The sequence below is a fragment of the Elephantulus edwardii genome, unplaced genomic scaffold (genome assembly GCF_000299155.1).
Source record: "Elephantulus edwardii isolate Elephantulus edwardi_28Jun2011 unplaced genomic scaffold, EleEdw1.0 scaffold00176, whole genome shotgun sequence".
NCBI lineage: Eukaryota > Metazoa > Chordata > Mammalia > Macroscelidea > Macroscelididae > Elephantulus > Elephantulus edwardii.
In genome coordinates, this window is record NW_006399926.1 from 718,164 (window position 1) to 788,410 (window position 70,247).

The 70,247-nt window shown below is 50.5% G+C and overlaps 2 protein-coding genes and 1 pseudogene across 3 annotated transcripts; 2 read left to right on the forward strand and 1 right to left on the reverse strand.

The window, feature by feature from the left end:
* Nucleotides 1-8,500: 8,500 nt before the first annotated feature.
* NTRK1 (neurotrophic tyrosine kinase, receptor, type 1) lies at nt 8,501-29,367 on the reverse strand. 2 transcript variants are annotated; one of them, XM_006895743.1, is made up of 17 exons: nt 29,048-29,308; nt 25,968-26,042; nt 25,611-25,682; nt 23,916-23,984; nt 22,716-22,861; nt 22,096-22,238; nt 19,116-19,248; nt 16,515-16,841; nt 16,060-16,077; nt 15,857-15,912; nt 15,497-15,599; nt 14,866-15,012; nt 14,346-14,476; nt 14,014-14,186; nt 10,617-10,857; nt 10,111-10,269; nt 8,501-8,882 (listed from the first exon to the last, which is right to left on the reverse strand). In XM_006895743.1, exons 1-17 carry the CDS (start codon nt 29,257-29,259, stop codon nt 8,697-8,699), a joined length of 2,391 nt encoding a protein of 796 aa, XP_006895805.1. In that variant the 5' UTR covers nt 29,260-29,308; the 3' UTR covers nt 8,501-8,696. The 2 variants fall into 2 exon arrangements, with proteins under 2 accessions (XP_006895805.1, XP_006895804.1); XM_006895742.1 differs by lacking the exon at nt 16,060-16,077 and having other exon boundaries at nt 29,048-29,367.
* Nucleotides 29,368-31,533: 2,166 nt separating this feature from the next.
* On the forward strand, nt 31,534-52,816 carry INSRR (insulin receptor-related receptor). The gene is made up of 22 exons (XM_006895902.1): nt 31,534-31,618; nt 35,408-35,959; nt 37,622-37,925; nt 38,030-38,172; nt 38,386-38,530; nt 40,371-40,585; nt 40,853-40,979; nt 44,767-45,005; nt 45,421-45,588; nt 45,693-45,888; nt 46,127-46,168; nt 46,246-46,466; nt 46,825-46,961; nt 47,049-47,211; nt 47,414-47,519; nt 48,661-48,713; nt 48,933-49,162; nt 49,606-49,716; nt 49,861-50,020; nt 50,554-50,683; nt 50,815-50,949; nt 52,573-52,816. The coding sequence occupies exons 1-22, from the start codon at nt 31,534-31,536 to the stop codon at nt 52,814-52,816; spliced, it is 3,906 nt and encodes a 1,301-aa protein (XP_006895964.1).
* A 4,955-nt stretch (nt 52,817-57,771) lies between these two features.
* LOC102855964 lies at nt 57,772-58,166 on the forward strand (annotated as a pseudogene).
* Nucleotides 58,167-70,247: the final 12,081 nt, after the last annotated feature.

Here is a 70,247-nt window from a genome sequence, read left to right on the forward strand (position 1 = left end):
GCCACCTCCACTCAGTCCCACCTCTCCCTGCCCGCCAGCCTGCCTGGCACTCCCACTCCCCCCTCACCCCGCCACTCTAACTGTAATCACAGTTCAGCCAGGACCCCCCCCCGAATAATTGGGGCTGATTTAGGGGCTATCAGGGGAGAGAGGGGGGGCTAATGGAGTTCGTGGGGGGCCGCCCTGGTGATGAGGGGAACGTTGAGAGGCAATTAGCAGGCTGACAGCCTCAGGAATCACCTAATGCGCCTGCCCGAGGGAAGGGCTAGTGAGAGATCGAGAGATCATGGGAGGGGGCACGCTGCCCCACCTCCACAGCCAGAGGTGGACTTGGACTTGACAGGGACCTGGCCTTCCCCTCAGCAGAAGACTGGAGGACAGACAGCAGGAAGGACTTCCACAATACAAGGGGGAAAGGGGGAGGGAGATGCAGCGGTGGAGGGGGAAAGGAAAGATGATAAGATGAGTTAGGAGTCCTGGCCCCCAAAGCCCATCACCTACACACACACACACACACACACACACACACACACGTCCCAGCTGAATCTTATCCCTCGCTGGGGACCAGCTTCTGATTAATACCAACATTAGCCCTGAACACTCTCCCCTCCTGGCCTCCTTGTCATTAATTACCTCCTCTCCCAGTCCAGCAGAAGGGAAGCTGACTCCTCCAGGGCAAAAGAACCCAAGTGCCTGACCGACAGCCAGAGAAGCCATCCCTGCCCCCTCTTGGAAGGGAGGGAGCGAAAGAGGGCAGGAGGGAGAAAGGATGGAGGGAAATGACACCCTCTGCCCTCAGCGTCTCAGGACCCTCAGCCTGCCACTGTCTCCACCTCTCCCTCTCAGAATCTCTCCCCTTTGGAGTCTAAACTCTATCCCCATCCTTGAGGACCCCTGTGTAAAGTGGTCAGCCAGATCCCTGGACCCCTTCTTCTTCCTTCAACCCTTCAGATTCCAGGCTGGGAACAGGGAATTTGCACAACCCATGCCAGAGAGCCAAGTTTACATAGACCTTCACTCAGGGACACACTGGGCCAGAATCACCCAGGAAAGACACATCCCACTGGGAGGTGCCACCTCCCCCATCACACACACCTGCAGACACAGTCACCAAGAACATGCAGCTTGAATAACACCAGTGGCTGCTGGAGAGAAGCAGGTGTGGTGTCAGGACAGTAGCATGTTCACGAAGGAGGCTCTGGTCCCATGAAGGGAAGTTTGTATGTATCTAATCCTAAGAAGCAGGGATCCCTTGCCCCCCACTCTCACTACTATCTTGACTCATCCCTAGTCCTATTGCTTGTTCTGTGTGCCTCTCACTGTTTCCTACACACACATACACATTTCAACTCACACCTTAAAGTAAATTATAATGAATAGATTAAAGCCAAACTCACATTCACCCCAAATTTTGAAGCTTAAATAAGCTCAGCTCACAGTCTGCTCTTTGCCCAGGGCCCACAGCCATGACTCAGTCCCTTCTGCTTCACCCCTGTCTTCCCAGAGCCCCCACCTTCCAAATTATGTCTCTCTGAGTCTTCCTTTGAGAAGTCCCAGGCAGCCTAGGTTCTACTACAGTATATGGGGGGGGCACAGTAAGATTTTTCTGAGCCCCTCCCAACACCCCTGTGAGCCCCGTTGTAAGACCAAGTGAGCCTGGAGACTTGACAATCGATATCCCTCAAAGATGAACACGCTAATAACTTTATCCCCTCTTGTCCTCCAACTCTTCGTCTACATTAGCTCTGACCACAGGCCCCAGGCAGCTGGGACCTGCAGTGAGTCGGCCTGCAGCTGAGTAACCCCTTCAGGTCCAGGTGGAAAACACAAGGGTAGACTGCAGGGAGAACTTCCCAGCTTTCAGGAAAGGAACGCTGAAGAGATAAGGAACGGGAAGCCTTGCAGTGAGTCTCTCACTCCTGGATAAATCTTCTTGAAGTGGATCAGAGTCAGAGATTAACGCTGAAGGGCTCTTGGATCCCATGCCATGAAGGAACAGGAGAGAGATGGACAATTTCCTTCTACGTGACTTGTTGCTGTGAGATGCCATCAAGTCAAGGACAACTCCCAGCGCCCCTGTGAACAACAGATCTGAACTCTGCCCTGTGCTGTGCCATCCTCACAGCCACCGTGTCAGGTCCATCTCGTTTGGTGATTTATAATCTCCAAAAACCCCCTGGAGGGTCGGCTATGAGTCTGGTTCTGTCCCAGAGGTGTGAGTGTGAGTTCTGAACAAGGAGATGGACAATAATGAAGAGGAAGATGAAGTGGAAGGCAAAGAATTGGATTAGACAGCTCTGTCAATGAGGTGCCGCCTCAGTCATTTACTAGCTTACTACCAACAAAAGGGACTGCTGACAGATTTACAATTATGGTTGCTCCTCAAAAGGAAATTTGTTTGGGGGGTGAGGGCTAGGGAGGAAAATGTGCAGCAATCAATGAATGGAAATCCAAGTTTTCTGTAAACTTTTGTTAAAGTATCTTTTTTTTTCTTCAATGGTAATAGATTTATATGGCATAGGGTGTATATAAATGATTGTAAGAAACACTACATAAATGAAAGAATGTATGGAACACAATGTATATGGATGAAACACAATATAAAAACCTATCAACAATATTTTTTCTTTTCTTTTTTAAAATTAAAAAAATAATTTTAATGAGCATTTACAGAGATTTTGGATTTCCATTCATTCATTACTGCACTTCTCGCCCACCCCCCAGCCTTCCCCCCACCCCAAGTTCGCTCCTCTCTTTCAAAAGTAAAAGAAACACTCCTTCCCTGGTATACAATCCCCCCGCACCCCTCCCCCCGCCCCAAGTACATTCCACTATGCAACCTTAATTGTGGACTCTTGTGATGACCATAAGACCCTATCATACACCGCTTTTAAATTATTCACTCCCTCATCTGTTTCAGTGCAGTATACACAATTCATCCAGTTTTTCTCAGTCTTAACCCCAACCCTGATATCAGTCCCATTTTACAACAGTGGCACCATGCAATATTTGTCCTTTTGCGACTGAGATATTTCACTCAGCATAACATCCTCCAGGTTCACCCATTTTGAATAATATTGCATGAGTTCCTTGTTTTAAAGTATCAATTTTTTTAAAAAATTAGAAAATGGATATTTATTGGGATTGTGAACTGGTACAACCACTCTGAAAGGCAGTTTGATACCTCCTCAAAAAGCTGCACATAGAAATTCCATATGAGACAGCTATTCCACTGCTTGGTATATACCCTAAGAAAGTGAGAACTGAGGCACAAATGGAGACTTGTACACCAGTGTTCATAGCAGCATTATTCACCATCACAAGAACATGGAAACAGCCCAAATGTCCAACCACAATCGAATGGATTGAGAAATTATGGTATATTCACACAATGGAATACTATGTAGCAAACAGGAGCAAAGATTTTTTTTAAATTACTACCTAACTTGGGAGGGACTGGAGAGCATTATGCTGAGAGAACTAACTTAGTCTGATAAGGACAAATACTGTATAAAACCATTATTGTAGAATGAGTATGAGGATCAAAGAGGGGGTGATGGAAGCAGAGAGATGAGGATGAGTCGGGAGTAGGAGTTGATCATAAGTCATGTAATTTGATGGGTGGATGAGGGTGAAGGAAATGTAAAAGATCCAGTGAGAAAAACAATGTATCTGAACTTTGTAAATAAACCAGAATAAAATATTTTTTTAAAAAGGATATTTGTAAGGATAACTAATAAAACGTGTATGGGGACCTAAAGGGGGAAGGAGTGGGAGCAGAGGGGTGAGGGTAGGCAGAGGGGAAATCACAGGGTGGCACAATCTGGTACGGAAAGGGTGGAGGTAAAGGAAATGGGAAAGATCAGTGAGGACTTTAAAAGACAAACTGATGGTGGGTATGGTCCAATGGTGGGTAATTTTATGAAGCACAATGTAAGTTAAAGATTCTATGAAACATAATGTCAATGAAGGACAGTGTGATACACACACACACACACACAATGTTAAAAAAAAGTTCTTAAAAAAGTAAAGGATATTTGTCCTCATGGAAGAACACTGTCTATACAAGTGGTTGCTGTTACTGAGGGTTGCAACCGTAGACGCACTTTAAAGAGGTGCCAAGGTCCCTGCCTAACCCCTGAGGGTTTCCCAGAGGAGGTAAACAGTGAGGGAGGAGGTGAGATGGTGAGATGGGACAGGTGAAAATCAGGAACTCAGAGGACTGGAGCTGATTGGAGCAGGCTGCATGCCAGGCTCTGCCCTTCTTGTCATCCCTAGAGTCTCTTCCTCCACCAAAGGCTACTGGGCAGCTGTTTCAGAGAGAGGGTGAAGGCCCCTCCTTACACTCCACAGCTAGGCAAGGCTCCTCTTTCTGAAGCAGTTGCAGTTAGAGGGGTGGTTGAGATCAGAGGGCAAGAGCATTTCCTTTGATCATTAGCCCCCCACAACACAGCCTGCCATCCCTGCCCCCAAACACCAGGGCTAGGGCCTGAGGTAGGCAGAGCCAAGGCCTTGTGGCAGGACAGAGAGGGGCAAGAAAGGAGGAGTCGTAAAAACAGCAAACACTTTCATAGCACCTATTACGGGCTAGGTTCTCTTTGAAAAACTTTACACATGGGCCTTCTTTATACCTCGTAACAACTCTGTGCTAGTATCTGTGTTTTTCAGGGGAGGATACTAAAGCACAGAGACACTGTGTGACTTGCCCAAGGTCATACACCTGCTAAGTGGCTGAACATGGCAGGCTGCCTCCGAGTCCTGGCATCACAGCCTTGGGGAGAAGAGGGTGGAGCCAGCCCCTCCCCCCCAGCTAAGTGGCCTGAAGATTCTGGTTCCAAGGGCTGGAGCAGGGATAGGGCTCTGTGGAAGTGGCCTGGCCCTCTGGGGCTTTGCCCTGCACCTCCAGGTCATTTCTTATTCTCTGTGCCCTCCACACAGGCATCTTGGGTCTCTGCAAGGGGGCTGCTCAGTTCTGAGTCTCCTTGTCTTCTCTTCCCCCTGCCCCCTCACCAGGCTCCTCCTGCAGCCTCAGCCCTATGCCCTGGGCCCTGTCTTGTCTCTCTCTCCCCTGGCTCCACATTTCTTTCCTTTCTACCAGCCCACAGCCAAAGCTGCCCAAATTTTCCATCTTAGCACTGAAGTCTGTCAGAACTGGGTATGGGTGAGGGACAGAGAGAGACAGTCTGGATGAGGACTGGTGGGGGGAGCGGTGGAGTCACCTCATTCCCCCTGTAGGGGGTTGGATGACTGACTCAGCCTGGCAGGAGGCTGGACGTCAGAATTCCCAGGTCCTGGCTCCTCTGGGAACCGTCCCCATCGCCAACACAGAGCGGCCCGGCCAAGGCCATTTTAGGAATTTGGCAAGATAGCCTCTCTCCAGCTGGTGCTTAGAAAGCCCAGAGTCTGGAATTCTCCCTGATACATCTCTCCGGCCTGGGGAAGGAGGGGACACAAGACAGGACATCCTTCACCTGGCAGTTCCAGCGCTCTGCCCACCTCATTCCTGGAAACTTGAACAGATGCTCTGCTCTCCTGTCAGGAATCCGGGAAGCGGTCCCTGAGGGAGCAGAGCAGGAAGGAAACAGAAGTGGGTTACAAAGTCCGAGGAGGCCTGAGGAAGCCCTGACTCCGGGGGTCTTGAAGGTGCTATCTAGTGTTGGGAGTCCACAGGGAGCCCCTCTGACTTCTCCAATAATAATTCTTTCTCCCCAGAGGAGGTACAGAAAGCGGCCTTCCGAGACAGGCAAGTAGCTCGAAGGTATATTTCGTCAAGGCCATATGTCTCTGAGGTACACTCATCCCCTTGCTGGGCCTCAGTCTTCCAACTGAGACAGCCTTTCCTGAAAAGGAGCTTAGTCCAGATCTGGGGATCTGGTTGTCTTCTCCCCAACAGCCTTAGATTGCTGCCCTGATCCCAGCCCCCCAGGGGGTGCTCAGGGCCCCATCCTATCGATCCCCCTGCAAGCATCCATCTCAGCTGGTGCTCAGCCCCTCTTGGGGAGGGGTCGCTAATGGACTTGGCACAGCCAGGAGGTAATTAACAGGGAGGGGAAAGGGACAGCAGCGAGGTGGAGGGGGCACTGTTAATGACAATAGAATCCAACAGCTATGAGTGATTGAGGGTGGAGAGTGTGTGTGTGTGTGTGTGTGTGTGTGTGTGTGTGTGTGTGTGTACATGCGATGGCTGTGAACAAGGCCAGGGTGCCCACCCATGAGCACATCTACAGGCCCACCAGTGAAGGGAGGTCATGGGAGGGGTTTCAGGCCATGAGGTTGACAATGTGGTGTGAGCCCCGCCCAGCCCACAGCGCACACCCTGGGCCCAGATTGTCCACAGGAGCAAGAACGATGGGCTTCAGCTCCTGTTCCCAGATGGATGAAATGTTCTCACTCTTGTTCCCAAGCCTTGTTCCCAGAACCCCCGACCTTTAGAGCCAACCAGCCCACCTGTTTTAGCAAAGCCTCCTGCTAGGGCTGTAAGGGCTGCTGATGCCCTGGTGCTTGTGGCCCTGGAAACACTCCATGTACCCTGTAGGTCCCTCCGGCTGAACCTCCACACCTCAGTACCAGAACCCAAATCCATGCCTTTAGGTTGATTCCACCTCCGAGCAACCCTGCAGGACAGAGTGGAACGGGCTCCTAGTGTTTCCAAGGCTGTAATCTTTACAGACACAGGCTGCCTTTCTTTATCAGGCAGAGTGAGTGGCTGGGGGATCTGAACCCTCAACCTTCCTATTAGCAGCCCAGTGCTAAATCCCTGTGTAACCAGGGCTCCTTGTTGCTTCAATGAAGGCCCTAAACCCTACTCAGTAGGGTGAGCCTGACTTTCTTATGCCTCTGTCCCACAGCCTCCAAGCTTGGAAGTGCCCTACCCCATCTAGCCCTTCAAGAGTGGCCTGGGAGGCAGCAGTGAGAAAGTGGAGGGGCTGTGGGTGAAATAGAAAGCCCTGCAGTCCATGCTGGTCTCCAAGACATTTTCTGATCCCACTGCTTGTCTGCCCTGTCTCTCCGTCTGTGTGCACCTCTTCCTCTGTCTGCATGTCCCCTCAGTCTCTGTGTCGCTCTCTGCAATCTCTCTCCACGTCTCCAAACCTGCAGTTTCCTGTTTCTGCCTCTTCCTGTTTCTGAGCATCTGTCCCAGATCACCTGTTGAATCTGATCTCTCTCCCCCACCATGTAGCCCCCCTCTTCTCCCCTTCACTCTATGTACCTTAGGTGCCCTCCATCACTGGGGTGGTGCAGCCACATCCAATGCAGGGTCGGAGAAGAGGGCCCCTGAACTTGGCCTTCAGGGATCAGACTTCCCTCCATCAATCAGCCTGCAGCCCTGGGTCAGACCTCCATTAGCATTAAGCAGCCTGGACAAGAGGCAGACGCCACCGGGCTAAGCCTAGGGGTGATAAGACCCAGATTGAATCACCGGGTGGGGAGGGCTGGGCACACAGGGACATCAGACAGCCACTAGATTAGCCCTGGGGAGCCATGGATTATTGCAGGACTGGACAGGTGATTGGAAGTGATGGCACTGGGGGTGGGGTGCCGCACAGGAGTGCGAGGGGGGAAGGGGAAGCCACACCTCCCTGGCTCTGGGGTACAGCACAGGCTCTTGGACTGGCAGACAAGGGCAGGGTCTAGATCCATGACATGATGGAAATGGAGGGACCTCATCTGGCCATGGTGGTGATTGAAGCAGCAGGCCAGTGGTCTTGTGAGAGGCAGAGGTCAAGGGTGGCCCCACACCCTTTCTGGGGCACGATGGGACGGGGAAATGCTTGGGTCCTTAAGGAGCCTCCTTACCAGGTACCTGGCTCCTGGTTTGCTTTTTTTTTTGCATTGCATCAAGTCCAGGTCAGCTCCTAGCTGACTATCTTTTGGGTTTCTGAGGCTGTAATTCACACAGGAGGACACTGGCCATCCTTCTCCCTCAGGATGGTTGGTGGGTATAAACCACCAGAGTGATGCCCCTTTGGGTTAGCAGAACTCCCTACGGACTGTGCTCCCAGCGTTCTTTGGCCCCTGTTTAGAATACTTGATAACATCTGAGGGGAAGGAATTGGGATCCTGTCTCCCTCACCAAGCCTCAATTCTGCTCCTTTCCTTTCCCTGCCATATACATATGCAATCCATTTGTTCTACTCCGTGCTTGCTCTGTCCAGACACAGCCCACCAATGTTTCCAGCTCGTCCACAAGACAGCTAACTTCCTTTCCTCCAACTGTGGCACTAACCTTCCAGAATATGAAGTTCAAACAGAGAGAGGTAGTTATGGTCTTAAGATCTGGGAAGCTTGTCCTGGGATTGCGCCATCCCCTCACTCCCAGGTGGATGAGGTACCCACAGGACTGACATCTAACCACAGCCACAGTGTAGCAATGTGGATGACAGCTCCATGGAGTTGGGGTGTGCAGTGAGGGGAACCAGAGACAAGGTCAGCCTCCCACCTGAGTCCCAGTCCCCCCTTCTTGAATGACATCACCTTAAGAACTGGCAAGACACACAGTAAGGGATAATAAATATAATTGCTATGACGGAACCCTGACTTAGAGAAGCAGGAACATCCTCTAGTCTCAGCTCCCACCAGACCCCTCCCACATGCTGAGGGTGAGTTAGATGCTTGGTGATCACTCAGGGGTGCTGGGAGCTGCTAGGGTAGGCTCCAGCATTCTGGCTCGCCAAACCCAGTCCCTGGGCAGGCTCCTAACCCAGGACATCCAGATAGACAGGGGGAGCCTGGGCCAGTGCTTGCAGCCGGGCATGCACATCCTTGATGCTGTGGCGATGCTGAGGCTCCCGCTGCCAGCAGCCCCGCATAATGGCGTAGACTTCGGGTGGGCAGGCGCGGGGCCGCTCCAGCTCATGGCCTTGCGTGATGCACTCAATCGCCTGGGGATGTGAACCGCAGGAAAGACAGGGAAGAGAGCATAGAGATGAGACTGGAGCAGGAGCGTGGGGCCAGCCCCTGAGGAGCCCTTCCTGGATGAGGCTCCCAGAGCAGGTCTGGGCTTCTCCTCTGCCAACGATCTAAGTGGTCACAGTGACTCTCAAAATTCCTTCCCGCTCTTAGCAATGAGCAGCAGGAAGAACTAGAGCTAGACTCTGAGGAGTTGGGCGTGCTTCCTGAGGGGCTGGAGTCAGACCCTGAGAAGACCTGCCAAGAAGAGAAAGGCCCCAACCTATGCGCTTCGTGGTGGAGGCTAAAAGAAGAAAAGGAAAGGAAAGAGAAAACAGCGCAGGACTGCTATTGAAGGCCTTGAAAAATGACTGGCTCCCTTTTTTAGTAGAGGGCAGCCTCTACCTCCTTCTATCAACTGCGGGTGTCACTATGTGGGGACCTGGTATCTCCAGAAAGAGAAACTGTAGTAGGAAATACCAAAGTTAGACTCTAGGAGGAACTGCTAGAGCAGGTAAGGAACCCAAAGAGGAAGGAGGGATCGTTGGAAAAGGAGCCTAAAGATTCTTCTTCTGTCGTCGTCCACCCCCCCCCATTAAAGGACTTGGGCATGGGCGGCACTAATTTCATTCTTTCTCTCAGTGCTTGAGAAAATTAAAATCTATAACCCTCTCCCCCACCCCACGGCCTCCAGGGAGCAGACTGCATTAGGAGGAGAAATGGAAACTGACAGCTGCGAGCCAAGGAGCGGGCGGGGGAGCCGCTCCTGCTCCGGGAGACACAACACCTGGGGCCTGCTCTGTGTCCAGCCGGGAGAGCCCGCGGAGGGGGCGAGGGCGCGGCCGAAGCGCCAGCCTTCTGCTGCCTCCTCGGCCCCTCTTGCGCTGCACTTTTCTTCCCATATCTCTCCCTTCCACGCTGACAATGCCTCCCAGGGCTATAAAACCAGCTGAGGAAGAGGGGCCTGGACTCCACCTATCAAATACTTAGAGATGCCCCTAGGAGCCAGTGGGATCTGGGCTTAGAAACCGTAAAACGGTGGCGAGAGGCGAAGAGAAAAATTAGACTGGAGCAGAGAGAGCACAGCACTGACTTGGAGGAGCAGAATGCTGGGGTGGGTGCCCCTGGAGGCAGCACGATGAATGGCAGAAGGGAATCTAAGGATCGGAGCTTTCTGGGGAAAGGACCAGAAGCGGTGGGGGCGTGGCCGGCGGGGCTGACCTCGGTGTTGGAGAGCTGGTACCAGGGCTGCTTGCCGTAGGTGAATATTTCCCAGAGCACCACGCCGAAGCTCCACACGTCGCTCTCGGTGGTGAATTTGCGGTAGAGGATGCTCTCGGGCGGCATCCAGCGGATGGGCAGCATGGTTCGGCCTCCCACCTGCGGGAGGGCGCCGTCACCTACAGGAGGCGCCCGCGAGAGCCAGCCTCCCGGCGCAGACCCCGCCCCCGCCCTCATGAAATATAAATGCACAGGGGTTTGGGGCCAGAACTAAGAGGGAAAAACCGATGGTGCCGTTTCCGTCCCGCAAAGCGGAGACAGACCCTCTACCACCAGGGATGCTCGAGGTGGGGGCGGCATGAAAAAGAAGAGCCAGAGAGTCTCAGATCCCATACTGCCTGAGGATGAGGAGGGCGTGCCCACTATGGGGCTGGGGGTGGACCTCTGGCCCCAGGGTGTCTACAGTTGAGACTCTTGAGGGAAGGGTGGAGACGAAAGACCCTTACGCGGTAATAGTCTGTGCTGTAGATATCCCTGCTCATGCCAAAATCGCCGATCTTGACCACTAGCCCTTGACCCACCAGACAGTTGCGTGTGGCCAGGTCCCGATGCACAAAGTGCAGGCCTGCCAGGTACACCATCCCTGCAGCGACCTGGCTTGCCACAGCCAGCAGCTGCCCCAGGCCTAGGGGGCCTGGAGCCACGTCCTCCCTGCCAGCCAGCAGCTTGGCATCAGGTCCGTGGGACCTGCAAAGGAGGTGGGAAGAAGGCGCTTAAGGAAGGGACTTTGGGGAGACCTGGAGTGAAGTGGTGTGAGGGAGCTGAGGGCTGGCAGTGAGGAAGGAGGTGCCCACATTTCCAGGGCTTCCAACAGAGTCCACAATTGTCACATCGATGCCCTTCTCTGAGGCAGTGCCCTGAACTCAAACCCTAGCACCCAGCTACCTAATTGGCCCCTACAATCTCTAACTAATGGACATCTCAGACATAGCCTTCCTTAAGCTGAGTTTGGCATTTTCTGAAGGTCAAGCTTGCCCTGCCTCAGTAGCTTGCCCTTTTCTATTTAGGCTCTGAGCCTGGGAGTCCTGTTTCCTTCACTTTTACCCTCAATTTGCACCCATACCTGTAGGACTTGCCTTTCCAAGATGCCCTCTGCATCACAGCCACTATTTGAGGTCTATCTCTGATGATTTCTCTCATCCCCAAGTAGTCCTTCTGAACTTTATCTGAATTTACTGGCCAGTTGTGTGGGTGGTGGTTGTTGATTGCCTTCAAGTAGAGCAGACTCATAGTGGTGGGTCTATTATTCAAAATGTCTTTCCTAGGCCTTTGACTTTACCACATTGCTGGGTGGGAACATGCAAATAGGGTGTGTAGGAAGCAGAAGTGGCATCCACTTCCTAAACAACATGCCTGTGGAAACTCTATGAACTTTGATAAATGTTAATAGTTATAGAAAGGCTTCAGGCCTTTTGTTCATAGGGTCGCTATGAGTCGCGCTCTACTCGAAGGCAATCAACAACAACAGTCTTTCCATCAGGGGATTGGCTAATTTGACCATTTCACCAGATTTTTTTTTCCTGGTTGTGTACCATCTAGTTGGATCCGACTGGCACAGGAGGAGATTGCCCCTTCTTCTCCAGCAGAGCATCTGATAGATTCTAACCGCACACCTTTGGGATTTCAGCAAAACTCCTTGCCAGTAGGTTACCAGAGCTCCCTTTCCATCAGATTTAAATTGAGTAGGTTCGGTGAAGGAAATTGAGAATTTCACTACCAACAAGTAAGATCGGGCAAAGAATTTAGTGTGCCCTTTAGAGTAAGAGATTCCTGCAACAGTCATATGGTCCCTATGCACAAGAACCAACAGCCGCAGCAGAGAACCAGAGATCACAAAGACAGAGCTGACCTTGAACTGCTGCCCCACAGAACCAGAGCCATGGGTCTTCACCCAAACTTGCTGAAGGACTTGAATGGAGGGAGGGAGATGCCATAATTGCCAGGACTTAGCTAGCACTTGGCTAAAGTTTCAAAGCTGAAGGCTGAAAAGCCTGCAAACATACTTTAGAAGCTGCCTGGCTGAGAAATTACACCCTGTCGCCAACCTGAATTGTAACCTTTTTAACTCCCCTAATAAAGCTCATAATGGTGAATATGTCTTTTGAGGTCTGTGGAGCTGTTGCAATGGATTCTAGATCCTGTTGGAATTAGTAGAAGAAGGAGCAGGAGAGTGGGGAGCCTCATGAGAAGTGGGCTTGTGTTGTGGATGTTCTTGATGGGGGCAGTTTCCTTTGTGGAGCTAGGAGAGGTCAGGCATGACCATCCCCATGGTGCCTACACTCTTTGTACAGTTCATATGCAAAGTTACCCCTTCTGGAGGTCAAATACACCCATCCCCATGATATCTTCGTTCTTTTTGTACCAACAATCAGCAATGGCCTTTCTCATTGGCCAACGTGTTCTCAGCTATTTACTAGCAGTGGGCCAAAGGATAGATCACTCCACCTCTCTAAGACTCTTCTGTGAAATGAGCACACTTGTTGAAGTTAATTAATGTCCAAAAAGAAACATTCAGAGTTATTCTGCACAAAAGAAACAAATTCTTAACACCAAATTTAGTAACAGTTTAGTCTAAGAATAAATTGCTATATATACTTGAAGACTTGTTGTTGTCGTTAGGTGCCCTTGAGTCAAGTCTAACTCATAATGGCCCTATGAACAACAGGTGTGAACCCTGTCCTGTCCTGTGCCATCCTTATCATCTCTGACACACTTGAGCCCACTGCTGTGGTCACTGTGTCGATTCATCCTACACAAGATGTCAATCCAAAAGTCTTACTCTTTTTTTGCTGACCCTTACCTTTACCATGCATGATGTCCTGCTCCAAGAAATCCCCTCTCTTAGAAACATGCCCAAAGTACTAGGGACAAAAATTCACCATCCTTGCCTCAAAGGAGCACTTTGACTGCACCTTCTCCAAGACATATCTATTTGTTCTTTTGGCAATCCATGGGTTATTCAGTACTCCTCCAACTCCACACATCAAAGACATCAATTCTTTTTTCTGTCACCATCCTCATTCTTTGTCTGAAAGTACCATGGTTGGAATCAGGCACACCTCAGTCCTTAAAGTAATATCATTGCTCCTTAGATTTGGAAAAGTCCTGACTGCTGACTTTCCTGGTGTAATACATCTCCTGATCTACTGGGTGCTGGTACCAAGGAAGAAGGAATTGTTGATTATTTCAATCTTTTCTCCATCTATCATGATGTTGCTTATTGGTCCTGTAGTGAGTTTTTGTTTCCTTGATGCTGAGATGCAATCCATATTGAAGGCTGTAGTCTTTGATCTTCTGCAGCAAGTATTTTAAGCCTTCAACTTTTAGCAAGCAAGGTTATCTGCATAACATAGGTTGTTGGTGAAATCTTCCTCTGATCCTAATGCCACATTCTTCTTCATAGAGCTCACTTTCTCAAATGATTAGTTAAGCATATAGATTGAATAGGTATGCAGAAAGGATACAACCCTGATGCACACTTTTCCTAATTTTAAACCACACAGTGTTCTGCATGCTACACACCAGTAAATACAAGCTCTGCAAAGCCCACCCATCTAAAGTGTCGACTCCTGGTCTCTGCTGATGCAGTCTCTCTGGCTGCTGTCACTCTGTCCTTTGCCCTGCCTTACAAGCACATATCTTCTCCTTCACCACTTTGCAGCTCCCTGGGCTCCAGAACTGTGCCTGCCTGATTCTTCTCAATCTCCCCACTTGATGTGTAACCCAGCATTGAACAAGGACCAAGCAATTTCCAGGAACAACCAACAAAATGGGGCTGTGCTTGTGGGGCAGGGGTGATGGGACTCACACCCAGGGCCCAGGACAGCAGCCAGGAGCTCCTACCGGAGGAAGCGGTTGAGGTCACCATGCCGCATGTATTCAAAGACCATGAGCAGCGGGCGGCCCTCGGTGCAGACTCCAAAGAAGCGGACGATGTGCTGGTGCTGCAGCATGGTGAGCAGCTCGGCCTCACGCTGGAAGTCCTGCCGCGCACTCTCCGACACCTCCTTCAGTGCCTGGATTGCAGGGGCAGGAGTGGGTGAGCACCCAATCCCCAGCCACGAGCTACACCAGACCCCAGCACCCCAGCCCTAGGCCTAGGCACCCTGTCCTGATACATCAGTTCTTCTGGAGGCACGGCCCAGACTGGTAGTACCTGGCGGCCAGGGTCTCACCTTGACGGCCACTAGCATCTTGTCTTGCTCAGGCAGCAGGTTGTGGCATTCAGCAAGGAAGACCTTCCCAAAGGCACCCTCACCCAGCTCCCACTTGAGCACGATGTCTCGGCGCTTGATGTGATGGACACCTGGCAAACGGGTGCTAGGATCAACGGGAGCCTCACTCGGTGTGGGGAGCAATGGGGCAGGGACATGGGCAGGAGTGTCTGGTAGTGTCTGCACACTGGCATCTAGCTAAGAGAGTGGATGGGAACGGAATTCTGCCACCACGCCCTATGCCCTGGTGGAGGCTGCATCTGCCCGGACTAGACACAGCTCAGATGTAAAGCTAACCTGAGCCCGAGGGCGATGGAGGTGACAGGAGAGGAAGAGGGGAAGGAAAGTTATTGTTCAAACCCAGGGTAAGAATGAATGTGTGTGCAGGCGCGTGCATGAGAGCGAGCGCGCACACACACACACACACACACACACACACGCGCATGGCTCACCCCACCCTTGACCCAGCACAGCCCCTCACAGGCATCACTGAAGTACTGCGGGTTCTCGATGATGTGGCCTTGAAGCCCGGAGCCTTTGCCCTCAGTGGGGGACAGGGAGCTGCCACCCAACGTCATGAAATGCAGGGACATGGCCAGCCCATCTTCTGGAGCCAGCATGGCCGGGCCTGAGGAGAAGACACGGCCGGGTTCAGGGCCACAGCCCACGCACACGCCCTGCTCACGCCAGCAAGGCGATGCCTGCCTCAGCTCAGGGGGAAGAACAGAGGAGCCGGAGTAAGACAGCAGCTACGGAGAAGGGGGGCACTATGACCTCCCTCTGGCTGGCTCTTGTCCAACCCCAGGCCCCATGGGCACCAAAGAACTCCCCCACTGCCCCCCTCCCCTGCAGAATCCAGACCTCCCAGACCCACTTAGTGTTTGACTACAATCCAGCCACCAATTAGTAGCTGCTGCCTCTGAAACTGCCCCCGGCACAGCCTGACACACACTCACGAGTCGCGCAGCCCAGCCCCACATAGACCCCAGATACGCTCCCACAGCCCAGAGCCCCTTCCCACCCTAAAAGAGAAGACAGAGTCAGGAAGAGCCAGCAAGGAACAAAGCCAGGGAAAGACAGACAGACAGCCCCTCTGCAGCCTCCCAACTCACGGTTGATCCCAAACTTGTTTCTCCGTCCACATTTGTTGAGCACGAGGAGCAGCGTAGAAAGGAAGAGGCAGGCAAAGACAGCCAGGCCCACGGCCACTGAGACCTGGGGGAGGGGGTGATTAGATCCTGGGGCACTCTCAAGAGCTCCCTCTAGGAAACCATCTTCATTCCACTCAGGAGCCCAACAGACCTGGCCCCTGCCCTGGGGACCCGGCTGGGGCTGTGAGTGTGGTGGGCAGCTCAGGCTCTGTGGATGGAGCCCTGCACGCTCCAACCAGAAGCACAAGAGGCAAGTCTGTAGCCTGCAGTCAGGCCTCCCACATCCCAAGTCCCACCCAGGCTTCCACTTCCCAAACTCACCCCAAAAGGTGTTTCATCCTTCTTCTCCACAGGGTCTCTCGATGTGCTGTTAGTGTCTATGGGACAAAGGCCAGAAGAGTGGGCTCCCCAGCAACTCTCCTGCCCTCGCCAGCTCACCCTCAGAGGTCAGGTCAGAGGTACCCGCTGCCCCAGCCTCAGCCCCAGAGATCACACAGAACCACCCTCCAGCCAGAGACACTCACCCACTGGCGAGAAGGAGACTGAAGCAGGAAGGAGGAGAGAAAGCAGTCAGATGCAGGAGGGGAGCACACGGTCCCTTGCCCCAGGGATCTGTCCCTACGTGGGATGGGGTGGGGTGGGGAGGTGGGGAGCTCTGGACCTCAAGGAAGAAGATAAATGGCCTCTTTTCCAGCTGGGATCTGGATGCCCCAGAGCGGGGCTCTCTCTTCAGTCACCCCAAGTGAAGGGAGTAGCTCAGAGCTTGTGGGAGGGTCAAGAAGACCAGCACAGAGCTGCACATCAAAATCTGGCTCCTTTAGACACCTGAACCCTATGGTCCTTCAGGTCCAGGACCAGGCACCCCAATTTCTTGAGTCAAAGGAACAATGGGAAGTAGGCCAAGCCCCCCTGGACATCTGGACCTGTCCCCCCCATAGAGGCTAGGGAGTAGGGGCAGGGCTGAGGGAGGTCCTCGCACCAGGGATGGGATCCTCGGGGTTGAACTCGAATGGGTTGTCCATGAAGGCAGCTAACATGGAGGCAGCCGCCCTGCCAGAGGGGTTCACGGCCAGCAGTGTGTAGTTGCCATTGTTGACGTGGGTGGGCTGGTTGAGGCGCAGACAGCCGTGGCGCATGGTCTCATTGGCCACTGGCTCTAGGAACTCGGTGAAGATGAAGCTGGTCTCATTGAGCACCGAACCGTTGAAGAGCCAGCGCAGAGAGGGTGCTGGCTGCCCGTCCACTGAGAAGGGGATGCACCAGTGGTGCAGCTCCACCGCCTTGTGCAGCTGCACGCTGGGGGGGACTGTGGACCAGAGACCACAGGGAATCAGGGGCAGCCGAGGCACCAGGCCAGGGTCAGCAGTGAGGAAGAAATCAGGGAGAAATGGGTCAGCAGGCCCTAAGACTTGTGCAAGGAGAGGTGTTTGGAAGAAAGGTGACAGTACCTCTTAAATATACCATGCAGGAGGTCTAGAAAATTCTTTTTTAGGCTTAAAGGCAGCAGGCCTCAAATAAATAGTGTAACAGGCTAGAGAGATGGGACACAAATTATGTAAATTAAACACTGAGCCTTTTAGAGAGGACTCTAGAAAAAGTAAGTGTAATCAAGTCAAGAAGATAGAGTAAGGGACTTAAAAGTCAAATACGATGTGAGGGGGAACCTTTCTGAATAATTTTTGAATGGTTACCAGGGATGGGAAGGGAGGGAGAGAGGAGCAAAAATTGATAAGTAGATAACAGACACATTAAATGGATGAAGGGAAGACAGGAGATGATCAGATATGAATATTGTAATTAACATAAAATAAAATGTTTATGAATTATTGAATGATAAACCAATATATTTTGTAAACTTTCACTCAAATCAGATTTTAAAAAGGAAAACAAGCAAGTAAACAAAATCCCTTAAAAAATAAAGTTACAGAGTTTAAATAGGCCCAACCTGGGGAAAACAACAACAAAATCCCCTCAATAATAGAAGGGAAATGTACATATGTATAGACACCTATACTATACAGGAATTCCATGCAGTATTCATATAATGTATAGAATATATAATGCATGTTATAATTATATTATTCATGTATTACAAGAACATAATCATATGGCAGGCCTCTGGGGATCTAGTTGGAAAGGAGTTGCACTATCAACACAAAGGCAGGAGGTTCAAATCTACCAACAGCTCCAAGAAGGTAATAAGTCTCTTCCTGCGCAATTTACAGCCTCTGAAAACTCGGTAGAAGGTCACTTATGAGTTGGTTTCAATTTGATGGCAACGAGTTGGAGGGTTTTTTAATTCATATAATGGAATATTACTCAGTAGCAAATTGAATTAGCTACAGCGGTAAAGCTCTGATAGCCTTGTGGTAAGAAGCTGCTCTGCAATCACAAAGATACATGGTTTGAATCCACCAGCTGCTCCATGGGAGAAGGGTGGGGAATCTCTTCCTCTACGATTTACTGCCTCTGAAAACCCTCTAGAGGGTCAGCTATGGGTCGGTTGCTACTCAATGACACACAACAACAATAATAATCATAACCAGACACCCTGAGAGAGGGAGTTGCTAGTCCTAGGCCTCAGTCTTGGGGACATAAAAAGAAAAAACAGAAAAAAAACGTAAGCCATAGTGATAAAAAGCAAACCCATCCCACTGCCACCAAGTCAAGTCCAACTCCTTAAAAAACTCATAGTGGTGGCGAGGTCTGGTGGCCTAGTGGCAAGAAGCTGCACTGCAATCCCAGAGGTGAGCTGTCTGAATCCACCAGATTCTCTGCTGGAGAAGGAGGGACAATCTCCTCCTGTACCAGTCAGATCTGATTTGACGGTACACACAAAATAATAATAATAAAAAATTTAAATAAATTAAAAAAAACAAAACTCATAGCGGTAGGGTTGTGTTTAAAGCATTATGTGTAGAAATCTTTTTAAAAGTAAGGGGGGGGCAATAAGATTTTTTAGAAAATGTTTTTAGTTGACAGACCTAGAGAAATTAAGGGAACTCTGGTGGCCTAGTGGACAAGAAATTGTGTTCCCAACCCAAAGGCGGGCAGTTCAAATCCACGAACTATTCCAAGGGAGAAGAATGAGCTGTCACCTCCTGTGTGATTTATAATCTCTGAAAAACAGCGGAAGGGTCAACTATGAGTCAATTCCAACTCAAAGGCAATGAAGGGTTTTTGAGAGAAATTAGGCCTTACAGCTAGAGAAAAACTCAGGAGAATTTTCTTTCTAAAACCTAGGATGCAAGACAAAGGCCTAAGGAGAGGTCAGTTAGGAAGAAGTAATTTGGAGAATAAAAATGGCTGGGAAGCTGGTGTTCAGGGCCTCAGGTAGCAAGGCTTGGGCAGGGCGCCAGAAAGAAATCTATCTCCATCCCTCTGGCCTTGACAAGCCCCCAGGACGTCCCCCAAAGGATCAAGTTTTCATGGGAATCTGGAAACAGCTGGGAGGGAGCAGCTGTGAGCTGTGAAGACGTATATCCCTCCCCTTTCCTCCAGCCCCCTACTCTCACATCCTTTTTTCAGGGAATCAGGGTTGTAGGGGGTGAGTGGGCGCTGGGGTAGTTCAGAGACTCACAGGAGACATTGACCTGGACAGAGACCTCGGCTCGGCCCACATCATTCTCCGCCCAGCACGTCAAGTTCTTCCTGTTGAGGTCACTGGTGACATTGGTCAGGGTAAGCTCCAGAAACTGCAGATCCTCAGATTTCTGGGTCAGGGAAGAGAGGAAAAAAAAATCAGGAAGAGTTTCAGCCTGCTTGAAACAGGGGCTTTCAGGGGCTTTCAGGGGGCTGGAGCAGATGTCTTTGAGGAGCCCTTCTGGCTCTAGATAGAAAGGAGAGGAGGAGGAGAAGGGAAGAAAAGGGAGAAATGTATGCAGGAGAAAATAGAGCAGAGAATGGCTCTTGTCCCTTGGAGTTCATTCAGAGTAGGGTAGATGAACCCCTGGATCATTTCTTTAATGACCTAAAAACTCTACAATATAACCAGTAACCTCTAAAATGGGCATGAAATACCTCAAAACCACCCATCTGAGTGACTAAGCAGATGTCATAAATCCTAAACACAAATTCACACACAGTCCATCGGAAAATCAACCAGCACCCTACCACTTAATTATTCTTACTTATACACAGCTCTAACACGCTTAGTTTCAACCCAAAGAAGATCAGAATCAAAAAGATGGCTTGATACAGGGCAGCAGTCAGAAGCAGCAGCTCTTTCTTTTTGCACATGACGGTGTGTGAGGTTAGAAGGGTGAACTGATTGGATTCTAAATTATCATCAAGAGATTGGATCAGGTTCAGGATTGTCAAAGTCATGGACACGGGTAACAGTCTTATGGCCTAAGAAACATCTTAATCTTGATGAGTCTTCCCCCACCCCCACCCCGAGGAGGTGGAGATTTTAGAAAGCTGTTTTTATAAAATGATGAAAAATAAATGAAGCGCTACACAGCTCTCATCTCTCTGGAAACTTCACAAAAGTGGAATTCCTTTAACAAATGTCAGCGGAGGTGAGGCTTCCGTGGCGGAAGTCGGAATACATGAGTTCAAAGGTCCAGAGGAACTTTTCTCCCCCTTGAGCAGGCTCTGGGTTCTAGTCACACGATGGGCTATTTGCCTGAGGGCGAGCCCTGCTTTGCCCTAAGCCTCTTGACTGTCCCTCCTCCAAGTTACCCTGGGGCCTGGGGTTCTAATAACTCCTCCCCTTGAGTGTCTTTCCTGTCCCTCCCTCTCCTCAGGATGATCTACCTTCTTTCTCTTCCACCAAAATCAGGTAGAATTTGACTTCTACCAGGGGCTGCACTGCCAATCCAAAGGCATGGTGTTCTCAGTTCAAATCCCCCAGCTTCTCCACAACAGAAAGATGCTTACACTGCTCCCATGCAAGGTACTGCCTCTCAAAACCTGCTTGGGTGTCCAGCTATGGGTTGGTTCTGAAAATCAATTAATGAAAGAACTGGAAACAGAGTCTGTGGCTTCTCACTCATCACACATCTGAGAGGATACTACTCCTAGAATATCCAAGAAAGACTCAAAAAGATCCCAAGAACTCCCTCAGGGACTGGGGCACAGATTTGACATGTCACACTGCTATTAAGTTTCCTTACCTAGAAATGGTTCGTTGTGGTCCATAACAACAACAATAATAAAAATGGTAGCAAACATAAATCCCCTAAACAGAAAAGCAAACACTTGCTATTTCCCCAAACAAGTCATTGATTTAAGTTCTTTCCATGATGGAAATTACCAACTCCCTGTCCCCACCAGACCCCCTTTCGCTTACTTGATCCAGACAGCTTTGTTCTTTGGAGGAAGATGGGTCAGGCAGGGACTCTGTGGCCAAGGCTCCCTCCACGATGTTTGAGCTCCAGTGGTTTCTCCAGTAGGGGCCCCATCCTTGCTCAAGGTTTTATTGGCTCCCTTCAGTCAGCTCCAGGGGCACCAACAACTGTAGTTATCGACTCTTTTCTTAAACTGAAGGCCCCAAAGTGAACAGCACAACCCTTATCCCACTGACTCAACTGTCCCCAGGGGCTGGACCCTGCCTGTCTACTCTTGCCATCCACCTGGAGCCAAGTTTTTAGTCCCTGATTTAACTCTGTTATCAAAAAATTCATTGCCATCGAGTTGGAACCGACTCATAGGTGATTTTCCAGTGGATTTTCCAAGGCTATAAATTGCATAGGAGATTGCCCATCTTTCTCCCAAGGAGCAGTTGATGGATTAGAACCACAAGAGATGTGGGTTAGCAGTGCAACTCCCTATAGATTATGCTACCAGAGCTCGCCAACCTTGTCATCAAGGCCTCCCAAATTTCAGCTGTGGCTACTCCCAGCTTCCCATAGCCAGCCTAAGGACCAAAGGCGAGGTCTGGACAGGTGCCCAAAGACATGTCTGATAACAGAGATAGAGGCCGGAGAATGTCCAGAAGCAGGCAGGACATCAGAAGGCCTTCCTGTTCACCTCCTCGGCTTACAGATAAGAAAACCAAAGTGCAGGCAGATCAAGGGATTTTTCCAAAAGTCACTCTGAGAATCAATTAATGAATGAGAGAGCTGGAAGCAGGCTGCGCCTCCTCACTCACCACATGTCTAAGAGGATGCTACTTCCAGAACCTCCGAAAAAGACCCAAAAGGACCCCAGGAACCTCCCAGGTGCTGGAGCACAGATTTGACACCACCTCTACTGGAGGTCTCAATTTCCTTTTCTAGAAAAGGGATGATGGAGGGATGTTTTGCTCTGTCCCTCTGACATCATGTGAGGGTTCTGTGACTCTCTCTCTCTCTTGCAATCAGCATCTGATTCCCAGAGAGAGGACCTATGTACTGGGGGTCATGTGAAGCCTGAGGATCTCCACTGGGACGGCGTGTGTGTGTGTGTGTGTGTGTGTGTGTGTGTGTGTGTGTGTGTCTGCGTGTTCATGCCCTGGGCTGCTGAGCCGAGTCTCCCATCTCCGTCCACTGTTCACTGTTCACCCTCTGTGTGAAGGTTATTGATTATCGCCATCGCCATACACCCTGCTGGCCTCCCAAGGGTGACAGTGTCCTCACCAGCACTGGGGCTGACTCCTCCAGCTCTGTGAGGCTCCAGTCGGCCTGCTCCAGGTTCTGACCCTCCACTTGGCACTGCAGCAGCACGCTGTCCCCCACGTCCACTGAGGCATTGGGCATGCGGACCTTCAGCCTGGGCACATCTGGCCTCCGAGGATGCCAAGGGGTATTAGAGTTGAAAGTGGCTTCCAGAACCCTTGTTCCTGGAAATGTCCTTTTGCCCACCCCCATTACTGACCTGAGTCCAGTCAATGCCCACCCACCTCCACACCCACACCCCAATCCTCAGCTTCCTCTGCTGCTGTTGAACCCACTTCAACCCACAGCGACCACAAGAACAGGGCAGAAAGAACTTCCCCATAGAGTTTCCAAGGCTGTAATGGTTGCAGAATCAGACTGCCACATCTTTCTTCCATGGAACAGTGGATGGGTTCAAACTCTAACCTTTCCGTTCAAGAGTTAACCACTGCACCGTCAGGATTTCTGTAAGCTTCCCCAGCCTTATTTCGCAGTTCCCCACAGAGTTTTTCTCTCAAGCTCTGCTTAGTGCCCACCAACTCCAGGAAACGCCCACTCCCCAAATAGCAAGCAGCCCACCTTCCTCTCCCCCCAACACCTACCGCAGCTGGCGTTGGACAGAAGGGCGATAGGCTTCTGCCCGGAACACTGCAGCTTCTGGTCGGCAACTGCGCCCAGCCCCTCTTCCTCCCAACGCTGCAGCCAGCTCAGAGCGCAGGAACAGTTCAGGGGGTTCCCCGACAGGATCCTGGTGGGTGCGGGCACACGGAAAGAGTCAGGGAAGGGGTAGGTGTTGGGGGAGCCACAGAGAATATGTTAGACTACAGTGAGGGATACCTAGAGGAGAAGGAGTGAGGACCGGGATGAAATCCCTCTCCTGGACCCCAGAAATGAGACGTTATTTAAAAAAAAAAAAAACAAAACCAAACGAAAACAGCACACAGTGGGCTACAAAGAGGAATGGAGCTCGGATACATGCTACAGCATGGATGAACCTTAAAAAACAATGTGCTGAGTGAAACAAGTCAGTCACAAAGGGATGAATGCATAATCCCACCTACATGAACTAGGCAAATGTATAGAGATCCAGGGGGTGAGGGAGGGCTCTGTGTTCCTGTTCAGGGCAGTGAAACAATTTAGAAGAGAGTGTCAGCACAACATGATGAACATAATCTGTGCCACTAACTGCATATGGAAAATGTGTTGAATTGGCAAATATTTTTGTTGTATATATTTCTATTAAAAAGGAAAGAAACAGAGCAGGAGGAAAAAAACCCTCCACAGCTGGCTGTGGGCTGCATGGAATTCCCTTCCCCAGGCTCCCCAGGGTAACACACCAGGTGAGAGCTTTGCGTGTGGAGAGGAGGAAGAATCACAGCCTTCAGGAGTGACTGAGAGGCTGTACGTGCCCATCAGGTATACATGAACCACTGCTCCGATCACATGAACATGGGCGATGTCCCCAAGTAGACATGCAAGGGTCCTGTGGTCACTCAGCACAGACTCAGAATGGTGCCTGCCTCCATGTACACAGAACCCATCCCAGCCACCCTCCATGAGTGGTCCCATAGCCTCTGCTTTGATGGAAGGTTTGCAGTACACAGGGTCTCAGCTCAGGGTCAAACACATAGTCCCCAGAGAAACGGTTCCCACCCACCCAGTTCCATGGCAGTAACATGCCTCCATACAGAGACAAGTGTATGTCACACACATACACACACACACACACACACACACACACACACACACACACACTCACTCACTCGCAGGCTGATGTTACCCCTGAAAGCCATTACACTCACAGTTCCTGTAATGAGAGGCCTTGGACAGTTTTCCAAGAGAGAGACTCCAGAGCATTAAAGGAGAGATTCCTGCGGGATGGAGACAGAGACCCCCATGAGCAACCTGACCTTGCTGTGACCCAGCATGAGAGAGGGGAGGAGCAGGGGAGGAAGTTGACATCTGGCCTCCTCTTCCCAACTTTGGAAACTAGAACAAGCCCAGGGAGACAAGGGGAAGAGGGGGAGGTCAGACCCCTCCCTGGGACAACAAGGGTTAACCCCACTTAACCCCCTCTCTAGACCCCAGGGAGGCGGAGCTGAGGGAACAACCACTCCCCTCCCCTCCTCCACCCCTTTGGCCCCAGCTGGCAAAGTGCTGAGGCCACAGCTGGGGGAGGGGACTCCATCTGTGCTCCCCTCTCCAAGAGCCCAGGATGGAGCCAGAGGAGGTGGGGGAGGACTGAGGCTCCCACACTCCCTTGCCCCCTATCCGACAGATGACAAGGATCCCAAAGTACTTCCTCAGGTCTTACCCCTGCCTTCTTCTTCCGGTCCCTCCCCAGGGACTAAGGGAAGGGAAGGGTAAGGACCTCAAGCCGCTCAGCCAAGTCCACTACTGCAGAGATGGGGAAGGTGAGCCCCACCGAGGCCTTGGATCCAGAAGCTGGTTTAGGAGCCACAACTGGCCCCCGAATTCTGTGCTCTGTGTCAAGCCATGGCTCCTGGAACTTTCTGCCTCTGGAAGCCTGCTCTGATCTGTCTCCATGACCAGCCATCATTGAAGTTGAAGACACACCAGAAAGAACTTTTACTTTGTAGCCAAACAGCTGGATATGAGTTCTGTCCTGTCACAGCTGTGTGACTTCAGCTCAGGGACTGAATCTCTGGTTCTCAGAATCTTCATCTACAGAGTGGACTGACACCCTGCCTCTCATCAATCGGGAGAATCCAATAGCAATTGTTCTTTTTATAATTAATGAGCCGCTAGGGTCGCTATGAATTACAGACGACTCGACTCCACAACTCCATGGTATGTAACAACAACAACATAATTAATCCTGACATAATAAGGATTGCAAAGTGTCACTTAACACAACTCTGTGAATGACAAGCCCCTGTCACCTTTCCGTCTATCCACTTGTCCATAGCAGGGAGATACCAAGCTCCTGTCCTTGGAAGACTAGAGGGTGCAGCTAGACTCTACTTTGGGACTTTCTCCCTTCCACCCCATGCATCTGTCCTCTACAGAAGAGGTAACTGTGACTTCCAGGAATGAGGAGGGTAAGGAATGGTAAACATGACACCCCAGTTCCAAGCAACCCTAGGGGCTTGGTAGATGTTTCTCCACCAGGGAAGGTGATGGAACTCTAGCCAGAACCAGCAGTCCTGCTTTTGCCCCTTGATCCCATTTGGACTGGTATGTATCAGAACTCAGGGAGAAAGGATGGGACAGGCACCTATAAGAAGTGTCCCTCCCTATAGCATGAAGGATGGAAGCAAGATGGCTAGAAGGACTTTCTAGCTGGCAGAAGTGGGAGCTGGAATAATGTCATCCCTGGAGTAGATGAGATAGCAGGAGCCCCAGGAGAATGTGTGAGTCGCCTTCCCTGGTCAGGCTGAAGTCATCCTCAGACCAGCTCCCTGAGGAGGTCCAAGCCCATCAATGCCCCAAGTGTGGGTATCCTCCCAGCCCCCCACCCAGCCCTGCCCACTCACAGGCGGCTGAGGCGAGGAGTGAAATGGAAGGCATCCGGCGCCACGAAATGGAGACCACTCTTCACGATGGTGCTGGCGGTGGGCACAAGAGGCTCAGCTCCCAGGATCCCAGCAGCACCGGTCGCCCTGGCCTCTCTGCCCATCCCAGTCCTCCAGTCCCAGTGCTGGGCCCCATACCCCTGCTCCTCACACCCTCACAGTTTTCTCAGCTGCCCCCCACCCCTCGGACTCCTGCGCTTCTCTGACTACCCCCCATGCCCCCTCAGCCTTCAGCCTCCCAGGCCCCTCATCCCATTAAGTCCTTTCAAATCCTGCAGTATTGAACCCCCCACATCTACACATCCCCAGCACCCTCACAGATTTCTCAGCTCCCCCAGGCCCCTCAGGTCATTGAACTCCAGTCGTTGCAGATGCTGCTGGTTCTCGATGTAGCTGCGGGGAGAGGGCATGGGAGTTACAAAGATCCAGACCCTCCACATGCCTTCCTCACTGTCATACGTGCATACCCACACACAGGTACATCCACCCAGCTATATTCAGATTGCTCATAGATAATGTATGTAACGCTATGTATATTGACACTCACGCACATACATGCACAACCATGAATGCTCTCACACAGACACATGTGTACATTCACATGCACAGACGTACACACATGCACAGACATACCCTCCTTCACATACACACATACGTATGCATGAACACTCATGCCCGTGCACACACATACGTATATAATTACACACACACAGATGCAAACAACTCTCTCTTGCATGCTTAGATATCTAAGTGCACATTTATCTGCTTAGACACACACAGACACACAGATTGATTCTCAGCGTGGTGCTCTGCTTGGACACACAGAACCTTTCCTGCCCAGGCTCAACCCTAGGGGGTCATCTGAAACACTTGCCTTCACAAAGGCCCCAGGCTCCTTATTGCCATCGCCACTGCCCCACCCAGCTCGGAGGAAGCCCTGTGGTCATGCAAACATGTGCTCCCAATGCCCCAGAGCTGCCATCAGAGCTCACCCAAAAGCCACTGGGCCCTCCCCAAAACGGGCAGTCTCAATCTCCCACCTCTGGCTTTTCAGCAAAGCAAATGAGAGGCATAGAGGCTGCCAATTAGAGACCCCTTAACTATTTCCTGCCCCATTTGGGATCCAAAATACACAAGGAAGAAGAGGCGAGTGCTGTGATAGGATGGAGTTGGAGGGTGTGTGTGTGTGTGTGTGTGTGTGTGTGTGTGTGTGTGTGTGTGTTAGGGGTGGAGAGACTATCACTAACTGGCTAATTTACAGCAAGAAAGAGATGGGAAGGCACAATGCGGGGGTGGGGGGGAGTAGACAAGAGACTGGCAGGGAGAGAGAGACAGGCAAGGAGAGGGGAAAACCGATAAGGAAAGGGAAACAGAGAGACAGCTAGATAAGGCCAGAGAGCCAGAGAATGCAAGATAGTGAAAAAAGTAGGAGCAGGTATGTGAGGATGGGGGTGGCTGAGGCTCTGGGCCCTGCCCAGCCTCTGGCTTGGCTTGTCAGAGAGTTCCTGAGAAATTGAGCTGCCCTGCAATGGCACGCAGAGGTACCCCCCCCCCTCCACATACACAAGCCTGACTCATGGCTGAGCCTGTACTCATAATCCTCCCCTCCACCCAGTTCCTTCCCCTAACTTAGGGAGACTCAGGAGCAGCCTGACTGACCTTTCTCTTCCTCCCCACTTCCTAACATTGGTACCAACAGGCCAGCCAGAAATCAGGTTCTCAGTCCCCAGGGAGCCATGGAGTAACCTCTAGGTAATCCCGAGGGAGAGCGGGTTCCCACCTTGCCCCCAATCTTAGAGTGAATTTAGAGGTTTAGGGGCTCGGGGAGGGGTGAGAATGCTGTGGTCAGGCGTGTGCAAGCTGTCAGGCAGTGTGCTCAAAGCTGCCCCATTCGTTTGAATTAATAATCTGTCTATTTGAGTCCATTATCCCCTCGTTAGCTCTGCGGGTGAGAGCAGAGGGAGGGGACCCAGCAGACTGAGGTAGAGGGTCCTGCTGCTGCCCCACCCAAGGGGACATCTCAGCTCACCATCCTGAATGCTTCCCAGTCCCCAGTCCTCTTTATCTACTCCTCCATCATCATTATCACCCACCCTTACCCCCGCAGAGCCCACTTGGGACTTGGAAGGGAACTGGGAATTGGAAGTCCTGATGGGGAGCATTCAGGAGCCTTGGCCTCAGTTTGAAGGTCCAGGGTGATGAGTGAACTGGACAGAGGTGTCAGCCTGCATCCCATGTCCCCTCCCACAATGCAGAGACCTAGGTCCAGACTCATTTGAGGCCATCTCCTCTTTTCCTAGTCTCCCTAGGGCCATTAGAGAGAGATATTGAGTACCTTCCCGTTAATTACTGCAAGATACCCGAGTAACTCAGTGCCAATTATTGCAGGCTACTCAAGTAACTTCCAGACAGCCATGGTCCCTGCTCGGGTGCCTTCCAGTCCATCACTGCATGAGGTCAGGCTTCCTTGCCCAGCCTCTAAGCTAAGGCCTCAAGCGGAGGGCTTTCCAGCATTCCTCTCCTCTTTTGGAGATCCTCTTGGCCAGGCACACAGAACACTCAAGTACTTCCCAGTCATCACCATGTAATACTTGAATACCTCTAGGCTCATTACAGACTACTCCCATAGGTTTCACCAGCTGCTAAAAAGTACTTGAGCATTTTGGAACCAATTACTGCAGGATGTTGGAGTACTGCAGAATGCTGGTGATTCTTCCCAGACTTGAACCCCTGAAGTGAGGAGGTTGGTTCTCTCAGAAAGGGCCTGAACTCAAACGGAAAGACAGGGATAGAAAGGAGCTAGGAATGGAAAAAAGGCAAGTCGGCAGGGTGTCCCATTTCCCAAATCTAAATTCAGAGTTCCTAATAAGGGTTCTGAGGAGACCAGGTGGTCTGGAAATGGGGAAGGGAGAACTCAACACTTCCCCGTGGTTATTTATTATCTCCACCAGTTCCAGGTCACTTCTCTGTTCCAGAGGAGGAGCTGGCATTGCCTGGCATGACAGGGAAGGAGACAGACAGAAGAAAGGGTAGTAAAAGTGCCTAACTGACTCCTGTACTGCGGACCACCCCCTTCTACGGGATAGAACGTGGGCTCCTGACTGAAGACCAAAAAGCGGTTTCCAGACCGCTGGGCTCCAATGTGCAAAGTTCCCTCCTTCTCCGAAGCTCATACCCTATCTGCCCTGAGCCCCCGACCTAGCGGCGTTCGGTAGTGACTATGGAGCCTGAGGGGAGGGGGCAATAACAGCAGCGGAGGAACTCAGGGTTATACCAAGAACTATGCAGTGACAGCCTCCAGCCGCACCCTCTCCACCTGGCCCAGCAAGCAGGCATCGTGTCCGCGCCCTCGGAGCGGAGGGACGCCTGAGTGCCCCCCGCGCCCCTGGGACACTCACAGCTCCGTCAGGTTCTCGATGCCCGGCAAAGACAGGAGGCTCTTCAGGGCTCCAGCCCGGGTGCAGCGCAGCCCAGAGGGGCCATGGGGACAGCAGGCTTCGGGACACGACGCAGCGCCCGCGGATGCTAGCATCAGCCACGCCAGCAGGCTGCCAGGCCCGGTGGCCCGGCCGTACTGGCCGAGCTGCCCGCACCGTCTGCCTCGCAGCATCGCGGCGCCGCCCGCCTCGCCCGGGCCCGGCAGCCGTCTGTGCGCTCCCAGCTGCCGCTGCCGGGCCTCTCCCGACATGTGCACGGGGCGGTGTTAAAGACCAAGCCGGCGCTGAGGGGCGGGGCCAGCGACTCGGCCCGCCCCCACGGCTTATGCCCCGCCCCCCTCTTCCCGGACCCCCAACTCAGCCCCTTCCAATTCCTAGGCCCCCAGCGCCCGACTTCTCCCTCAGCATCTCTCCTAGCTCCCTCCCGGAGACATCTCCTGAGAATAGGAGAACCAGGAAGTTAATACTTTATTCTTGCAACCTAAAGCAGCTGCATTTTCAAATTTGGAAAGGATGGAGAGGAGATGACTGAGCTAGAGAAAGACTGTGGCCCCGGTCAAATCTACTCAGACCTTGGACCTCAGAGCTCCCTCAGGGCGTGAGAGCTGGAGGGAGCGTTCATGTCATTTGGGGAGTAAATTAGGTACAATAGATAAATTATAATAAATTAGGTACTCTCTGAGCCCTAGAGATACAGGGTCTATGATAGGAAAACAGAAGCTGCAGAGAAAGAGGGAGTGGCCCCTTAAAAAGCCAAAGAAGAAAGAATGGAAACAGAGACCCCACCCTTCCAGGAGAGACCACAGGGTGGCGCCAGAGGCCGGTGTGCAAAGATGTGCGCTTTAAGCAAGGTGGAGTAGGGGGGTGCTATGCAAAGGCCCAGTCGTGTTCCAGGGTCAGCTTCTGACCCCGGCCTCCCAACGCTGGACCCTAGACTGGGCAGGACTAGGTCGAGCAGAACTAGGCATCGATCGCCAACCTGACAAGAGCATCGATTTCTGCGCGGGAAAATTAATAGATCTTCTCTTAGCTTCTCAGACGCGGGTGCCTCCCGCTGATAGAGCTGAGGACTCGTGGACCCTTGTAAGGCTGTGCGCGGAAAGCCCGGGGATCCCCAGCGTCCCGGGTATCAGAAGATAGATCCTGGCCCCTCACACCCCGCAGGCCTTAGCGGCTGCAAGAACCCCCTCGGTCTCAAGAGGGAGTGGGAGACAGGCTCTGGAGGAAGGACTCTTGGCGGTTGGGGATAGTGAGGCACCCCAGCGAGCTGGAGGAGAGAGTCCACTGAGAAACCCAAAGTTCTCCTCTCTGCTGGGGCCACAGAACGAACTGTAACCCAAGTCTCTGGGACAGGGACTGACAGACCAACGGAGCAACGCGAGTTTAGAAAGACGGCTGGGTAGAGACACAGCGCCCTCACTCGGTGATTGTCCTCCCTCGTGGATCTTGGCCAGAACCAGGACCTTGACCTGGACCAAGCCTCGTACTAAGGCTCCGAAGTGCTGAGAAGGGATTCGAGGGTCTCAGGACTTGAGTGTTGAGAAGGCAGCATTTTATGCTCCTGTTCCGTAAGTTGGACTTGAAAAATGGAGAAGTTACGCCGCAGATGTCAGAACACCGTGTAGCCGAATCCTGAGCAGCCTATTTCTAAGGGACGGGACGGACTCGCTCTCTCGCTGTCCCTGCCTGCGTGCAGCCGTATCTGACAGATTCCCGAGAAGGAAAAAAGGGGGAGTTCACTTCTTGATCTAGGCTCCCCGCACCCACCCACCTCCACCTGTACCTTGCCTATATTTCCCCAACAGACTCGTCCTTTTTCTCCGCTCAGTTGTGAGGCTAAATATTTTGGTTTGGCCAGGTGGGAGGGGCGGAGAGAGGATCCGCTAAGGCCCCGCTTGCTGGAGGGCTGGGGGCGGGTTTAGCGGGAGCTTTGCGCAGCCCCTAGATGCGGGCCGGAGGAGGGAGCGCTGAGAGTCCGCGCTCCCGGGCCCAGCGCATTCCGGGGCGCCCGGGGATACTACCCCAAATCTCGCTGGGCCTACACGCCAGGATCCTACAACTTCCCTCCGGCCCTTGCTCCCTCTTCCGGGCATCTGGTCCCCTCGGAGCTGACTGATCTCCTGGTCTGCTTCTTGATCTGAAAGGCTCTTTCTACCCTACCCCGCCTGAGTCCTGAGTTATTTTCCTGTCACTATCTGTCTGCATCTCTGTCCGCTTCTCTAGATTCACACTGGGAGTGTCTCTGGAATCCAGTCACTGTCTTTGTGCCTGTCTTCCCCCCCCCCCCCCACCCCCCCACCCCCACCTCAGTGTGGATTTCCTTGTCTCTGCCCCTGCATTCCTGTCCTCTGTCCTTGAGAATTGTCCCTTAGGGCCTGGCAGACTCATCTCACTGGACCACCTCCTGGAGGACTAGCAAGGACTAGGCACAAGCCACGACTAGGGCAATGGCAGTACCTAGCCTGTGGCCTTGGATAGCATGCCTGCTTGTGATCCTCTTCTCCTTGGGATTCAGCCTGGACACACTAAAGGGTGAGTCCCCAACACTATCTCCACAACCTTGTTCTCCCTCCCAGACAGGTGGGACGTTACACAATGGAGCTTCTAGCCAGAATACATCTACTTACTTACTCTACTGTACATCATGAAGACTGGGGTTAGCTCTCAGAAGGACTTGCTGTCCAGAAAAGCAATTAATCCTCTCACAAAAGGTGTTCTTTTTTCCAGCTCCTTCTTTTGAGAAGAACCTCAGAGAAAGGGCAGGAATAGAAGTCCTCCAGTACCACTTATGAGACTATGATCCTAGTAAAGCCTAGAGGGAGGCTGGGAGATTCTTAGAAGTCATCCTGGAGCCTCAGAATGGGGGGGGGGGTCTAGTAGCTGAGAATAAGTAATTGGACTTGATGCAGACAAGGAAACACAAGGAAACGGAGGCCCAGGGAACTGAAGGATAAAGTTAGATTGTGTCCTGCACCCTTGTTTCTAGGGCACTGGACCAAGGCACCTATCTCCAGTACTCACCCACTTGGAGGCTGATGTTGAGGGAGAATTACTTTCTGTCAATGCCCTAGAACCTGTTCCCTAGGTTTTTAGAGAGATACTTGCTATGTATTTAGAGAGACATGGTAGAAATGTGTTGGCTCAATGTCTCTCTGGGGGTGTTGGGGGTGGGGGAAAGAATAGAAAAAGACTGGAAAGAAGATTCAAAAAGGGAAAGGCTAAGAGATAACACCCTGCTCAACCCCACCTTCTCCCCCAACCTGAGAGTTCTGTAATCCAGTGCCCTAAGGAGGCTTCCACCAAGATGTTCAGTCTCTGCCCTAGAGGTCTCATGATTCCCTGAGGGCTGGGGGCAGCCAGGGAGCAGGGCAGAATCTCCCTTTCCTCCACAGACAGAAGAATACCAATCTGGTGATAGAGGGGGTCTCTTGAAGAGTACCAGCAACAAGAAGCTCTGCCTGAGAGGCACACCCCCCCCTCCCCCCGAACTCCCTTCTCCCTTCTCCACTTGTGCCAGAACACTGGCAAATACCAGCTGGGAGTGTGGTTGCCAGGACAGAAGCACGTCCCTGAGGGTGGGGAGTTTGATCAGGGGACCCAGATGTCCTATTCCCAGGACCTTCTGCTCTGAACAAAGTCATATCCTGAGGGGAGGTAAGGGTTAATCTGTGAAGGTCTTGGATTTGTTTTTCCAAATGACTCCCATCAGGGGAGCCCTTGAGAGGCAAAGGAATGATGGGAAGTGTGGGCTCCTGAAAGAACCCCTATCTGCCTTGAAAAGCCTGATTGGCTCTCACCAGGAAGAGATAGAAGTGTTTTCCCATTCTCATTCTCTCCCCCTCGCCTACTTTTTTTATGTGTGTACCTGATTGCTTGCACAACTACACACACATATACAACACAAACATGCACACTCACACAGCTGCTGGGCAGGGCTATTAATGGTAAAAAGGCGAAGGTACGAAGTAAGCCCCAGGGATGTAGCCTTGCCAGCTCCCCTCCTTCTGTGCACATTTAACTAGACTTGGGGGATGGGCCTGGGAACCTGTCCTGTGTGTGACACTGTTACAGGGTAGGTAAGGAGAAAGGGAGGAGACTGAGAGGTGAGCGGGACTTGAATTCAGATTTGAGGTGTAGACCATGTGGAGTCCTGGAAAGTCACTGCTGGATCAAGTGAATGCAGGCACCAGGATCTATTACCCTTAGGAAAATGGCATTAGGTGCCTTAGGGAGAAGGGAGAGAAAGTGGCTGGGCTCTGGATTGGAAGGAGTTAGGATCCCCAGGGAAGAAATAAGTTAGGGACTCAGACACCAATTGATCCAATCCATGGCTCCTGAGTGTCCAGTGGTTCTAGCCCTGGATGGGGCACCATGGAGGAATACAGGGGTGACTAACAAGAACCTCACCCGTCCTCAGGAGTCTCCCTCTCTGGAGAAGGTGACAGAGATAGAGAAACAATGCTGGGTCCCCATTGAACTAAATGTGCCCCGCCTGAAGGGGGAATGATTAACTTGGAAGCAGGATGTCAAGGGTGGGGGGACCGGGGGCGCAGCTTGCATAATAAGGGCTATTAGAGGCCCTTCTGATGCTGGGGAAGTTGGTGGGAATCAATTTATCAAGACTCTGGAACACCAGGCTGAGGAATTTACACTTAATTCTTTGGTGCTGGGATTTAGACAAGGCATCTAGCCTTCTTTTTTTAAAATTTTTATTATTTTGTGTACGTGTACCGTCAAATTAGATCTGACTGGTACAGGAGGATATTGCTCCTTCTCCGGCAGAGCATCTGGTGGATTCAAACTGTGTACATCTGGGATTGCAGTGCAGCTTCTTGCCACTAGGCCACCAGAGGTCCCCTAACATCTAACCCTCTTAAGACTGGGCAGAAGTGGAAGGTCTGAAGTTCAGACTACTGCTTCCCAGTGACAGAATCAATTCCCTCTCCAAATATTTACTGAGGGCCAATTTTATGCCAGGCATTATGCTAGGCCAGGCATTATGCTAGGTACTTCTTGTTGTTTGCCATTGAGTTGGAACTGACCCACAGCTGGCCCTCCTGTAGGTTTTTAGAGACAGTAAAGCACACAGGAAGAGACTGCCCATCGTTCTCCCAAGGAACAGCTGGTGGACTTGAACTGTGTGCCTTTGCACTGGCAGTGCAAGTCCTTACCACTAAGCCATCAGAGGCTTACATACGAGGTACTAAGGAAATAATAGAGAATTATACAAAGATTCGATTCTTGATTTTACAGAACTTACTATTAACAAAGTAAAGAATGTATATTATATATTAAAAAGTATTACATGTTATACAGAGAAAAATAAAGTAGGAATGGGGATAGGGAGTGTTACCACTTTAAATAGTGTGACCAGAACTGGCTTCCTTGGGAAGATAACATCTGAGCAAGGACTCAAAGGAGATGAAGAAATTATGTAGAAGAGTGTTTCCACCAGGAAGAGAAGATGCAAAGATCCTGAGGCAGGAGTTGAGCTGGCTTGTATTGAGAACAGCAGAAATCAGAAGAAGAAAGGGGATGTAGTCAGAGAAATTCAAACTCAAACTCACTGCTATGAAGTCAGAGTTGACTCATACCTGACCCTCCAGTGGGTTTTCTGAGACTATAAATCAACAGAGGAGACTGCCCTGTTTACTTCCAGGGAGCTGCTGGTGGATTGGAACTGGCCACCTTTAGGTTAGCAGTGCAATTTCCTATGAATTGCCATCAGAACTCCCCTCAGAGGAGTTACAAGGGGCACAAATTTTGCAGAGCCTGGAAGGCTGTGGTCAAGAATTTAACTTATCTATCAATTGTCTCAAAAGTGATTAGGGGGGTTTGAGCACGGGAGGGACATGATCCAACTTGTGTTTTGAGAATGGACTGGAAAGGGGACAAGGGTAGAAATGGGGAGACCATTTAGAAGCTGTCAGTGTAGATCCAGGGAAAGATGATGATGGAAGCAGAGAAAGTGTGACAAGTGGATGGGTCCCGGGTGTATTTAAAGATAGAGGCCGCAAGATGTGGGAGGTAAACAAAGAAAAAAGAGTCAAGGATGATTAAAGATCTGGGCCTGAGAGACTGCAAGGATGTGGTTGCTATCAACTGAGGAGGCGACATGAGTTTGGGACAGAAGGTCACTTTTGCTCATGTTAGGTCATCTGGGAGAGCTCCTGAGAGCTGCAGATGAGGTGTGCCAGAGAAGAGACCACCCACACTCAAAGCAGAGTCAGACCTGCATTTAATGTCCCCCATGGCTAGGTTTCTGGATTGGGGAAGGGATGCTGAAGCTGGACTGACTGCTCGTGCCCCGTGTGCCCACAGTGTGCCCCAGCCTGGACATCCGCTCAGAGGTGGCCGAACTTCGGCGGCTAGAGAACTGCACTATCGTGGAGGGCCACCTGCAGATCCTGCTCATGTTCACGGCCACGGGAGAGGATTTCCGTGGTCTCAGCTTCCCACGCCTCACCCAGGTCACCGACTACCTGCTGCTTTTCCGTGTCTACGGCCTGGAGAGCCTGCGGGACCTCTTTCCCAACCTAGCAGTCATCCGTGGCGCCCGCCTCTTCCTGGGCTATGCCCTGGTCATCTTCGAGATGCCGCACCTGCGGGACGTGGGGCTGCCGGCGCTGGGGGCCGTTCTTCGAGGGGCCGTGCGGGTGGAGAAGAACCAGGAGCTCTGCCACCTCTCCACCATTGACTGGGGCCTGCTGCAGCCTGCACCTGGCGCCAACCACATCGTGGGCAACAAGCTGGATGAGGAGTGTGCTGATGTGTGCCCTGGCACGCTGGGTGCTGCTGGCGAGCCCTGTGCTAGGACCACCTTCAATGGGCACACGGACTACAGGTGCTGGACCTCCAGCCACTGCCAGAAAGGTGGGCACAAGCACAAAATATGACCGAGGGCACAGGGAGGCCGGGGTCAGCTGGCACTGGGACGGCCACAGAGTGGTGTGGGTCAGTACTTTGCTGCTACTGTTCATTTTACCCTTATTAATCCAATAAGGCAGGCACTATTGTATTTCCATTTTGCAGATGAGAAAACTGAGGTTCCAAAAAGTGAAATAACTGATACAACAAAAGGCAGTTTAAGCGGTAGGCACAAGATTACAGGTAGTTATGGAGGAGGTAAAGGGCAGTTACAAGGTGACTGCATGGGGTTTGGGGAGGGTAGTAATGGATATGAGGAAGAAGTCCAACAGCCGAATTGCGACAGTTGTTAAGTACAAAGCCAGATAGTTTGGATTAAAATCTCAGCTCTATTACTGATCATGTTGTTGTTGTTGTTGTTAAGTGCTGTCGAGTCTCAAGAGACTCATAGCGACCCTATGAAGGAAAGTCCTCGACACTTGGGTGCCTTTCATCCTCTCTCCAGTCACTGATCATAGGCTGTTCATTAACCTGTGCCTCAGTTTCCTCATCTGTGAAATGGTCATAGGTTTGCTATGGGGAACGTGCTGATCTATGAAGCTTTAGAGCAGTACATGGACCGCGGTAACAGTTTTATGGTAAAAGTGGCCATAGCCCGACTGATCTGGGGTAGCCGGGCGCACTGTACTGGAGAAGAAAGGAGGTGAGAGGCAACAGACAGATAAGGGTAGGAAAATGAGGTAGGATCTACTTTAGGAAATAGATGCAGAGAGAGGAAAGAGAAGGAAGAAGATGAAAGAAAGGGGGTAATAATGGATTAAGGTGGGAGAGGGTGGAAGAGGGAGAAGTGAAATTTATAAGATAGTGAAGGGGTCCTTTTCAGATACAGGGCTGACTTGAGGTCCCGAGCCTAGGAGGCTGTTATGCTCCCGGTGATCTCTCCCACCCCCAACACCTTGGTTCAGGAGAGTAACCAGATCTCTGCTGTAGCTTCCTGGCCCTGCCTCACTGCTGCCTGCCTGTTGGCTGTAAACACACTACTGCTGTCCTCCGTGTATAGTGTCAACATGCCCTGGCTGACCCTGACTCCATGCATCACTCCTACAGATATGCAGCTGCCACAGAGCAGAGTTCCCAAGCCAGAGGCAGGCACCAGGCTCATATCCCACCTACTGCTGCTTGAGGCTTCCTCCTGGCTGGGGCTTCGAGCTGAGGCGGGGAAAGAGTGGGCAGGGGCATGCGGGAACAATCCGGAGTGGCCCTCTCCTCTCCATACTCTCTGGCCCACCTTGCCCTAGCTTAGCTGTTCAAAAGAACAGTTCCGTCTGGCACTGTGCCCAGTGAAGGTCTGGGCACCAGGCCTAGACAGGCCAGCAGGCTGGAGAGCAGCCGCCCTGATGGACAAGGTCGCTGCTCTGTCCTGAGTTCAGACAGCCTCAACTAGACTAGACACCATAGGAGGTGGGGAGCCATGTCCAGGGGCCAGGTGCCCTGCCCTCCGGAGCTCTCTCTGAGAGATAGGACTGCAACAATCATATCGTCTGCTTTGCAGTGGTGTGGGTGCAGTTGGGAGTGCTTTATCCCAGAAAGGATTCTTGGAGGAAAGGCATGGGGCCAGAATTAGAGGGGAGGGGGTGGGCAATGTCTGACACAGTGCTCTGCCCACAGTGTGCCCCTGTTCCCACGGGCTGGCCTGCACAGTGCGGGGTGAATGCTGTCATGCTGAATGCCTGGGGGGCTGCAGCCGTCCAGAAGACCCTCGTGCCTGTGTGGCCTGCCGCCACCTCTTCTTCCAGGGTGCCTGTCTCCAGGCCTGCCCTCCAGGTACCTACCAGCATGAGTCCTGGCGCTGCGTCACAGCCGAGCACTGTGCCAGCCTGCGCTCTGTACCCGGCCGTGCCTCCACCTTCGGTATCCACCAGGATAGTTGTCTGGCCCAGTGTCCTCCAGGCTTCACCCGTAATGGCAGCAGGTGAGCATGGGAGAGGGTGGGGACACCCTCAGAGCAGTGAGGAGGCCTGAGGAGACCCACACAGGTCTGGGGCTCATGCCACTCCCTCCACTTGCTTCTGCTAGCATATTCTGCCAGAAGTGTGAGGGGCTGTGCCCCAAAGAGTGCAAAGTGGGCACCAAGACCATCGACTCTGTCCATGCAGCACAGGAGCTGGTGGGCTGCACCCACGTGGAGGGGAGTCTCATTCTCAACCTTCGCCAAGGCTGTCAGTATCTTCTTCCTGGTCATACCTCTCCTCCTCCCTCTTCTCCCTAGCCATGTCCCTTAAAATGACCCAACGTCATGCACCACTTTTTACCATCCTGGGTGCTAGCCCTGAAGGCCCAGCTTCCACGGACCACCTCCCTTTCAGCCCCTGCTCCGAGGACCTTCCACCTTCCTAGCCCTGCCCCAGCCTTACCTTCTCATCCATCCCCAGACAACCTGGAGCCGGAGCTGCAGCGCAGCCTGGGGCTGGTGGAGATCATCACCGGCTTCCTCAAAATCAAGCACTCCTTTGCCCTTGTGTCCCTGGGCTTCTTCAAGAACCTCAAACTAATCCGGGGGGATGCCATGGTGGATGGGTAAGGGGTCAGAATCGGGCTTCTGACCAGTCTCCTTTATCCCCCACCCCCCACCCCACCAAGACTCCCAGAGCAATAGTGAAAAACATGGTTCTCTGCCATTTTATTAGTTGTGTGATTCTAGGAAGATTATTTAATGTCTCTGGTCCTCACTATTCTTATCTGTAAAATGGAGCTAATGTATCATTACTTGGCTCTTACGGCTAGTGTGAATATTAAGTAGTAAAGGGTAAGGGGGCTCTGGTGGCATAGTCTGTAGGGAATTGTGATGCTAACCCAAAGGTGGTACCTCTCTGGAGGTTCTAATCCACCCGTGGAGGAGGACAGATGAGAGAAAGACAGGCAGTCTCCTCTGGTGTGATGGACCCGCTGGAGTGTGTCAGGTATGAGTAAGTTCTGACGCAATGGTGATGAGTTGTTAAATGTAAGGTGTTTAAAACTGTGCTGAAGGGGAGCTCTGGTGATCTAGTGGCAAGGAGCTGCAACTACAATCCCAGAGGCACACGGTTCTAATCCACCAGATGCTCTGCCAGGGAAGGAGGGACAATCTCCTCCTGTCCCAGTCAGATCTGATTTGACGGTACACTCACACAAAAATAATAAAATTTAAAAAAAAATTTTTTAAGATGATATCTTGGAGAGGGTGCAACCAGCATACTCTTTGGAAGCAAGGACGATGAGGCTCTGCCTAACATACTACTTTGGGCATGTTGCTAGGAGGAACTATTCCTTAGAGACGGACATGATGCTGGGAAGGGTGGAGAATCAGTGAGGGAGAGGAAGACTCTCGACTAGGTGGATTGATGCAGTGACTGCCACAGTAAGCTCTAGTGTATCAGGAAGTGTGAAGATGGCACTGAATAGAGCAGGGTTCAGATCTTTCTTCATAGGGTTGCTATGATTTGTACTCGATTCAACAGCATCTAACAACAATAAATATAAATGCTAGGAAAAAAAAGATGAAAGATATTATGTTAAAAACAAAACAAAAACAAAAACTGTGCTGAGTTTTTAAATGTAAGGTGTTTAAAACTGTGTCCAGGACACAGCCTGTACCGTTCAAGTTATATTTTTCTGTTACACTCAAGACTTGGCTATACTCACTCCTAAGAGCCCTAGTCGTATAGCCCGTAAGCTTGCCTCACTGTTAACAAAAAGTGCGGAATCCAGCAGCTGCTAAACGTGGAAGACGTGGCAGTCTGTGCTGTATAAAGATTACAGCCTTGGAAATCCTATAAAGCAGTCCTACTCTGTCCTATGGAGTGGATATGAATCGGAGTCGATCTAACAACACAAAATAGCAACATAACTTTATCATCTATCCTCTTAGCTGCAGGGAAATGCTGCCTGGGTTTGAAACCCAGTCCTTGCCACCCACCAATCAGGACTTTTTCATAATGTAGCTAGGATTTTCAAAACTTAAAATAATGTTTTAAGTTACACTCACTCACTTGGAGCTGTTTTCCTGTGGCTTCTCATGCCTCCTGACCATGTACCTTCAAAAGTGCCCTAAATCCTAGCCTGCGTGCTGCTCCTCTCTGTGTCCCCAGAGCCACCACACAGCCTGGTACATAGCAAGTGCTCAGTTCACATGTGAGCAGGGAGGAAAGCTGTTGATCTCACTGCACTGAAGAGGAAGCCAGACTAAGTGGTTTGTTAGATGAGCTGCTGTAGATCACCACTGGCTGATGGTTAGAGCAGATGTGAATGTCAGCTCCACACGACTGGGTGTGGGTGGGCTGACCAGCATGCAGCCCAGCGCTTCCTTGAGGCCTAGCCACCCCTGCCCCACACTCCGTCTCCACGTAAACGCAGAGCAGGGTCCCCTGGCCTCTCCCAGGAACTACACCATGTACGTGCTGGACAACCAAAACCTACAGCAGCTGGGACCCTGGGTAGCAGCCGGCCTCACCATTCCAGTGGGCAAGATCTACTTCGCCTTCAACCCGCGCCTCTGCCTGGAGCACATCTACCGCCTGGAGGAGGTGACCGGCACGCGGGGGCGGCAGAACAAGGCGGAGATCAACCCCCGCACGAATGGAGACCGAGCCGCCTGTGAGACCCCAGACCCTGACTCCAGAGCCAGGGCCCACGCAGTGAGAGACATAGTACTGGAGGCGCCCCTAGGCGAGCACACACGCAGATATTCACCCACGGAAACGTACCTGATAGATACTCCCCAGGGCGGAAGGGCTCTGGGAGGAGTCAATTTAAGAATTCCTCTCAAGAGGCAGAGGGGTTGTAAGAGGGGTTTGGGGGAGAGAGGTTCGAGCTGGTGACAGGCGCGATTGAGAGCGACTGTTGGTCCCATTCCCTGCCCAGGCCAGACTCGCACCCTGCGCTTCGTGTCCAACGTGACGGAGACGGACCGCATCCTGCTGCGCTGGGAGCGCTATGAGCCGCTGGAGGCCCGCGACCTGCTGAGCTTCATCGTTTACTACAAGGAATCGTAAGTGCTTGGAATTGGGGGCAGAGTGGGGCGGCGACCGCGCAGGGCAGAGGTGGGGCGGGGCCACAGTGGGGCTTGGTCAATTGTCTCGATCCAGCCAGCAAGAGTAGCCCCCTCATAGTTAGGAGGTCAGGGCCTCTCAAGTCACCCTCCGTAACTGCCTTCCTCTTCTCACATCTGCTTCATTCTGCTGTGACCCAGTCTCCCAACACCAAGTGAAATGGGGCTTCTAGAGCACAGGAGGGCTGCCCCACTGGGAAGGCTTGGAATAATTAAGCCTCAATTCACTATGCTAATGTTCTGTACTGACCACATGCTCCTGCCCCAGCAGCGGTTTGGGTAGTGCCCACTAATTTGGCCAATTTTATGAGCAGCTCTGCCAACATTTCATTAAAGCCTGAGGCGGGGAGGGAGCAGGGTCGCCAGGGATTAGCTGATCTTTCCTTTGGAGAAAGTAGACTGACCCCAACAGGAGGGACAGAGGTTAGACTACAGGAAGAACTTAAAAAATGGCTAGGAATAGGGAGCTCTGGTGGCCTAGTGGCAAGAAGCTGCTCTGCAATCCCAGAGGTACATGGTTCAAATCCACCAGATGCTCTGCTGGAGAAGGAGGGGCAATCTCCTGTACCAGTCGGATTTGACAGTACACACAAAAAAATAATAAAATAAAATTGGGGAAAAAATGGCTAGGAATCAAGATAGAAGCCTTTAGAGGGGTGGATTTCGAGTGACAAGCAGGGAGTGCATGAGTAGGAAGTACTCTCCCTCAGTGGTAGATGGAGGGTGGAGGGTAGGAACCTTCTGGCTTGGTAGTGTTTTCTGTGAGTTAAAATTAAAAGGACTTCATGTTGTTGTTAGATGCCAGTCTAACATGGAGTTATGAATTGGAGTCAGGTTCAATTCCTAGCACGGGTAGATCAAAACTTTGTCTGATCAAAACCTTAAGCTCGTGGGGAACTTGGTGCTAAAATAACAAACAAAAAACCAACCTGGAGTCCACTGTTGCAGCCACTGTGTTAATCCATCCCCTTGAGAATCTTCACTTTGCTCCTCTTTCCCAGCATAAAGCCTCTTCCAAGGGCTAGCCCCTCCAGACAGCATGCCTCAACTTTGTTGAGACTAAGTCTCATCATCTTTGCTTTGAAGGAACACTCTGGCTGCAACCCTTCCAAGATTTGTTTATTCTTTTGGCAGTCCAAGGCATATTCAATACTCTTAGCCAAGCAATTCAGAGGTATCAATTCTTCTTTGTTTTTTCTTATTCATTGCCCCACTTTCACATGAAGCAAGTGAAAACACTTACATTGTATTGCTTATGTAGCTTGAGGCTACATATTGGTCTTTAAAGTTATATCCTCGTTCTTTTAGCACTTTAAAAAGATCCTAGGCAGCAGATTTGTCCAGTGCAATGTGTTCTTTGATTTCTTGACTGCTGTTTCCATGGATATTCATTGTGAGTACAAAATGAAATCATGGACAACTTCAAGGAGCCCTGGTGGTATAGTACATAATACATCAGGCTGCTAACCCAAGGTCAGCAATTTAAATCTACCAGCTGCTCTTTGGGAGAAAAATGGATAGGCTCCCTCTGTAAAATTTACAGCCTGTGTTTGGTTCCTTGACCATTAGCACAGGACTTGATCTGAGAGTGAAAAGGAATGAAGTCAGAATTCAACTGCTCTCTAGCCCTCAATGGTGGGTAAAAGTCTGTAGTGTGAGGAGCTGGAGAGCTTGCTAAATTAGAATTCCTGGTCCCTGCTCCCACAGATTCTGATTCAATTAGTCCCAGGTTATTGTTACTGTAAAGCGATGTTGAGTTGATGACAACTCCTAATGACCTTATAAATAAGACTGAAATCTTGCCCTATCCTGTGCCATCCCCACACTCCCGCACAGTCTGAGGGAGAGCTCGTTAGGCTATCTGTGTTTCTGACAAGGTGAGACTGAAGCTGCTGGTGGTGTATAGATCACAGTTAGGGCACAGACTACATATCCATACACAGCTGTCTCAGGGCCCAAAGGGCAGACAGGCTCTGGGATGCTCTTCAGGAAGCTTCTCTAACATCAGTGCCTTCTAGAGTGGCTGTGGCTATGCTCCCTCAGAGACATGCACTGTGGATCCTGCAGGCACAGACTCAGCCTCACTCACATGCCCCAAAGAACACCTGGCACACCTGCTTCTGGACTATTCAGCTTCTGGGTCCCTATAGGAGCAACGACTTCTAGCTGGGCCCCAAGTTCCCTGGCACCACCACTTTTTAATTCCCCTTATGTTCTGGCCCTAACTCAGCATGAATTCTCCCCCTGTCTACCTTCCACAGGAGTCCTGGTGGTGTAACATGTTACATGTTGGGCTACTAACTTACCAGTAGCTTGAATCCACTAGTTGCTCCATGAAAATTTAGTCTTAGGAACCTGATGGAAGATTGCCATGAGTCAGAATCAACTTGGCAGCAGTAGGTTTGATGTCCAGTTTCTCCAAAGGAGCCCTTGTAACCCAGTGGTTAAGTGCTCGGCTGCCCTCATCTGCTAACCAAAACCCACCAGCCACTCCTCACTCCTTGTCAGAAAGAGGTAGCAGGATACATCTGTAAAGATTAGCACTTTGGAAATTGTTTGGGGCAGCTCTTGGTACTGTCTTATCAGGTCTCTATGACTTGGAATCAACTCCTTGCCAATTCGTTTGGTTTTGTCCTTTTCCAAAGACAGACATATGAACATCAGCATGATGTTCCCATTATCTCTTTGGTATCTTCCATGTGGGCTCCACTTTCCTCTGCCCCAAGGGGCAGCTATCTCCTTCCCCAAGCTACCCCTGCCTTGGCCTCCAGGCAAAAAGGTCCCAACTAATCTCCCTGGGATGGTGGGTCTTGGCCATCTGAAATCAATGGCATGTTTGAGAAACTGAGACAGGCTCGGAACCCTCTACCTGAAAAACTCAACTCACACATGCACAAAATGTTACTGGTATCTTGGAAGGTTCATCTAACTCCCACTATACTAAGTAGATTCGACTCACAGCTGCTGTACAGGATGGAGCACAAGTGCTCTATCGATTCCAAGGCTGTAAATCTTTACAGGAACGACTGCTCCACCTTTCTATCCTAGAGTGGTAGACCTTTTGCTTAACAACTAAACACTTAACCCACTGTGCTACCGTACTCCTTTGGAAGGGTTATAGACTTTAAAAATCCACTAATGGAGCTATCTTAAAATGATGTGTACTTGGGAGGGAAAGTGGACTCCCAGGTTCCAGTTCCAGGAAATCCCACATGTGAGGGGATAGGATAACCTCATCCCTTGCAATTTCTAGGGGAGGAGATTCTCAAACACATATGTGAATTTTATACAGTGATCATGATACTCAGTACTCTCTACAAAAGGATAAGGGACGCTCTGGTGGCCTAGTGGGTAGGAAGTTGTGCTGCCAACCCAAAGGTGGGGGGTTCAAATCCACTAACTTCTTTGAAGGAAATAGATGGTCAATATCCTCTCACCCACATTATAGCCTCTGAAAACTTGCTGAAGGGTCAGCTATGAATTGGTTCCAACTTAACAGCAATGAAAGGGACAGAGAGAAAGGAGGAGGAGATATACTCCTAAGAGATTTGGCTGAAGACGCAGATATATCAAGGCCTATTGAGCTTAACAGTTGGCTGGAGTCATGACTCTGCTCATGCATGCTGGGAGAAGAATGACAATGTCAGACCTGAGGTGATTCAGAGAAGAGGGTTAGGGGTGATTGATGGCATAGCTCCAGCCCTCACATGCCAGATGGGATGTCTAGCCAATTTCAGAATGCCACAGAGCACGTGGGACCAGATGCCTGTGGGACACAGAGCTGGAACCTGATGGACGTGGAGCTGCCTTTAAGTCGTACCCAGGAGCCAGGGGTGACCCTGGCCCCCCTCAAGCCCTGGACACAGTATGCAGTTTTTGTGCGGGCCATCACACTGACCATTGCTGAGGACAGCCCCCATCAAGGAGCCCAGAGCCCCATCGTGTACCTCCGAACCCTGCCTGCAGGTAGCTGCAGTCTTTGGGTGGAGCAGGGCCTAGATATCTGAATCTAGGTGTGAAGAGGTGAACCTAGGAACTAGAAACAGAAACTGGGGCACTAGGCGGGGAGGGCTGACACTGGCATTTTTTATAAAGAAAAGGTTAGACATTCCCCTAAATCCTAAGGATGCTAAGAGTAGGAGTTTAAAGGGTGGATCTTTGAAAAGAATCAATGACCTTAGGGGGGAAAATGACCTTCAGTAAAAGCCTGAGTGCTAAAAAAAGAGGGTAGGGGGAAAAGAGGGTAGAAGTGGGAGGAACCGAAAATCACCCATTGCTTGGGAGAAGGGAATGGCTGCTGAATTCTAGGGGGAGAGACTTTATTGCCAGTAGCTGTGAGAGGGCCTTGCGACCTCTGACTAGATCGTCCTCACACACCCAGCGCCCACAGTGCCCCAGGACGTCATCTCTACGTCCAACTCCTCTTCCCATCTGCTGGTGCGCTGGAAGCCCCCGACCCAGCGCAATGGAAACATCACCTACTACTTGGTGTTATGGCAGCGACTGGCAGAGGATGGCGACCTTTACCTCAATGACTACTGTCACCGGGGTGCACGGGGGTTGGCGGGGCGGGACATAGGGTCGGCGGGGCGGGGCCCGGGGCCAGTGGGGCGGGGCGCCGGGCTGACATTCTAACCACCTCTTCCGCGCCAGGTCTGCGGTTGCCCACCAGCAACAATGATCCGCGATTTGACCGCGAAGACGGAGAACTTGAAGCTGAGGTGGAGCCCGGCTGCTGCCCTTGTCAGCACCCGCCTTCCACGCAGGCCCTACCTCCGCTGGAGGCACAAGAAGCCTCGTTCCAGAAGAAGTTTGAAAACTTTCTACACAACGCCATCACCATTCCCAAGTGCGGCGCGGAATACGCCAGCAGAGCGGGCATCGACGGGGCTCACTGGTGCAGGGAAGGGTTAGGGAGGAGCATGTGCAGGAGGAGCCTCGCATCTGGAGGCGGGGCAGTGGTGGGGGCGTGGTTCTCGTTTAGAGGCGGGGCCTAGTTGAGGGCGGGGTTGGAGGCCCTGCTCGGCTGCAGTGGGAATGAGGGTGTGTTCTGGGTGGGCCTGATAGGGCACCACTGGCCTCCTCAGATCCCCCTGGAAAGTGACGTCCATCAACAAGAGCCCTCAAAGGTGAGAGGGGCGGAGCCTGGGACTGAGGGGTGTGGCTACATGGACCTGGCCTTGGGTCTGACCCTTGCCTTTTCTAGGGACTTGGAGAGGTATCGTAGGGCCGCAGGAATTCCCAGGCACGCGGAGAACAGCTCGGATTTTGAGATCCAGGAGGATAAGGTGCCCCGGGAGCGAGCGGTGCTGAGCGGCCTGCGCCACTTCACAGAATACCGGATTGACATCCACGCCTGCAACCACGCGGCGCACACTGTGGGCTGTAGCGCTGCCACCTTCGTCTTTGCACGCACCATGCCCCACAGTAGGTGACCCTGACCTTCCATCTTCACTCCCACCCCAATCCCGAGAGCTCTAAGTAACCAGCGTCCGTGTTCACTGGTTTCGTTGATTGCCCCTAACCATAGGGCCTCACTTCACTCTGTTTCTATAATTCTCCAAACTTCCCAGTTTCTCACTCTTGGAGTTCTCAATCGTTGAACAAGATTACTACTATACTTGGGAACTCTGGTGGCCTAGTGGTAAAAAATTGTGCTGCCAACCCAAAGGCAGGCATTTCAAATCCACCAGCTGTTCCATGGAAGAAAGATGGGCAGTCTCATCCCTTGCAAGTGAAAGGAAGTAATTATGGCTCCAGCTGCTGCCGGTGCTCTCTCCTGCAGGGGAGGCTGATAGTATCCCAGGGAAGGTGGCCTGGGAGGCGGCCAGCAAAAGCAGTGTCCTCCTACGCTGGCTTGAGCCACCCGACCCCAATGGTCTCATCCTCAAGTATGAAATCAAGTATCGTCGCTCTGGAGAGGTAATACATCCCAGGGAACCGCTTAAACCATCCTGGATCTCCAGCTTGGTCCCCTTCCCAGCCAATGTCCTGTGTGTCTCGCCTCAGGAGGCTACAGTGCTATGTGTGTCTCGCCTGCGATATGCCAAGTTTGGAGGAGTCCATCTGGCCTTACTGCCCCCAGGAAACTACTCCGCCAGGGTTCGTGCAACCTCGCTGGCTGGCAACGGTTCCTGGACAGAGAGTGTTGCCTTCTACATCCCTGGCCCAGGTACGCACAGCCTCTGTCTCAGACTTGTACCTCAAACCAGCCCCACCTGGACTTCTATCCCACCACATGCCCCTCTGTCCCCTCCTTCCTCCACTCTCATCTCCCAGCATAGACGGAGAATCATCCTCTAACCTTGGAATTCTCCATTTTTTGAGATGGCCTCAGTTTCTACTGCCCTCTGACCCTGTCCTATCACCTGCAGAGGAGGAGGACACCGGAGGGCTGCACGTCCTTCTCACTGTCACTCCCGTGGGACTCATGCTGCTCATCATTCTTGTTGCCCTTGGTTTCTTCTACGGCAAGAAGAGGTGATGACAACTTCCCATCCCCTGTGCCCCTTGCGCCCTCATCCTAGTCAGTGAAGTTCAAAGGCAATAGATGAGCTAAGCTAGAAAAGTCTTCTTCGGAGCAGTCACCATTCATTCCCCTGGGGATGGAGTAGGAAGCTCTGGTGGCCTAGTGGCTAGAGTTGTGCAACCAACTCAAAGGCGGCAGTTCAAATCCACCAGCTGTTCTGAGGGAGAAAGATGAGCAATCTCTTCCCATGTGATTTACAGCCTCAGAAAACCCGAGGGTCAGCTATGAGTCGATTCCAACTGGACGGCCATGAGTTTGAGGATGGCACAGAGGAGAACCACCTCTCAGATGATCCTGGGACTTTCCTGGTTTTAGCAGTGAAAGTCCTGCATCCTAGGAAAGTCTTCAGTTCTAGGTGTCCCAAGACTGATCCTTGGAGAAGGACATGCTCGGAAGGGTGGAGGGAACAACGCAGGAGAGGAAGACCCCAGATGAGATGGATTGTTACAGTGACTGGGGCAGTGGGGGTAGGTGTGTGAGAGTCAGTGAGACTGGCTCAGGACAGGGCAGGCTTCAGAGCTGCTGTACATAGGGTCACTATGAGTCACAGGAGAACCGATGGCTCATAATAGCAACAACAAGAGCCCAAACTAACAAAAAAATGGAGGTGATACTGCCACAACAAGGGGAAAAGCAGGACACCTTGGGATGTGTCACATCCCTCTGAGACTGGAGACAAGAGGGAAACTGAGGCAAGGTCCTAGTGGAGTGTTGGGCTATGAACTGAAAGAACAATACTTTGATCCCACTGGCTTCTCCTTAGGAAAATAATGAGGGCATCTCCTACCATAAAGATGTACAGCCTGATTGGAAGGTCACCAAGGATCAGAATCAACAGCATTAGCTTTGGGTTTAGGAACTACCTTAGGGGATAGGAGACCTGTACTTCTGTGCCCTCCCCTTCCTCAGTTTTAGACCCCAGTACTAGGACAAGCTCAGAAAGTGCTTGAGGTCCCCTAGGAGTACCCTAAGCTACTCTTAGGTATGTGGTCAATAACATGCCTCTTCATTTCAAAGACCCTCTTCCTTGTCCTCTGTCTTTGCTCCTGAGACCCTTCCAGCCTGACCCATGCCCCTCACCTCCCATTGCAGAAGCAGCACCCTGTATACCTCTGTGAATCCAGAGTACTTCAGTGCCTCAGATAGTAGGTCTAAGGGAGTGGGGGTGGGGGGGCAAACGGGGGTGGAGAGAGAGTGAGGGGCTGGTGGCGGGAGTGCCAGGTGGTGAAGGAAAGGGAAGCTGACTCCAGAGATCTCCTTGGAGGAGGAAGCCTTGAGATCTGAACCCTTCTGGAGAAGAGGGAGAAGAGGGTGTAGCAGGGCAGTGGGCAGCAGCCTGCCTGTGAATCCCCGCCTCTTTTTAGTGTACATCCCAGATGAGTGGGAGGTGCCTCGGGAGCAGATCTCCATAATCCGGGAGCTGGGCCAAGGCTCTTTTGGGATGGTCTATGAGGGGCTGGCAAGAGGACTTGAGGCTGGAGAGGAGTCCACGCCTGTGGCCCTGAAGACGGTGAATGAGCTGGCCAGCCCACGGGAGTGCATTGAGTTCCTCAAGGAGGCCTCTGTCATGAAGGCATTCAAGTGTCACCATGTGGTGAGGGACCACTAGGGATCATAATTAGAACAGAGATCGTATGTTTAAGGGCAAAGGGTCAGGGGTGAGTTCAGGGTACCATCAAAGTCAAGATTGGGATTGTAGTTAGAATACTAACTAGAGTAAAGGTTGTGGCAGGGTCATGGCTAGAGCAAGTCTTGGTTAAAGTCATTATTAGGTATCTGAATCATTCTCAAGGTCACAGCTGAGATAAAGGTCAAGGCTGGGCAAAGTTTATGCTTCGATGATATGATCAAAGTTATGGGTTAAAGTTATTTAGGGTCATTATTAGGTTAGGATTAGGGTTAGGGTCATGATTTTGAATAGGGTCAGAATTGACTTCTGATTCATGTTTAGGTCAGTCTGTGATCTTATTGGACCAAAGTCTTGGCTCGGTGGATTAAGGGGAGCTGAAGTGCAACTAGGTTCTTTGTTCCTCACAGGTACGGCTCCTGGGTGTGGTGTCGAAGGGCCAGCCAACTCTGGTCATCATGGAGTTAATGACCCGCGGGGACCTCAAGAGCCACCTTCGATCTTTGCGACCTGAAGCAGAGGTGGGGACCAGGACAACCCTGGGCCAAGAGTCTAGTTGTCTCTCAGGGCTTAAGAATTAGGAACTTGGGCACAGCTAGAGGCAGTCTTTGAACAGGAGTCAGCCCTGAGGTCCCTTTTAAACTAACTCTCTCCTTTGGCCCCAGAACAACCCTGGGCTCCCCAAGCCCAAGCTGGGAGACATGATCCAGATGGCTGGTGAAATTGCAGATGGCATGGCATACCTTGCTGCCAACAAGTTTGTGCACCGAGACCTGGCCGCCCGCAACTGTATGGTGTCCCAAGATTTCACCGTCAAGATTGGGGGTACAGAGTGTGCCAAATGGGCAAGGGAAGCCTGAGGGGCAGAGGAGAGTTGTTATGTGCCATTGAGTAGAGTATGACTCATAGCGACCCTGTGAACAACAGACCTGCCCCCTGTCCTGTGCTGTGGCATCCTCACCATCTCTCTGACACACTCGAGCCCACTGCTGCAATCACTGTATCAGTCCGTCTGGTTGAAGGTCTTCCTCCCCTTCACTGTACTCGCACCTTTCCAAGCATGACATCCCTTTTCTAAAGAATCCTTCCCTAAACTAAATGTCAGGCGGCCTGGGCCTAACCCAGGGTGCCATTCCTGGCAGCCTGTGAGAACTTTAGCAAACACCCCACACACACTCGGGATCAGGATCCTGTTCTGAGGACAGAGGCCTTTGTATGGGGTGACCTTGGAGATCTGTTGAACCCTGGTTCCAGGACTCTTGGAGACTATGAAAGTGCAGAGGGTTGAAGGAGGTCTTCCCCAGGCAGGAGAAGGTGTACAGCTCCCCCTCACACCCCTCTTCACCCTCACTTTCCAGACTTTGGAATGACTCGGGACGTATATGAGACCGATTACTACCGCAAGGGTGGAAAGGGGCTGCTCCCCGTGCGCTGGATGGCCCCCGAGTCCCTCAAAGATGGAATCTTCACAACCCACTCGGATGTCTGGTAGGGCCTGGCTAGAGCACGGGGCTCAGTGGATGTGGAGGTGGGATTGAGGGGGAGGGAGGGGGGACAGCTAGGGTGGGCTGAACAAGGTGAAGGGTGCTGGGCTAGACCCCCCACCCCGTTCCCTCCAGGTCCTTTGGTGTGGTGCTGTGGGAGATCGTGACCTTGGCTGAACAACCCTACCAGGGCTTGTCCAACGAGCAGGTGCTCAAGTTTGTCATGGATGGTGGGGTCCTAGAGGAGCTGGAGGGCTGTCCTCCTCAGCTGTGAGTCACCCCATTCTGTCCCTTCCTCACCCCTGTTCTGCCCTGTCCTGGTGACCCCATGTCCTTTGATGTTCTGCATCATCCCCATCTTTGTTACTGGGTGCTGTCAAGTTGATCCCACGCCGTAGTGAGCAGAGCAGACCTGTCTATAAGGCTCCCTCAGCTACAACCCTTATGGAGGAGTTCTGGTGGCCTAGTGGTAGGGAGCTGCACTGCCACCCCAAAAGAAAGCAGTTCAAGGCCCTCCTTCATATTTCCATTCAAGGAGGAACATCTGTCCCTTTGGGATGTAGCTTTCTAATAAATCTATCTTTACTTTTTACCTTAAAAAAAATAAAGAAGGCAGTTCAAATCCATCAGCTACTAAGAGAGAGAAAGACAGGCAATCTCCTCCCATGTGATTTACAGCCTCTGAAAATCGTGAGGGCCAGCTATGAGTCTGTTCTGACTTGATCACAGTGAGTTGAACTTAATCTTTATGGGATCAGATCATCAGCCCTTTCTCCCTCAGAGCACTGTCGTTGTTGTTGCTGTGTGCCGTGGGATTGGAACCGACCCATAGCTGACCCTCCAGGGGGTTTTCAGAGGCATTTAATCACACAGGAGGAGATTGCCCATCTTTCTCCAGAGCAACATCTGGTGGATTGAAACCCTGTGTCTTTGGGATTGCAGCACAGCAATCTTCTTACCACCAGGCCACCAGAGCTCCCTAGCTGCTAGTGGCTTCTAATCACTCACTGGTCTTTTGGTTAGCATCCAAGCACTTGAACCATTATGCCACCAGGGGTCCTTCACCCCCTCCCCATTAGGAATTCCCACTACAATCCCTACTACTGCCCTTTGACTCAGTTAATTCTCCAAACAATTTAGGAGGCCTAGAATGTACTGAGAAGCAATGATGTCCACTTAAAGATGAAGGTGCACCTGATTCAGGCCGTGTCTTTTCAGTCACTTGCTATGTATCTGAGAACTGGACGATGAGTAAGGATGACAGAAGAATAATCAATACCTCAGAGTTATGGTATTGGAAAACAGTAATAAGTATTCCATAAATATTTGTTCCCAAAGGAACAAACAGTCTATCTTGGAGAACGTGCAGCCAGAGTGCTCCTTAGAGGCAAGAACGGTGAAGCTTTATTTCACATACTTTGGACATGTTGCTTGGAAAGGGACATCATGCTCAGAAAGCTGGAGGGTCAGCAAAAGAGGAAGACCTTCAATGAGATAAATTGGCACAGTGACTGCAGCAATAGGTTCAAATGTGTCAGAGATGATGAGGCTGGTACAGGATAGGACAAGGTTCAGATCTGATGTTCACAGGGTCCCTGTGAGTCGTATTTGACTCAGTGACTCCCAACAACCACAGGGTGTGGCCAGGGAGCTCCAGTGGCCTAGTCTAGGGAGCTGTGCTGCTAACACGAAGGGCACTCCGCTCGGGCAATTGAGATCCACCAGCCGCTCTGTGAGAAAGCTGGCCAGTCACCTCCTGTGCAATTTACAACCACGGAAACTCACTGGAGAGTCAACTATGAGCTGGTTCTGACTCAATGACAGTGAATTAGAGTTCTTTTGAAGACATGCCTGGATCTCTGGACCCTTCTGACCCTCTCTCCTCCCCACCAGGCAGGAGCTGATGAGCCGATGCTGGCAGCAGAACCCACGCCTGCGCCCCACTTTCACCCACATCCTGGACAGCATACGGGAGGAGTTGCGGCCCTCCTTCCGCCTCCTCTCCTTCTATTACAGCCCTGAGTGCCAAGGGGGACAGGCTTCCCTGCCGCCCACTGACACAGAGGCTGACTTCCCCCCAACTCCAGGAGAGGCTTCCTCAAACTGCAGCCCCCCTAATGGAGGTCCATGGCACTGAGGAACACCCATTCCCTGCTGACTGGACTCCTTTCCATGAGCAGAGAGGAAGGGACCTGCCCTTGCAGCCTGGCATGGCCACAACACCACCCCACACTCAAACGGAAGAGGGGGTGGCAGGGGTGGCAGAGCTGTAGGAAAGATTGTTTTCAGAGTCCGAGTTCTCCATGAAAAACTAAAGAACATCACGGCTTGGGGAGTGGGGATCAATCCATGGATAAGACTTCTCTGTCTTAGAAACACTCTACTCAGACCTGGCAAGAGAGGGGCTGCCCATCTGGAGACAGGGTCCACAGACATTCACCCTCAACACTGGGACTCCTGTGGATGGCTGGGGCCATCACCCCTTTCTGAAACAAGATGAGCTGTCAGAACCAGGCCCAGAGTCCTCCCTGCCCGCATTTGGGAGGCTGAGGGGGGAATGTCCCTCTAACTGCTCTTCTCACAGCCACACTTTGCCCCTCACTTCTGCCTCATACAGCAGATGTTGGGAGGGACCTGGCTGAGCATGGTCCCAGCCTGCTCCTGACCAGCCTGCCCTCTTCTCCACCCACGGTCACCTCTTCACCCCACCCAGGGACCCCAAGCTTGGTGCTCCCCTTCCTCTTTCTCCAGGGGCATCCCTTGGTGCAGATTCACCTCTTTCCCCAGTCTCTTACCCTCCTCCTGTTCATGGACTTTGGAGACTTTAAGAGCCTTATCTTCCTCCCGTCCCTCACCCTTGCCCCCACCCCCGCCTCTCATGGGAAGACTGGGGAAAGCACAATAAATGCTGTGGTCTGTTTGTACCCTGGTCCTGGGCAGCCCATTATCTCTCCATCTATATGGTGTTAGCGTTGGATGAATTTCCTCTTGCCCTCCTTTGGGACTTGAGGTGGTGACCCTAAGGCGATGACACGGGATAAATACGCTGCTGTCAGACACCCTGTCCATGAGGACAGGAGTGGCCAGGGTTGCCATGGTAGTGAAGCAGGATAATCTTGCTTTTATCTCCTGTTCTGCAACCAGAAGTGGCTGAGCCCAGCAGGAGACCTTTGCATCTGGCTTCCCAGCCCTACACCTAAGGTTTGCTTTGTCCTTTGATATTGCCACCAAGCAAGTGTTTCCTAGGATATCACAGAGTGGGCAGAACCCAGGGTGAAGAAGAGACCTGATAAGTCACTAGTCTGTGTAGACTGCTCCCCATCCAAAGCAGGGGTCACACACAAGAAGAGGGTCTCTGTGTCTAGCTCAATTTGTTCTTCTGGGAGACAAGAATCTCAGCTTCCAGAAGTTCCATGAACTAAGACATTTGGAGCGCAGGGCAATCGATTCCAAGGCTTTTATGGTAGTGCCATGAGGGCATGTATGCAAAGGTGAAAAATGGAAGAATCACTTGAAACCTTGGTTGTGGCAGTGGGAGGAGCTGACAACAGCTCAGGGCTCTTTAGCAGACTGTACCGATGCTGTCTGAATCTGAATCCATGTTCCCAGCAGCTATGCTGCACACTCCAGTTCCTTAAGACCAGGCCCGGATAGAGTGAGCAGGACTCTGTGTGAGATGGTTTCTATGGCAGCAACTACAGTGCATGCACAGAACTCTGATAAGGGCCGAGTGGACAACAATGACCCCTTGTCTGGACCTGCACAGAGAGGCAGCCCTCCTCCCCCATCATTTGTGACTGAAACAACAGTGACCCCTAACGGCCAGTGACGGAGCTACATGTTTGAAAAGAGCAGCCGGGGGAGCTTGTCTCCCCTCCCTTCTGTTCCTGGTCTCCCGGAGGATGGAAGCTCTGCACCTGAGTCCTGCACACCCACCAGGGCACATGGGCACGCCTGACCTGGCACAGGACCAGAGGGCACCAGGGTCACTCACTCCCCTCACCACCCATGTCCCCTAACCTTCACAGAGCTGGACGTTGCATGCTCAGGGAGAGCTGACCATCTGGACTTACACAGGCCTCATAAATATGCTGTCTGAGCTTCCTCTCTAAAAATAAGCAGCTGGTAGCTAGCCCAGAAGAATTTGTAGGAGAAAAATGTAGGAATGCTGGAAGGAAAGCTCTATTGCCACCCATGTCCTAGGAAAGAAATTAATTTGACCAAGTAGTAAGAGAGATGGAAGCTAGACTTCAGAAAAGCCTTCCCCACAACACTGGAAACCTTTTGGCATGGGGAAGCATCTCTTCTCAAAGAGTGCTGGAAATAGACAATAAATTGGCCTGCATAGTGAGGGGTGGGCACCTACCATAGAGACAGAGGAAAAGGAAGTGTTGGGAGGAAGGACTGAATTCAGAAACACACTTCCTCATCCTCTCTTCTCCCAGATTCAAACAGAATTAAATATTCGTTCTCAAAAAAAGAATCTGTGTTCCCAGGATAAGTCAGTCCTCTGCCAGGACAAAGGGGGGCTGGGGTAGGGAGGACAGGTTGGAGTCCCCTTTCCAGGGCAAGAGGCTCAGAAGGCTGGGGGGAGGGCAGTATGTAGGCAGAGATGATTCCAAGGCCAGGGGTCAGGAGAGTGTGGGCTGAACAACTTGGAGGAAGCAGGGAACGCCAAGTTTCTCCTGCCCCCTTCCTGGGGCTCTGATTACAAAGCAGAGGGCTACAGCCAAAGTGACCCTGCTTTATCCCTCCCTCCAGAGAGGACTGCAGCTTTCAAGCACCAAGGCCATTCTCTTGAGGTCTCACAGAGAGGAGATAGAAGAAGAGAGGGGTGTTAGGGAAGTGGTGAAGAAAGGGGGAAACAAGGTATGGAGAAGGAGAGAGAGGAGTAGAAAGACAGCCCAGAGCCCTCTCCCCACAGCAATGCAAGACCTTAAGAACATTCCAGGACTTCTTACCCCTCCTTCAGATCTCTGCAGATCTGGCCCCTAGACCGGCCCCTCTTGGGAGCAACCCACAGGGAGACTTTCTACTCCATCACGTCCAGAGGTAAAAGAGGACGTCCTGAGAGAGCAGAGGACCTCCTCAGACTTCCCCTCTCAGATCGGTCAGGCCATGGTCCTTTTTCAGAGGAGGAAGGAGGTGGGAGGGGAGCAGAGGTGCAGGAAGAACGAGGCGAGGGGTGAAAGATGCAGACAAGATGAGGGGGGAGGGCAGCAGGGAAGACGTTCTGAGACTATGAGGAAAGATTCTCCAGTAAAGGAGGCAGAAGCGTGGCCTCTCCAGCTGGCAGAACAAGGAGAAGGTAGGGATAGAAAGGACAAATGTGGGCAGGGAGGAGGAGGTTCAATTAGCCTCCAACTCTAGAAACGGCAATCTGTATATTGACTGCTCCTGAAACAAACGAATGAAGGTTGGACATTACAAAGCCATCCAACGGGGTGGGAGGCACAGGTGTGAAGGAGGCAGGGGCCTTTTTGGGAAGCAGGATTCCCTGGGCAGGCAGGTTGAGGGATGAAATAAGATAATGGATGCCAAGCGCTTTGTAAGCTAGAGAGCACTATAAATTATTATGCTTCTTATCTAATTGTGATATCATTTAAAAAGTTGCTGCAAAAGTACATTCAGCGACAGGGAATGATGGCCATGATGGACAGCAGAGTGAAAAGAGCAGGTTACAACTAATCTAGATGAGGCCATTTTTATATTTACAAACTTAAAAAAATCCGAAAGTATACACGTCCATCTAGGCGATGGGCTTATGGATGATTTATATCCTCTTTTTTGCTTATCTGTATTTTCTGGTTTGGGTTTTTATAAAACATACATTATTTACACAATGAGAAACAAGTCATTTGCTTTTAGAAGACCCACCCCACCCCCACTCCGCCTGAGTGGCTGAAGCCTGAGGCTCAGAACAGGTGAGGTCAGGGCTTGTCAGGCCCCACACGCCATCACCTCCACCTGGCCTGTCCCACAGTCTTCAAGAACTTGTCCCCTGCATGCTGGGCTTGGCTAAAGACACTTCAAAAAGAAAATTTATTAGCACGTTTTTGTAGCTTCATATTTCCCACCAAGTGGGAGGGGAGTAGGAACAAAGCAAACGTTCTTGGAGATTCCCAGAAATTCTGGACCAAAACCATCTCCAGGGAGGCTGACAGCCCTCCACCAGCAGTGTCTGGGGCCCAAAACGGCACCTTCCCCTCTCAACGCTACAGTCTAGTTCCCACACCCCGTTTCTCAGACCTAACACATTCACCACTCAAACCTGTCACCTCCAACTGCCCGACTTCCCCTCCCAGTCTGACTGAATCATCCACACCCCATAAGACCCCCTTCAAATTCTTCCACTCTGGGTTCCCACTTTCTCTTTTCCCCAGTGTGGAAACACCTTGCAAACTCCTCCCTGAGAAATATTCCTAAAAAAAAAGAAATATTCCTTCCCAACTACTCAGAATAGTTATCTAATACTGGTAATTCCTTACACTGCAGTTTTCAGTTTCTGAAGTATGATTGTGCCATAAAGGGTTGTTCACCACATGGTTGGGTTATTGTTGCTGTTGTGTTGAGTTGGAAATGACTCATAGCTCACCCCCTACCACCACCACCACCAAGGAGGTTTTCAGAGGCTGTTTATTTCTTTGGAGGAGAACTCCCATCTTTCTCTCACTAAGCAGCCAGCTGGTGGATTCAAACCACCTGTTTTTGGGTTGGTAGCACAACTCTTTACCCACTAGGCCACCAAGGCTCCTTCATGGTTGAGCTGGGCTATACAAATTCACGCTGTTTGTGGTTCCACCCCATGATGACATAGGTTTACCATAAAGGAAACAACACCATACAGAAGGTGTGTAGACTATTAAAAAGAGGATTGATCAGGTTTGCCATCCCACCAGCCTTCAATTGAACAAGTTCAAAAGCAGAAAACAGGAATCACTACTATTAAGAAAGAAGAAGCACATCCCCTCACGATGTTGCACTGCCCCCGACATCGCGGGCGTTTCAACAAGAGGCACGGCAGTGGTGACACTTTTGTGACCGCCAGGTCACACATCAGGTCAGAGACTACCTCCACATGTCCAAGGAGGAATGGCAGCTGTGGGAAGCATGTCTGGCCTTCTGCGGCAGTCTCATGCAGAGAGCTGCCACCTCATCCTGTCACCTGCACACATCCCTTGGGCGGGCTGACTGCAACAGGGCATCATTCACACGGCTCCACAGGCAGGCCTACGCACGCCTCTATCCAGTGCTTACTGAAGCAAGATAGTGCCACCATCCACATCGGCTACAGGGAGCCACGACGCATGCTAGTGGCTTCTTAACTTTTCCCACAGATGCCTATAGACCTCGACACCCTGTCTCCTGAAGAGAGAAAGGCTCGCTACCGGAAACGTGAGGCCAAATCCAAAAAGAAGAAAGAGGAGCCAGAAGTCAAGGATGACTTTGATGTGGAGCGGTACAAACGATTTTGGTCCAAAAAGTGACTGTTCCTTGATTTAACCAGGAAGGAAATTGTGGCAAGATAGGAGTGAGATGTCTTCTTCCTACTGTACATGTTTTTAAAAGTACATGTTAGAAACCTTAAAAAAAAAGAAGAAGAAGAAGCAGGGAATGCAGTGCATTCTCAAGGCCAGGGATTCTTGTGCAACATGGAGCAAGACCAAGGCACAACTGTACCAGCAGCGGCAGAGATGTGACAGAACCAAGAAACCAGAGAGAGAGCGAGAGCTGAACTAGAGCTAAGGAGTCAGAGCCCAGCACCTTGAGCTCGGCAGGCAAGGGGCAGGGAGGTGTGGGGCACATACTTGGAAGAACTAAAAGAAGTTGTATCGCAGGCCCAGAGCCTTAAGGCTCAAGGTCAGAGGGAGGTCCACCTGCAAACTCATCTAAGAAGAAGCTGTCCTCACTGAGGAATTGTATCCTGAATGTTTCCGACCTGAACTGTAACCTGTTACTTTCTTAAATAATTTTTAGTATTGTCTGTGAATTCTAGGTGGTCACTGAAATGGATTAACAAACACAGTAATAGAGTACCAAGAGTTATGGGTGGGGCATATGCTGTTAGAATTTATAGAATTCATTTGACCCCTTTGAGCTGTGGTGTTGGAGAAGAGCACTGAACATCCCATGGAGAGCCAAAAGAACAAACAAATATGTCTTGGAGTGCTCTTTGGAGGCAAGAAGGATGAGGCTTTGTCTCATATACTTTGGGTATGTTACTAGGAGGGGCTTAGAGAGGGACATGATGCTGGGAAAGGTGGAGGGTCGGCGAAGGAGAGGAAGATCCTCAACTGGTTTGATTAATATGGCGACTGCTGCAATGGGCTCTGGTGTGTCAGGAAGTGTGTGGATGGAGCAGGATAGAAGAGTGAATATCTTTTGTTGATAGTGTTGATATGAGTTGTACTTGACTCAGTGGCATTTCACAACAACAACAGGTATGAGAGCACGGACACATATCTGACCTCATAGGAATCTCTTTGGGGCTATTAATGTTGATGGGGATTCTAAGCCCTTGTGGAGTGAAGGCCAGATGCTGTTGCTTTCACAATTTTGCAGTGCTTTTACAATTTTTTATTTATTTATTTTTTAAATCCACTTCAAAGAAAATGGCATCATTGGTCTGAGAGGCAAAGTCATTTCCCTAAGATCACATGGTCAACTACTAGAGCTCATTTCTACCACCCAATCTGCTTCAAGGGCAGAATTGTTCTCTCGTGTCTTTCAGTCCCTCCCTTTATCTCTAACTTGTGTCTCCTCTAATTCTGGGCCCAGGCATTGAAACGTTCCATGTTTAGCAGCAACCTGCCCTCCCAGCATCATGACACATCCCTGCATAATACAAACTCCATGTCCAAATCACTTTAGCCTATTCCCCAGTTAGCCTGCACCGGGCTGCCCACAGTCGGACCCAGGCCCTACTTGAACCTGCCACATCAGTCCCCAACCTTCCCTCCTTCTTTAGATCTTTGAAGGTCCCACATCATGTCCTTTCTGGTCTCTGCATTGTCTGTTCTCAGGGCTCTTAGTCTCCATTGTCATTTACAGTCATGATATTAGTTCCAGGGGTCCCTTTAGGAAAACAGACCACATTAGCTATTTCCACAGAGTTTTGAATATGAGGAATTGGCTTCACTGTTGGAGAGATAAAAAGCAAATGAGAACACAAAATAACACAGAGATGACAGCTACAAGGAAAGGTTACAACCCCTAAAAAAGTGTGTGAGGTTGGGGTCATTTAATTAAAGAACAAAACCTCAAGGAAGCGGGGGGGGGGCCCAAGAACTACTATCTGGGTCTCAGAGGAAGGATCCTGCCCAAGCTGGTGTTGGAGCAGCAGTGAAAGGAAGCAAACAGTAATGAGCAAGTCCTTCCCCGCCCCCTATGTCTGCCTCTAGCACTATTGGCAGTTTAACACCCATGGGAAGAGCTGTTGGAGAAGCTCAGTATCAGCTGTGAAAAGCAGGCCAGGTATTTACTGTGGAGCAGTTCAAATTGAAACTAAAGAAATGAAAACAAATCCACAAGAACAACAATATGACCTTGAGTCTGTCCCACCTGAATTAAAAAACTATCTCAAGAATGGATTGGAGGCCGTGAACACTAATGAATGGAGACCAGGTAGGTGAGCTGTTGAGGAAATCAAGGTTATCATCCATGAAGGAAGCAAAAGTTCATTAAGTGTCAGAGGAGGAAGAAAATACAAAAATGTATGTCACAAGGGACTTTGAATATTACACTAGAATGGCAAGAAGCCAAAGCAAAGGAGAAAAATGATGACATTAAAGAGTCGAACAGAAGATTTCAAAGGGCAGCTCATGAAAACAAAGCAAAATATTATAACGAAATGTGCAAAGAGCTGCAGACAGAAAATCAAAAGGGAAGAACTCATTTGACATTTCTTAAGCTGAAGAAACTAAAGAACAAATTCAAGCTACAACTTGAAATACTGCAAGATGCTCTGGGAAAATCTTTAATATTGTAGGAAGTATCAAAAGAAGATAGAAGGAATACATAGAGTCACAGTATCGAAATGAATTGGCTGATACCAAATCATTTCAGGAAGTAGGATATGAACAAGAATTTATGTTAATAGAGGAAGAAGTTCAAGCTGCTCTAAAGGCAGTAACAAAAAAATAAGGTCCCAGAAACTGATGGAATACCAACTGACATATCTCAACAAACAGATACAGCCCTGGATATATGCTTACCAGGCTGTGCCAAGAAATCCGGAGGACAGCTACCTGGCCAACTTGCTGGTAGAGATGCATATTTGTTCCTATTCCTCAGAAAGGTGATCCAACAGAAAGTGGAAATTATTGAAAAATATTATTAATATCACATGCAAGTAAAATCTTGCTGAAGATTATCCAAAATGACTAGAACAGTACATTGACAGAAAACTGCTAGAAATACAAGCTTAATTTAGAATAGGTCACAGCACTAGGGATATCATTGCTGATGTCAGATGGGTCTTGCCTGAAAGCAGAGAGTACCAGAAGGATACCTATTTGTGTTTTATCAACTATATAAAGGCGTTTGACTGTACGAATCACAACAAATTGTGGCTAACATTGAGAAGAATGGGAATCCCAGAACACTTGATTGTCCTCATCAGGATTGGAGGAAAACTTATCAATAACCTGTATTATGAAGCTAACACAACCCTGCTCACCGAAAATGGGGAGAACTTAAGGTGCTTGCTACAGAAGGTCAAAGACTGCAGCCTTCAATAAGGATTGCATCTCAACATCAAGAAAACAAAAATTCTCACCACCAGGTCGATAGACAGCATGATGATAGATGGAGTTATTAATAATTTCATCTTGCTTTGATCTACAATCAATCAACACTCTTGTCACCAACACCAGTAGTCAGGAAATCAAATGGTGAGTTGCATTGGGAAGATCAAGGACCTCTCCAGAATGCTAAAGAGCATATAGGTACATCTGATCCAAGCTGTTAGTCTTCTTAATTGCTTGCTATATATCTGAGAGTTGGACAATGACTAAGAATGACAGAAGAAGAAGTGATGCCTTTGAGCTATGGTGCTAAAGAAGAGTATTGAACAGGTCTGTTGTGGAGAGGGTGAAACCAGACTACTCCCCAGAGGCAAGGATTTTGAAACTGTTTCATCAGGACAAGTCTTTGAAGACAGACATCATGTTTTGGAAGGGTAGAAGGTCAGTGCAAGAGAGGAAGAGTCTTGATGAGATGTACCAACACAGTGACCATGGCAATGAAGTCAGGTGTGTTGGAGATGGTGAGGTTGCCCCACAATATGCCACGGTTCAGGACCATTGTTCATAGGGTTGCTGTGAGTTGTAGTCGACTCAATGGCATATAACAAGAAGAGAGAATCTGCTAATAAAGGAGTGTGGGAAAGGAGGTTTACAGAGTTTCACCCTAACCCCACAGAGAGTATGAAAGGATAATTTAAAGCTGGAAGACAATAATTATGACCTTGGTAGCTATTATTATTACAGCTAAAATATATTGAACATTTACTATCTATCTATATCTGACACTTTCACGCAAAAAATAATCTGATAAGCTTCACATTATGAATGATAATTTACAGATGAGGAAACTGAGCTATAAGACAATGAAGTAAGGGAGCTCTGGAGGCCTAGTGGCAAGAAGCTGCGCTGCAATCCCAGAGGTACACAGTTTGAATCCACCAGATGCTCTGTTGGAGAAGGAGGGGCAATCTCCTCATGTACCAGTCAGATCCAGTTTGACGGTACACACACACACACAAAATAAATAAAAATTTAAAAAAAGAAAGAAAACGAAAGTAACAAAAAAGAAAGTAAGTGAAGTAACTTGCCCAAAGCCCCTTCACTAACCGATAGTGGAGGTAGGATTCGATGTCTGGTCTCTTTATCCTTTTCCACCCTATGATCACCTTGCCTACAAGGTGTCCCACATTGGGCAGAGAGAGCTATGGAGAGGGCAGGAACCAAGCCCAGATGGGCCGGGGTGAGGTCTTGTACGACAGTCTGACTTCAGCACCAAGCAATATTTAGTAGGAGTAAGATCTCAAAGACAACTTTGTCATTTGGCCAAGCTGTGCTGAGCACCTCCTTGGGTTTTTTGGGGGATTTTGTTTTGTTTTGAGGTTCAAGTTATCTGTGTTTTATTTATGTAGTATGATTATGAAAAAACATTTTTTACATTATTTATTTATTTGAATAAATATTTTTCCATTACCTCCTGAGCACCTCCTTGTAACTAGGTTTTGGAGTGGGTGGAGAACTCACAAAGCTGGACAAAATGAATTCCTTGTTCTTGAGGAGGACACTGTTTTCAGGGCTATAAATCAATGTGGAGGAATAAGTACAGCATCCCATGATGAGCTGTAAGGAAACTGTGGGAGAACCACGTGCTATGAGAGCATGAATGAAGGAAAAAGGGTCATAAAACTCAGATGTCCTCACTTCCCTACTCAAAGTGCTCAATGGCTCCCCAGTGCTAGCTGGCTAAAGACAAAGCAGGTCACTTCTTGGGTTTCATCTCTTGAGCTGTTGCCTCTTCATGCTCAGACCATATCCCAGGAGACACTCAGAACAACCTTCACCCATCTCCACCTCTCCCTTCCCTGTCATGAGGATCGTCTGCTCACCTTTTAAAGCTGCTCCTTCAACTGTCACCCCCTCTCTGAACTGGGAACACCGCTCACACACACACTCACACACACATACACACCGCCATGCAATCTCAACGCAGGCAAATGAACAATTCCCTTTTACACCCTTCCCATAAATCCTCTGCTTCTAGTTCCGTTCTTAACACCCTGAATTACCTGGGTGTGTTGACCTATGCATCTCCCCTGCCTTCGTGTCTTATTTATCTTTGTATGCCTTGAACTTATTGCACATTCCAGCACATAATGGGTTTTCAATAGGTGCTTGATGAATTAATGGTAAACAAATTGGTTAGGAGCAAGAGGCCATGGAGAAGACAAAACACTGGCTTAGGAGCCAAACCTGAACTAATTCACAGATAAACATACACATCCATTTACTCGAGGAAAGGGAAGATAATTTACTTGTGTGAGCCTCAAGTTAACTCATCCGTCAAATCCCACACAGTTCACAGCACAATACGTCGCACAGGTGGGAACAGAAAGAGGGCTACTGTCCAAGTCCCTGACCCAACACATCTGTATGGCCACCTTCTTCTCCCTTGAGGGATGGTTGTTCAGACCACAAGCAAGAAACTCACCCTCCAGGATGGCACCAGGAAATCACAAGTTTACTACTAGTGACTCCTTCTAAGCAGAGTCCAGACAGCCAGCAAGAAGCTTAAATCTCCCCATCAACTCTAAACTTCTAGTTCCAACCCTAGCTAGAGTCTATGAAAGTCTTAATTCCCTCTAACATCTTCCAGCCTTGACCCTAAAATTCCCTGGTTCATTTGATCTCTTCAACTTCACAGAACATGTGGAGTTTCCTTCATCCTCTGAGGTCCCCTGATACCACCAGAATTCTCTATATTTCTTCACTGGTCTTCCTCCTCCTACCTCAAATAAAATCCAAACAGTCCTGAAATCTGGAGCTTTTAAATCAACCAAGAACCCTCTCCACTCATCTTCCAAGACTCCCAGGATTCCTCGTGCTCTTGAGTCCCCTCCCCAGGCACCTCCAGCTCTAACCATCTTCCTACCTCTATATCCCCACACCCTTACCCCCCACCCCAAGCCCACACCATCTGGAGACACAGACGCCTGGAGTAAGGACTCCAGCTGCTGCTCCCTACCATCGTATAAGAGATCTGACTGGCACAGGACGAGATCGCCCCTCCTTCTCCAGCAGAGCATCTGGTGAATTTGAACCACGTGCCTTTGTGATTGCAGTGCAGCTTCTTGCCACTAGACCACCAGAGCTCTGTGACTCACTCTTTTTTTTTAATTGGGAAAAACATATTGGGGGTACAAGAAAGTGAGGGTTGGGGGTAGAAGGGTGAGGATAGGCCAGGATGCAGTTGCAGAGCTGCACAGTTTGGCCGGTGGGGGGGAGCAGGTGAAGGAAATGATGAGGGTCCAGTGGGGACCAGATGCTACAGAGGAATGACAAGCATTTTCCAATAGTAATTAAACCAACTGTCTTATTGATTTGGGAATTGGATGCCGACTCTCTGGCTTCTTCATGCTGAACAGGGGCGTAGATGTAAAGGGGGGAAGGGAGGATGCTTTATCACCTTATTGGTGGACTTGGGTTACAGCTGCTTGCCTTCTTGCTCTGTTAGAAGATATTTTCCTGTCTTTTGCTCCCCTCTGGACTGCAAAGTGTTTTCCCAGGTGGGTCCAGTGGGGATGGGTGGTTGAACCCAGAGGCTCCATCCTCCTTTGCTTCCTTAGCTGTCAGTTGTATTTCCTTTTTGTCACTGGCACTGGGTTCAGGGTCAATTCTGGAGTAAAACTCAGAGTTAAGGTTACCTATAGGAAAGAGAGCAAACCTAGAGAGAACAAACTTGTGAGTTACAAATAGAAGGGCTTTGAGGGTGTTGCTTTCAGGTTTACTGGGGGGGGGGAGGGTGGCAGAAGGTGGACTAGGTAACATTCTCTGGATACCCTAGGCATTCTTTTTTTTTTCTTCTCCTTCCCCACCCAGGGGTCAGATGGCACAATCTGGGGACTGTGGAGCTCACCCTGAGGGCCGCGATGGCTCGCCCCGAGCCCGGGGCTGAGGGCAGCCTGCCCGAGCAGGGCAACACCCCCCAGGAGCTGGCTGGTATACTCCCCCTCCAATTGCCCCTACCCCAGTCTGGTCCCCTCGCCTGACTGAGGACTCTGGTCAGGTATAGTGTTGTTTCCAATTCCAGCACTGCCACTTTTACCCCCCCCCCATAAGTGGTCATACTGTATTTTGAAGTAGGTGTCATTGCCCTCCCCCTTTATATATGATAAAGGGAACCTGAGAACTGTGAACAGACTCCCCCCAGGTCTAACCATCTTTTGGCAGAAGCATTCAACAGAACAAAATATGTGGTGCATTTAGGATGTGGGTCCTCTTGTGCATGCTGCCACTGTTAAGGTCATCAGACTCACAGTGACTTTCAGCAATCCATTGCATAGGTAATCGTCCTCTTTGGCCTGTCCAATGCATAGGTAATCGTCCTCTTTGGCCTGTCCAATGCATAGGTAATCGTCCTCTTTGGCCTGTCCAGTGCATAGGTAATAGTCCTCTTTGGCCTTTCCAATGCATAGGTAATCGTCTTCTTTGGCCCATTTCTCCTTGGGAATCCTTGAATTCCTGTTGTTGAGCCTCAATCTTCCCTGAGGGCCAGTCATCAACTGTTTAAGTGTTCAATTATCAATAAGCCTAAGTCTGTGGAAGGCCATAATGGCCCTGCTTTAAGTGGTTCGCTGCTCCTGCAGCTCACCACTCTGCCTCCGACGCCATCTTGGATCTCCCGTGACTCACTCTTAATAGCAAATGCAGCCTAAGGAAACTTCTGGTAATGCACATGCTCACGAAGTAGCAAGGGAGAGAGGAGAGAGTTGAGGGCAACAAACTCTCTGACCTCTGACCCAACCGTGTTCTTAGCATAGCTTGACCCAACACTCCTGTCTCCCACTCTGCATAAGTCATTCCCTGGACCTGGGATGCTCTCTCTTCAACCCTTGACATCTGATTGTGATCCTGCTTGAGGTCCCACCCAGATTTTCCTGAACTTCACTCCCCTCTGAACCTCACCTCTACCCCTTCTCCTCTATGCTCCCCTACACCAGAGAGAAACAGCAACTCTTCACTCTGGGGTCTGAGGTCCTCTTGGCCTGGACATTGAGTCTTCTCTGTGTCTCCTTCTGCCTTAGGATGTGAACCCTCTGAGGGGAAAGGGGAGCTTTAGCTTAGCACCTGAGAACTCAGGAAAATTTTCTGGGAGAGGGAGCCCCACTAGACAGTTCAACTTACATATTTCTGAGACTGACCTACCCATGTACAAGGTTAAGGAGAGGAACCAGACCCCAGGGTCCCCAAACACAGACAGAGCAAAGACTTGAGGTCCAACCCTCGCCCTCAACCATCCATGAGGAGACAGAGCTAGGGTCCTATAGGAAACTCGTGAGCTCCTTCTGTATTGGAGGCTCTCTACTGGGCTCTGTCACCTGAATCCCATGACCCCCCTTCCAGAGAGATAAGGTTCTTCCTCATTTTCCAGGGGAAGTCACTGAAGCACCAAGAGACCTTGCCCAAATTCACCAAGCTAGCAAGGGATGGGGGCTGAGGGAGCAGAGGTGGAGACACAAATAAGAGACTAAAACATAGGTGAGGCTTCTCTCATGTTCATTCAACTCAGTCTGTCTGAGGGAGGTTCCTGACAGCACCTCTGCATGTGACCAGGGCATTGAGGGAGGACACAGGGTCAGAATTGGGGAGGGACAGGCACGGTTCACAAGCCTCAGTCTAGGAGAACCCTCCATTTGACAGGACAGCTGGCCTGGGCCCAGGCTTCCAGACAAATAGAGCAAGTGGTTCCATTTTAAAGGTGAAAAATGCTTCCTTTGCAATTATCACAAAGTGTACCAAAGTGGCCGGCACAGCTTCCAGAACTTGATTGTGTAAAGTGGAATACCAGCCATGCAAAGCAGAGCCCTGGCATTTGATTGAGCTGCTCCAAGACATCCCCCCCACCGCCTGGTGATCAATATTTAAATAGCAGATTATTGAGAAAACAGGATCGGGTGTTCACGTTTGTACTAATGATCAGACTTGCTGCTCTCTGGGTTCAACTGTCTTCAAAATAAAGAGTCTGTCCTCAAGAAGAAAAATCTCCTCAATATGAAGGGAGAATGATGAGGGGGAGCCTTTAACATCAGCAGTCCTAATGCTCCACCGTGCCTCATTAAGATGGAAGGGTGGGGGGAGGACAAAGAAAGAATTGATCCCAGGGCCTCCACCTCTAAAAGACAGACTCGGGGGCTGAAGGTGCCAGGATTCTGGGATTCATTGCTGAAGCTGAACTGGGTGGTCCTGTGCAGACCCCTTTTCATCTTCCCTAACATCTTTCAGGAGCCCTGGTGGCACGGTGGTTAAGTCTAACTGGCAGGTGAGTGATTCACACTCCCCAGCCACTCCATGGAGGGGTGGGGGAAGATGTGGCCAGCGGCTTCCATAGCGACTTACAGGACTGGAAATCCTCCCCATGGGGCAGCTCAGCTCTGTTCTGTACGGTCACTGTGAGTCAAAAGGGACTCAACCACAACAGGATGTGTTTGATTTTGTGTGTTTTTTTATAACACCTTGAAGCCTTCATCCTGCCCCACCCATGCCCGGACCAGCCCCCTAGCACCACGGCAAAGGAAGAAAATCCTAATTACGGGAGGCAGTAGCAGGTCCAGTGCTTGTGTGGCTGATGTGGGAAAGGCTGAGTGGGACACACAGGTTGTGTGAGGAGTCTGAGCCTGTGGTCTCAAGCTGAGGTCAGCAGCAGGGAGGCAGGTAGGACCCGAGAGTGAGGCAGGGCCGGCTCTGGGACTGCCCACCTCCAGACCTTCATGCCCATTATGTCTCCTTGTTTGGGACACTTTCTCCAGACTTGGGATGACCTTCTCCTTCTCACATCTATGGTCAATGAATTAAAGTGTCACCTGCCGAGGAGAGGCCTCCCAGACCGTCACAGCATCATCTTCATGTTGTAGAATTCTCACCGAGACTGGAATTCAGCTCCTAGCCAGTGGACTGTCGGTAGCTGTTTGAGTCTTGCTGCCAGGTGCCACCTGGGAGCTCTAGTGGCCTAAAGGAGCTACTCTGGCAAGTTAGAGATGCATGGTTCAAATCCACCATCTGCTCCGAAGGAAAGAGATAGGCAATCTCCTCTGGTGTAATTTACTGCCTGTGAAAACCCACTGGAGGATCGGCTATGAGTTGGCTCCGGCTTGACGACACATAATAAAAATAATACGGTGCTAAGCTAATTTCACAGGGCGCTCTGGTGGCCTAGCAGCAAGAAACTGCACTGCAACCTCGAAGGCACGCGGGCATGCGCTTCTCTCCAGTGCAGTTAACCTCTTCTGAAAACCCACAGGAGGGTCAGCTATGGGTTGGTTCCGACTCCACAGTACACAACAACAAAAACAAGCAAGTTTCATTGGAACCTCGAGAGCAAGACAGACTAGGAAAAAAGCCAGCATGTCTACATATGAAAAGCAGTCATTGAAAACTGCCTCACAACAGTCCGACGCATGATTGATCACAGGGTTTGTGCAGCGTCTGGTTCCTTGTGCATGGGCTCACCATGAGTTGGGGTCCGACTCCATAGCAACTATTGGCAATCTGTTCACAGGTGAATTTTCTCCCACCAGAACAAAGGCTCCTGGAAAGCAGGGAAGTGTGCCCCTTGCTTGCAGCTTCCTCAGAGCCGAGTCCTACCTCATATATCATGGAGGGTTTGACTCTGTGAAATTGGCCAACTCTCTGGACCTTTGTCTCTGACTATTGATCTTGATGTAATAAATACAGTGATATTAATGATAGTCCCCCAAACTGAGTGCAGCAACCTTTTCTTATTAGTGAAGCATTGATAATGTCTATTCACCTTCTGCACACACCTTTGTCTGAATGCTCCCACTTTACAGATGAAGCAGCTGAGGCTCAGAGTGCCTACAGGAGTTGCCCCGAGTCATGACACTAGTAAATGGTGGAGCAAGGGCTCCAATAGAACAGACTCCTAGCCTCTTTCCACAGTCATACAGTCATCTGTAGACAAGAAGGTGACCCCAGTCCCGTCTTTGCCCACTGACTCTGATCCATACAGATGGCCATGGTAAGTGCAGATGTGTGTGCAGGAGAAATCGTCTACCACATCACAGAGGCTGGCCTGTGTCTGTGCTGAGAAGACACACCCGGAACTGCCCAGAGCAGACTGTGGAGGGGACAGCACTGGGGATGGGGTGAAGCCAATGCAGGCAGCGTCTGCATGGGGAGCTGTCAGTAGCCTCTGAAAGATCTCATCCTTCCTTTCTTATTTTCCCTCAACATGTTGTGCATAATGACTGAGCATTTCCTATAAGCCAGCATTTTGCCCACCCCTGGGAATTCACCCAAAGAGAAGGTTTCCATTTAGGAGTGGAAAAGAACACAGAAAAGAAACAGAAACCAACCGTTTCTGCCATTGATTCCGTGTTAAGGCATGGAAATCAGTTGAGCTTTGAATTTTTTTTATATTTATAAAATAGATACTATAAATATCTATAATATATATAAAATTATATCATATAATTATATATAATAGCATATAATTATGTCATATAATTATATATTATAATAATTATATATAATGATTATATTAGGCCTGGAAGCAGGAGCAGCATCCACTTCAGAAGTGGCTTGCCTTCGGAAACTCTATCTATGAACAGTGCTCAGGCCTTTCGTTCACAGGGTCGCTATGAGTCGTCTACGACTCGACGGCACCTAACAACAACAACAACAATGATTATATTATCTATATTATAAAATTATTATTATATAATTTATATATTTACCTTTTTTTTTTACCAGGCAAATCACCTAGCTTATTGTTGCCAAGTGCTGTCAAGTTGGGTGGGACTCAGAGCAAGC

Coding starts and splice junctions, on each gene's coding strand:
- NTRK1 (XM_006895742.1), bottom strand. CDS start 29,337: ATGTCGGGAGAGGCCCGGCAGCGGCAGCTGGGAGCGCACAGACGGCTG. Junction 22,862..23,915: donor GGCCTCTCATTACAGGAACT/GTGAGTGTAATG, acceptor CGCACCCACCAG/GATCCTGTCGGGGAACCCCC. Junction 15,013..15,496: donor AAACAAGTTTGGGATCAACC/GTGAGTTGGGAG, acceptor TCTTCTCCTCAG/GCCCGGCCATGCTGGCTCCA.
- INSRR (XM_006895902.1), top strand. CDS start 31,534: ATGGCAGTACCTAGCCTGTGGCCTTGGATAGCATGCCTGCTTGTGATC. Junction 45,889..46,126: donor AACGCCATCACCATTCCCAA/GTGCGGCGCGGA, acceptor TGGCCTCCTCAG/ATCCCCCTGGAAAGTGACGT. Junction 46,169..46,245: donor ATCAACAAGAGCCCTCAAAG/GTGAGAGGGGCG, acceptor TGCCTTTTCTAG/GGACTTGGAGAGGTATCGTA.